The sequence below is a fragment of the Hippopotamus amphibius genome, chromosome 6 (genome assembly GCF_030028045.1).
Source record: "Hippopotamus amphibius kiboko isolate mHipAmp2 chromosome 6, mHipAmp2.hap2, whole genome shotgun sequence".
NCBI classification, from domain to species: domain Eukaryota; kingdom Metazoa; phylum Chordata; class Mammalia; order Artiodactyla; family Hippopotamidae; genus Hippopotamus; species Hippopotamus amphibius.
In genome coordinates this window covers 41,046,223-41,108,511 of record NC_080191.1, presented here as the reverse complement: position 1 = coordinate 41,108,511, position 62,289 = coordinate 41,046,223, and the positions used below count along the sequence as shown (strand labels likewise).

The 62,289-nt window shown below is 41.2% G+C and overlaps 1 protein-coding gene across 2 annotated transcripts; it reads right to left on the bottom strand.

Annotated features, from left to right (window-relative positions):
- Positions 1–12,078: 12,078 nt before the first annotated feature.
- On the bottom strand, positions 12,079–20,478 carry LOC130855641 (spindlin-1-like). Of its 2 annotated transcripts, XM_057739509.1 has the most exons (2): positions 20,450–20,478; positions 12,079–12,781 (listed from the first exon to the last, which is right to left on the bottom strand). In XM_057739509.1, exons 1-2 carry the CDS (start codon positions 20,476–20,478, stop codon positions 12,079–12,081), a joined length of 732 nt encoding a protein of 243 aa, XP_057595492.1. The 2 variants fall into 2 exon arrangements, with proteins under 2 accessions (XP_057595492.1, XP_057595491.1); XM_057739508.1 differs by lacking the exon at positions 20,450–20,478 and having other exon boundaries at positions 12,079–12,855.
- Between the last annotated feature and the right edge of the window lie 41,811 nt (positions 20,479–62,289).

Genomic DNA, 62,289 nt, shown 5'->3' with positions numbered 1-62,289 from the left:
AAGTACTTTCTGAATGTATGTCCTATGCATATCTTTGGAACAGAGTCTATTACTTAACTTTCTTTGTTTCGAAATTCCAAAGACCTTGTACGGGTATTCCCAAATAGGAGGTGCTAAAGGCAGGAAATTACTAATCAATGACAATGGCACCCTGAGGACTGTGCAGAGGTGAGCTGGGCTCTCATTCTCCTCTTTAACTTTACACTAAGGAGTTTATTGTTTAAATTTATCTTGCAAAGATTCTATTGCAAGCTGGATTCTTAGTTCAGTAGAGGGGGTACTGACCTGATTACAGCCTCCAAGACCTCTGAGCTTATCTGTCTTCTCACAGGGAGCACAGAGAACTCTTTGAAGTTTTTCAATTAAATTATGTGTCCAAGGGCTATCTGTAACCAAGAAATCTGTTACGCTTCAAGAGTTGGTCAAGTGCTTCAAAGTGGTGGAGAACGATCCAGAACTGCAGGCTTCTGGCCTGAAATCCAGCCCTGGAGTCTGTCTTGCTGGCTGGTACTTAGGTGCATAGTTTGCTTGGAGCCTGACCGCCAGGAAAGCTGAGGATGAGCTAAAGCTTTCTTCTCGAAGAATTGAACTGAACCGTAAATTTAAAAACCAAGAGCTAATGAGATCGGAACAATATAGCAACATACACGGCTAATAAAAATAGAAAAATTATCCAACTGCTTGAATATTTATAGACTTGCAAATTTAGACAGGGAATACAATTTGCCACTGATCAGACTAACGGAGATTTTAAAAAAGGACAATAGCCAATGACTAAGGAATCAAGCTGTCTCATGCACTACTGCCAAGGGGTAATTGGAACAAAACTTTTAGAGTGTAGTTTTTCAATCTGTATACATGTGTGCATAAATTTGAATCAGTGATAACACTTTTAGGAGTTTATTTCAGAAAATATCTTAAAAATGCACAATGATTTAGCTACCGGCTGCTTCCTACAGCCTTATTTGAAAGGGTGCAAACCTGCACATAAACTGTAAGTCCTACAGAGGAAATGTGTTTGAAAAGTTGCAATAAAATGCAACTCAACCACTAAAGTGGATGTTGTGATCCCTACCCTTCCAACCACGCTCTGTACGGTCCAGGGGATCTCGTGCGACGGTCTCGGGAAGGCTGAGGGTATGAGGCTCCAAGCCTCTCACACCCGTCTCCAACCAGGAAAGCAAACTGGAGTGAATACTAGATGTGAGGGCCACTGCCAGAACAGAGCATGAGTTTTAATGCAGAGAAAGATGTTTGCGGTATAATGTGAAAAAAGAAAAAGGCAGCAAAGCAATGTGAACACTGTGAAAGAGAAAACCACATTAATACCCACCCTAATTGCAGTTTCCATCTTCCCCAGAAACGTCTTTTTAATCAACCAGTCTGGAATGTTCTGGCCTGCACAAATGAGGTGATCTGTCATGCAGGTCCTCTTCATCGACCCACAGCCTCCACCCCCAGGGAAGAAGAGGCAACTGGCAGGGTAAAACCCTTGCTATTCCCTTCTCCCCACAACATAAGTCCTGGCCTACAAATAATCCTTTCTTTTCTTTTGCTAATAGCTCCTTTGCTCTGCCTTTCTTCCGTATAAATGGTCCATTTTGTACAACCCGTCAGAGAGCCCTTCTAGTTGCTCCATGGGATACTGCCCCATTCATGAATAGTTGAATAAATCCAATTCCATTTTCAAATTTACTTGGTTGCAATTTGTTTTTAACACTATACGTTTACATCTTTGGTGGCCTGATGGTTTGGGGTTTTCCTCCCCAGTTTTCCCTTCCTGAAGCATTTCTGTCTCTAAAGAGAGGCAGGGCACATACAAAGTATAATAGAAAGGAGTTCTTATAATGGAACTCAAAGTGGGAAAAGAAAGGAAATGAGAGAGAGAGAGAGAGGGAGAAAAAGAGGGACAGAGAGAGAGAGAAAGAAAGGGGTTTTCAAGCACACTAATCAACAGAAAGTAAGAGTTATGCTAAGAAGTGATCACATTGGACAGAGTAAAAGATTTGTTTTTATTGTCTTTTTTTTGTCTGTTTTGTGGCTGTTGCACTTACCTTCAGTCAAAATTCGTCAGAACTGTGTGTCTCTCATTCCCTGGGGACCCGTAGCATTAACTGGCAAATCTGCCACAGAATCTCGGTAGTGCTCCCAGGAAGGTCTGAAGTGGCAGAGGGCGCAGATACCCAATGAATATTTTAAAACACTTTCCTCATTTTAACGTACACGTTGATCTGCTATTGCCCAGCTTGGCCTGCACACACCCCTCCCCCTTCCCACCCCCTGGCCAGAAACCGGGAACCTACTTTTTGTCTTTATAGCTTTGCCTTTTCTGAATATTTCATGTAAATAGAATCATATAACATGTTTTCTTGTGCCTGGCTTTTTTTTTTTTTATTGAGCATAATGTTTTTACTGTTCATCCATGTCACAGCACACATATTTTATTATTTATTTATTTATTTACTTATTTATTTTGCTGCTAAATCTTATTCTACTGTATGGGTATACAGGTAAATTGACTCTGAAGTATTCACTACAAGTATTGTTTCAATAAAGGATGCACACAAGAAGAAAATCAACCTGCTGAAATTTTAGTGGCACCAAAAGTATATTTCCAAGATAAACTTTCTATCGGAAATAAAACATTCATTTTATAATACTCTGTCTAATCCATCAGAAACTTGCACTTTCCTTTTTAAAAATAAATAGTCATTAAGCTGTGCTGGGTTTCGGTGATACGAGCATGGATAAGAGCTGATCGTTGCCCTAAACAAACTTGTATTTTTCTGTGGAGACAGATATAGAACTTAAGGGAAAGCAATGGAAAGGGTCAGGGTTTGGTGGAATGTCAAAGCAGCCAGACTTAAAATTCTAAATTGGAGCACTTACATATTTTAAGTTCCTGTTTCTCATTCATGATGGAAAGTAAAGGACCCCATTGGGTAGAAAAACAAGTCATTTTCAGGGTCTACAGTTACATTCTAGACTGATAGCATGACTTTGATGACCTTGGAAGAAATCGTACAAACACTTGCTTATCCGAATATACACAGTGGAAGGCATGAGTGACAGGCACTTCCCTTTGGTTTCAGAAAGCATAGGGTGCCGTCAACCCCTTGGAATGAATTGTGATTATCCTAAACCAATTATTCCTCTTGGCCAGTATTCCTCTTTGTCCAGGGATGACTGTAATCCAGTTTTGGCCAACAAGATGCAAAGGGGAATCTGCTGGGTGAAGCTTCTGGGAAAACGTTTGCTTTCCCTTGTTCTTGCCTAGAATGTGGGTGTGATTGATGTCTGTAGGTGCAAGAGACAAAAGGCACGAGGATGAAAACAAATAAGGTGAGGACCATGGATCTGGAATGATGGAAGGAAATCTGGTCCCCAGTGGTGCCACTAAGCAGCAGCATGAGTCCAGGCTGCCCACTTCCAGACTTCTCATTACACAAGAAAAATAAAACTTATTGGTTTACATTTTTTTCTGCATGACTTTTTCTGTTACTTGCTGCCAAAAGCATTCCTAGCTGGTATAGTAAGCTTGTCAGAGTCTTAGATGTTTGGAAATTGAGATGAAGGGTAAATATACTTACTGACAGAATTTAAATTTTAAAAATATACTCACTTATTCATCTGCTAAATATTTATGAAATATTTACCAGGTACCAGATCCAGTGCTAGGTGGGGGGCTGAAAATGCTGTTAAAAAGATAAAGCTCTCTAGGCAGTAATGTAAAAGCTATGTCACGTGGAGGTTCGGCACAATCAAGCGCACAAGAGAAGACTGAAGTGTCCTTGCTCACTTGAGCATCTCATGAAGAGGCTCAGCCATGAGTCCAGCCAAGACCCAAGCTGAGTAGAAAAGCATGCTGTGCTCTCCTAGGCGAAGCAGGGCGACGTTGTCTTCTGTTCAATGCTCTGATCTGTAGGGACCTTCTAGAGCAATGTGCTTATAGTCCTGCTCCCTAGTTTTCAGAAGGATACTGGCTAAATAGACAATCCAGAATGATTGTGCTGACCCAGCCTTAGGGAAAAGAATGGGTGTTGGGAGCTGTGAGAGTGAGATCCAATGCCTGCCTCTGGGTGGGCACAGAGCTCTGAATGGTCCACTGGGCACAGCAGAGCTCCTACTGTTGGACACGACACAGAAACTGGAAAGCTAGTTTTGTGGATGTTGCTCAAACTGTCAGCTGCGTTGTGAGGGAGATGATGTCTGTTTCCTTCCTTCCCAAACCTCAATAATGAAAGCATGTTAAACAATTAACCGATCAGTTCATTCATTCATTATTTATAAATTATCTGCAACATGGAACCATGTCTAGCCGATTCTTTTCTCAATCCGTATTAATCTAGACATCTCTGGGGCATTAACACTGTTATTGCGTCCCGCAGGCTTTGGGTCAGGATCACTTTCTTCCCTCTATAGTAGTTTCTTTTTGGCTGGGGTGAGGGGTGTCTTTTTTTTTTCTCTCTCTCTCTCTTTTCTATATAGTGGGCTCTCCTTGTTTAATATTCAGAATTATTTTAAGTTTTTATATATTCCTTGATTCAGAAAAGTAGCGCAGGGTCAAATTCCTCTTCTGCTTTTGTGTACACATTTGTGATCTTGCAAACCATTCTTTTTTACTTCTGTGTCTTTTATACATTGCGGGCATATTTTCACATCTTAGAGTCATTTCATCCTGTATCTGATTGCCAGGTGAGTCATCTTAAAACCGAGTTCTGATCATTTTATTTTCCTTCCCAGAAATCTTAAATGCTTTTCGATGGCTTACAGGAACAAGCTCAAACTCCTTATTCTTGCATTTACGAAATCATCTAATCATGTCTCAACTTCCCTTTCCTGCCTTATCTCATACTATTCTCCTGAAAAGTCTTACTCAGGTTAAGTTGATCTTCCTGGTGTTTATCAGCACACTGCATTTCATTTTTTTTAAGTAAAAACTTTTAACATGTTTTCTGCCTCCATTTCTTGTATTTGCTCTGTTTTTTCCATCATCCCTGAATGTTATCCAAATCCTACTAATTTTTCCAGATGCAACTCAAGAAACCATTTCTTCATAAAACCCTTCCTGGCCCCCTGCCCAAAGCTCTGGTTCTCAAAGCAGTGAAGTCCATTCCACTCTGGGACATACTTTATTTGTTGATTAGCCTGATTATTTAGTTTTCATAGTTGCTATTTATGTTTGTATATTTTCACAAATAGTTCTCCACAATGAGAGATCAGGAATGCATCTTACATGGTATATATCCCTCAATATTGAAAATGCCCTGTGTGTAACAGTACTCATAAGATACACGATTTTCTCCATGTGGCCAAATTCTAGCGCTGGAGGGAGATTTGGAGATCTGACAGATTGGTTGATTGATTAATGGAGTCTGAACTAAAGAACACTTTAAACCTTTGAACGTAGCTATCTACTCAAAATAACCGATTTTGACTAAGTGGCTTTTATTAGTATGTATTATTAAGGCAGGTTTATAAAGAAAGATGTATAGCATGGATGAACAGTTTGATACAAAAGTATATCTAAGACATGGCTAACATTAACCTGTGGAGAAGTCTTTCCACAGTCTTATGAGCTTGTCAAGCTTAAAGTTTCAGCTTTTGATTAAACCTAATGCTCCTGATCTGTATGCCGTGAAACCCCAAACTGACGATTCCTCATGATTTATAGCTAGCACATGCAGCACCATGGTGTCCCAGTAGGTGGCACTGCTCCTCTGCAGAAATTTTGTGTGATCCGCTCAGCCTCCCTCTCATTCGCGTTGCTACTGCAAAGGCCTGACCCCCAAAAAAGCAATTTGAATGCTTTACATTAGTGGAAATAGGAATTGCCTGCATTTCTCATATAGTCCCTGATAAACAAGGGTTTCAAAAAGTTAGATTTTTAAAAATGGCTTTCATTTCAACATTTCTGACCTTGAAAGACCAGGTTCCTCATTATCGTCCCTGAACCCTTCAGATCTTTCAGATCTTATAATCAGCTGAGAACACTGAGAGGACCTGAGCAGGCATCTAGGGTCTTACAGCCCAGATCCCTGGACAAGGTCCTTTAGAGTCAAAGTCAAAGACAAGCGTCAAACCCAGATCTTCTATCAGTCGCCTTCGCCATCCCATGCTGTCTCAGCTGTCAGCATGTGTCAGGTAAGCCTCACCACTGAGTGTCATGCGACAAAAGCCAAACTCCATCTCGTTCTGAGGAGCTGCCAGGGTGGGTCCCCAAATAGGAGTGTGTGTGTGTGTGTGTGTGTAGGAAGAAAAGGGATTCCATACAATGATCTGCCTCATTCTTCTTTGCAGCATCTGACCGGGGGTAAGCCCTCAGCAAGTATGTTTTGCATGAATGAAGGATGGAAGGAAATGAAGAAAGAAAGGAAAGAAAGCAGAAGAGGGAAGGATGGGAGGACAGGAAGAAGAGAAGGCAAAGAAGGAAGGGAAAGAAAACAGGAAGGGAGGAGGAGAGGATGGGAGGGAGGGAGTCCAGAGGCTAGTAACATCGCAAACCACCTGCAAAGTCCTGTAGATGCTGAGATGATTCACCCTGGCTTAGGGCATTCTGAAGAAATAGGTTGGAGAACACTTTCGGGCCAACTGAATTATTTTATTAGCTCTTATTTATTCTATTTTGCTGCGGGCAATAAATTAAAAGGTGAATTCCATGGCGTGTACATCTCCGTGAGGATAAATCTCCACTTGCCACTTGTGTCACGTCTGGCAGCCATGGGCAGGCATCAGGCAGCTCCCTGAGACCCCTCTGCCAGCCTCATGGGAACTGCTTGTTCATGAGGGCAGATGGGGCGTGGGGCGTGGACGTTTTCGAGAACAAGTCCATACTCAGAGTCAGAAAAATTCCAGGAAATCCAAACACATGGTTTTATTAGATTCATGACTAGAATGAGAATTATCGCTCCAAGTGGAAGCAGAGCATAGAAGCTATGGTCCAAGACAGGAAGTACAGCCTCTCCTATTTCTGACTCAAATACAAAGTGCTGGCTCTTCTTTCTTGTGATGTACCTATTTCTAGAGGAAAAGCCTAAATGCCCCAAGTTTTATTTCTGTGATTTTCCTTTAGACCCAGTCCCGCTATAGGAATTTTCTATTTTATGACACGGACCCCACTTGACCTAGTTAGCCATCAAAACTCACCTATCCTATGTCCTATTCTTAACTTTGCTAGTTGACTAAATAAATTAATTTGAAGTGATAATTCTTACCTTAGAGGACACATTTGATTTTTTTTTAATTTATTGACATATAATTGATTTACAATGTTGTGTTAGTTTCAATTACGTAGCAAAGAATACATATATTCTTTTTGAGATTCTTTTCCATTATAGGTTATTATAAGATAGTTGAATATAGTTCCCTGTGCTATACAATAGGTCCTTTTTGGTTGTCTACGCCATATGGAGTAGTGTGCATATTTTAATACCAAGCTCCTAGTTTATCCCTCCTTCCCATTTCCCCTTTGGTAACCATAACTTTGTTTTCTATGTCTGTGAGTCTATTTCTGTTTTGTATATAAGTTCATTTGTATCATTTTTTAAGATGCCACATATAAGCGATATCATCTGTCTTTCTCTGTCTGGCTTAGTTCACTTAATATGATAATCTCTAGGTCCATCCATGTTGCTGCAAATGGCATTATTTCATTCTTTTTTTAATGACTGAGCAATATTCCATTGTGTATATATACTACATCTTCTTTATCCAGTCATCTGTCGATGGACATTTAGGTTGTTTCCATGTCTTGGCTATTGTAAACAGTGTTGCTATGAACACTGGGGTGGGTGTATCTTTTTGAAGGATAGCTTTCTCCAGATATATACCCAGGAGTGGGATTGCTGGATCATATGGTAGCTCTATTTTTAGGTTTTTAAGGAATCCCCTTACTGTTCTCTGTAGTGGCTGTACCAATTTACATTTACACCAACAGCGTAGGAGGGTTCCCTTTTCTTTACACTCTCTCTGCATTTATTGTTTATAGAGTTGTCAATGCTGGGCATTCTGACCGGTGTGAGGTGATACCTCACTGTAGTTTTGATTTGCAGGACATATTTGTTTTTTAATACAGGCCTCCTAGAAACAAAATGCTTTATCTCAGGAGTTAAATCTATTCCAGCAGTGGAGATTACTGGCATTATATCATGTCATAAGGGAGGTGGGTTTGAATCACTCCTGTATTCCATTTGGAAGCCTGCCAGTCGTACCACCTGGGCAGCCGTATGTTCTGGCAAATGCGTGAAGCGGTTGTATAAAAGAAATCACTCATTTGGCAGACATGATTTGCCAGGCCCTATGTTGTCAGGGACTGAGGCACAAAGAGCATGAGAAGGTGTATCTGTGCCTTAGAGAAGAGACAGGCAAGGGGGGGTGGTGAGTGCTGGAGGAGAGCTGGCAGGAGGTGGCAGGGGAGGGAATGGTGTTCAGGGTTGGGAAAAAGATACACTGCAGCAAGTGGTAGCTGCCCAAGGCTGATGGACAGAGAGAGGAAAGAATCAAGAGTGACTTCCAACTTTATTTGAGAAACCCGGTAGGTAGAATGAAGTGTACTAGGCAGTGCAGTCATAGGGGGAACCACAGTTACACAGAAGTGTCTCTGTGTATGTATGAGAAAATTGAGTGTGTTGGGGGATGTGGATGGTATATTTTCAGTTTAGGGGATGAAGGACTTTGAGTCTAAAGACAGGCAAGCCTCAGGTGACCTCACTGTTACCAAGGAATAGAGTGCACGTTACACTTTTTTTAGTTTTGGCACATGTAGGGTTTATTTTAAATGTCTTAAGGATAGAGTTACACCATAATTATAAAAATTACTTACAGAATTAACGGATTTATATTGTTTATACTTCTAAATGCAGAGAACAGGGAACCATCTACACATTGTCTAAAATTAAATTAAAAACGAACTCAACCTTGAAAGATGAGATCATTTACCTAATTTTAAAATGCAAACACGAAGACCTCTTGAACCATACACATTCGTTTGAACTGCGCTGATGATGGAAAACACAAAAAGTGTAGCATTTCCAGAAAACCACAGACATATTGGCCATAATTATTTTCTGTTGTAATAATTGTTGTTGCCTTTGGAGAACTTTCATTTTTTTTAAAAGACAAGCAGGTTAAGAATGTTTTCAGGCACTACAATTTGTGACAATCAAAACAATCTTCTAATGGGTCCACAGCATCCAGAGATTCAAGCTCTAGGCTCTTCAGGGTTTGCCATCTAAAAGAGTAATAGAAATGAAATCTGGTTTAGAAGCAACTGTGATTGTTTTCAGAATTTGCAGTCCCTTAAAATATTGCATGACATATACAAGTGGAAAACCACTTTCTGTTGGCCCTGTATTTGCTTCACCAGTGCATTTTTATCCTACAACCACTACAGTAGCACAGTAGGCAAATATACAGAAAACTGAGAACAAAGAAAAACAAACACAAAAAACCTAAGTATCTTTAACATGCAACTTTAGTTACGATGAATATTCTACCTAGAATAGCATGTGAAAAAGGATGCTCTGCTTTAAGGTTTTCCTTTGGAGCTTTTTGGGCACCCAGGTATCACACACAGGCACGCGTACATACCACACAATAATACCATAGCAGGTCAGTGAGGAAGGCCAATACATTGTATACAGAGATTCATGTCTTATGTTAAGTCCCACGATGCTCATGTTGGAAATTCACCTTGGATTCCTAGAGCAAGGAATCAGCATTCAGATACCAGGAAAAGGCAAACCACGCACGGAGATCTGCAACATGAGCCTAAACGAAGCCTGAAATACTCGGCTGGGGAGCAGAGTTAGTCACGGCATCAGGAAGTGTGGTTTAATCCACCGAAAGAATAAAAGATGGGAAAAAATGGAAAAACAACAACACCCCCTTCCCCTTCCTTTACCCTAAAGGCAATAAATGGGAAAATGATTAAAATAATGAAGATACCAATCACATTTGTCTAGAGAGCGGCAGATCACGTGGTATTAAAGGTGCTAAAGGGACTTGCAGAAAAACCACAGCGTAGGTCACTAAGTGATGCTAGAAATGATCCAACTGACCCAACCTTCTGGATACTTCCAGAGAACTTTATTTTTCATCCCAGAGTTACAGTATGGTGCTTGCATAGTGCATGCGGGACACCAACCTTCTGGGCCACATGTGTCTGCTTGGGCTCGGGGAGCCAGGCTCAGCCTTGAGATTAACATGCAGGGACTCTTAACAAGAGCCACCAGGAAAACAGGTGACAGGAGTGCAGCATGACCTTGCTCAAGCAGGGGAAGAGTGTTTCAGACCTGGGTACCCATAGCCTAGAGAAGCTTGCCCCTGGCCTCCCCTTGGGAAGCATTGGGCACACTGCAGAAGACGGGGTGCTGTATTTACGGGGTGTGCGGGGTCCTCAGCCAACAGCTCAAGGCACAGCCTTCCTGAAGGCGGAAATGGGTATCATGGGAACCGCTTACAGCGAGGCCTTGAAACTGCAGAATCTCTAACATCAAGAACTGCCACGATAGAGGTTGCGGGGACCTCTGGTGTTTGATTGATAGCATAAGCATCTAATCTTCCACTCAAATCTCAGGTCAGGTTTCCAGTCTCCACAGAGACTGGTTGCACATACTGCCTTTCTCCTAGCTTTCAAAATGCCAGGGCTCATCCAAAACAAAGTGACAGATGGCCATTTTGCTGCTAAACTGACCACTTTTGCAGTTCTATTTTGGTTAAAATAACCTTGCAGGAAGAAGCCACGAAAGGAGTCTGTGGCTGGGGCTGCTATCAGTTACATCCACAAGCCAATGCAGGTGACTGACCCTGACGTGGCAGGGTCCACTTAGAGGAATAAATCCACCTCCACGGCACACTGGCAGCAAGAAGATGCACCACCACAAAATGTGTCAGGGGATTTCAGCTGTTATTTGTCCAGACATTCTTTATGGGGACAAGCCAGGGAGAAAAAGCCTTCTGACCATAATCATACTATCAGTAAAATAGGAATAAAAATAAAAGTGTCCCAGAGGACTTGTTAGAAAGCAACAGAGCCATTCTTAAACTTACATTTCTAATATTTATGTTCTCCCAGGAACTTACCACATACACACAAACCACTGATGTACTGTTGCCTTTTAAATCGTGTACTAAAATCCAAATTACTGGTTTGTCCAAATAATGGACCAAAAGTACTGCCCAAAACACACCTGCATTACACTGTGTGGACCAACTACCTGGGTTTTGACCAAAAAAAGAAAGTGTTTATGATAAAAAAATGTAAAAAAAATTTTACAAAGCTTAGAATCAAAGTCCACCTTTTACCCAGATTTCTCACTGTTTGGTAAAATCCTACGGTGGGTCATTAACGGTTCACAAGTGATTCCTGCTTGCACTTCCTGACTGAAAAGGTGCTTTGCACTTCTGACTTTCAAAACAAGCCAAATGTCCTGATGTGCTTTCTGTGCCCAAATTTAATTTTAAACAAACAAACAGCAGTAATATACCAAATATGAGTGACTTGGATCAAGCATTCCTGTCAAACTGGAGAAAATTATTTAACCCCCATCGCAATCCACAAAGAAGGGACTGCCCATGAAGTGTGTATGTATGTGTGTGTGTGTGTGTGTGTGTATACAGATCTGTGTGTGCATATATATAATACATGTATACACATAGATTCAGACAGGCGTGTATATATATATATCCAAAAAGGCAAAAACAAAAATACTAAACTATGCTTGCATTGCGGCAGCTGAGTAAGAGAATGTTGAGTGAAAGGGAAAACAGATAAAATCTATTACAGTTTTAAATGACTAGGATACTAGCTTAGCTTCTTTTTTAACCAAACTTGCCTGTAACTCCCCTCCAGACAGACTTTTTTTAAGAGGAAGGAGTTCCTTACACAAAATACTTTGTGTTCACGTAAATCTATACTACTTAGAACACAACCAGTTCTGCTGGCAAATTGTGGGTTCGCGGGGACATTAAAATGGAAAGCAATCAAATCTCTCATTAAAATGGAAAGCAATCAAATCTTTACATCTACAAATTGCATGTTTAATAGTTCCACAAATTTGGCAAAGTTTGTGATGACATCTAGGATGTTTTCACCAAATCGTAGACGTAAATATGGAAATCGTCGTCAAATTTGATGAAACAGATAGACGGTTTGGCCTCTACTTGATGGATGACCATGCCAGTCCTCTTAGAGCCATCTTCTTTGGCATATTCCACTTGTTTGCCCACCAGCCTGTCCACAACCGCTCCTCGTTCCCTTTCTGCTGGAGGTGAACCAATAGAATCAGGCATAATGTGAAGGTCACCTTCTTTATAATCATCTAAGAGCTGGTAGGTATACAGGACAGGATCTTTCTCATAGGTGATGTAAAACCACGTGCTCATTATAGGGACCCGTGCTAGAACCATTCCTCTCCACTCATCTTTAGAGCCATCCTCGGTCTCAAACACGTGCTTCACGGCTTTGCCAATCATTGAGTCAGCTAGGTGTGCATCACTGATTTGAGAGGTTGCAACTCTATCAGGGAGGACTTCAAGTGCAGAAATTCTTTCATCTTTATTAAGTTCGAGTCCATAAACACAGTCAAATCCATCGTATTTTATAAGATACAAAGAAGGATTTACAGGCACCTGGTCCAGAACGGTTCCTTTCCACTGGGTGACAGGGCTATTCCCCTCTTTCCACCCATGCCGAATCCTGCAGCCTATGATGCTCCGCGGAGGCGGGGAAACAGGTGCGCTGCTGCGATGCTTTTTGTGGGACGTCCTTTTCTTCATCACGCTTGCAGGTACACCAGCGTGGCCTGCATCAGCTCTGGACCGCTGGCCACCTGTCTTCCCGAATAGAGTCTTCATTCATCTGTATATAAGTGACCAGCAGAACTGCCGGACCAGGATGAAACTTCAAGATTCTCCGATTTGAAACGTTTCACGGAATTTCAATGTTTTTATTCATCCATCAACCAGGCTTTTACAAGTTCAGCAAAAATTTGAAATCTTAAGGACTTTGCGGTGCCGCGGAGGCCAACGTCCGCGGCGCTGCGGACCCCGCGCGTCCACGGGCGCGTCCACGGGCGCGCTCCAGCGCAGGCCACCCGGCAGGAGGTCGCCGCCCCGCCTCCCGCCCCGCCCCCGGGCCCCGCCCCGGCCCCGCCCCCGGCCCCACGGGGCACGCGCACTGAGCCCCTGGCCCTCTCTCCCGACTGCGCGGCCTCTTCAGACTGGACACGGAAGTCTTTATCATCGTCGTAAAATTTCATGTATTAAAAGGGCATGCTTGGTTTTCTCGTCGTCCTTTAAGAGGTCAAATTTGCACAGTTCTTGCATTTCAAGCTCTTATGATTAAGGAAAACCGTACAGACGAGGAACATGGGACAAATGAGCTCCAGCGGGGCCCAAACACTGGGGAACAGGAAATGGGAGCGGCCTGTGGGGGGAGCCTTCCTTTTCCCTTGGGATCAGCCATCCCTGGGCCCGGGCTCGCCAGCACGCTGTCGTGCTGCTCGCATAATTCACTCACATTTCTCAGTGGCTAGAAAATGATGTCACTTGCTTTGTCCTCAACCAACATTTACAAACAAAACTTTTTAGCAGACCCTGAAGGTCATTTGGGGGATGAGGGAACTGTGCTTGAAGATGTTTGCAGTACCGTCAACACTTCCTTCTCGCCGGTTTGACCCTCTCTGTGCCATGTATGTAGAAGCCATAAACGTATATGCCTGAAAAAGAAAAGAAAAGAAAGAAAGGGCAGGAAAATTGAGTACTGGGTGTGCCCCAAATGAGAGTCATAACTGAAGAAAGAATAATGCACTACTTGGAAGGAATAACCATGAGTACTTATAGTTGAATCACATTTAAGAACATCCCATGCCTTCGAGGCTACTCCATACAAAGAGTTCGGTGATTTCACAAGTTTGGGAAACCAGGCCTCAGTACTTTCTTTTCCTTACGGAGCCTCACTGACATCTGGACTGTTCTGAGAACTTCTGCAGTAAAGAGCTCCTGGAAGACTTCAGGCTAAACACACGAACAAACAAAGGTGTAATGGAGAGTATTTCGGTTACCTGCTCTGTGAGTGCACTTTATAATCTCTCTCTTCTGGCTCGTCTGCAAAACCTTTAGTAAAACTTTGAGGTGAAGAGGGTGAGTTCTTCTTCTGGGTGAATGTGGAGAGTTGCTGGGGGTATGGCAAAAGGAAAGGCTGGGTTTGGGGAACAGCTGACACATGGGTTCCGTGGAGGTTGCAGAGTGGAAAATAGGGTAAATAGGGGTGCTGTGGGAGTTCGGAGGAGGGACATGCAAGTCTGGTATGAGGAGGTCAGAGAAGGCTGCCTAGACGTGATGTCTGAATTGAAACCTGAAGCGTGATTGGGAGTGATCCAGGTGTTCCAGTTAGCATTGCTGTATAGCAAATTACCTTAAAAGTTAAAGTCTTAAAATAACCATTTCACTTCACTCACAGTTGGGAGGGTCAGGAAACAGGGAGGGTCTTGGTTGGGCATTTCTCACTTGGAGTCTCACTGTGTTCGTAGCCAGATGACAACTGGGCTGCGGTCATCTGAGGGCTAGTGCGTTAGTTTTCTAGGGCTGTTGTAACACGGTATCACAAAATGGGTGTTTTAAAACAACAGAGATGTATTTCTCACAGATTTGGAGGCTAGAGGTCCAAAATCAAGGTATCAGCAGGACCATGCTCTCTCTGAACACTCTAAAGGGTGCATCAGTCCTTGCCTCTTCCTAGCTTCTGGTGGTTTCCGGCATTTCTTGCTTTAGACGGATCTGGTCAGTCTCTGCCTTCATTGTTACGTGGCCTTCTCCCTGTCGGTCTCTTCACAGGGCTGTCTTCTCCTTGTGCGTGTCACTGTGTCCAAATTTCCCTCTTCTAGTAAAGACACTGTCATAGTCCGAGCGCGGGTTGGAAAAGAATTTCAAGACACAAGTCAAAATGCAAGGAAGATAGCGTTTATTAGAGAGAAGGGTTGCTGCAAGAACAGCGGGCCGACTTCCTGGTAGTCAGGGAAAGTCGACCTTGAGCATGGGTTGCTTGACTGTTTTTATAGCCAGGGAATCTGCTGTAACCTGCTGACTGGGTCCAGAGTATGTATACTTTTAGTGTGCTGAGTGGGAGAAAAATGGGGCAAATATCTTTCCTCATACGGGATGGGCAAGGGACATGGCATGCTGCTTGGGAAAGTTTTGGGACATTGCAATTGTTGCTTTGTGCAGAGTGATAGGCGTCCTGTAAGTCTTTGTTCTGGCAGTGTTGGCCCTTTTTGTTTATCTTGTTCCTTGCCCTTGGAGCACACCACAGACATCAGTTAGGGACCACTCTAGTCCAGTATGACTTCATTTTAACTTGGCTACCTCTGCAAAGACCGTCCTTCCAAATAAGGGCACATTCACACGTTCCTTTGGAGGGGGACACAATTCCGCTTGTAATAGCTGGTTGGGGTTGGCTGTCTAAGACATCTCACTCACGTGGCTGGCTGTTGCGGCTAGGAGCTTAGCCGGACTGTTGAGCAGAGCACTGAAGTGTGCTGGTCTGAAAGAAGTCTTACGCAGTGGTTGACAGCCCCTCTCTCACCCCCTCCTTCAGCAGACATCCTGAGAACGGGGAGGAAGCCTCGTAGCCTTTTCTGGCCTTGCCTCAGAAATCATATACCATCACATCTGCCATACTGGATGGGTTGAATCAGTCACAAGCTGTGGACCACATCTCCCAATGGAAGCAGCGTGAAAGAATTTTTGGGTGTGTTTGACAGTTGCCACACCAAGCAGAAGGGAACGCTGATAGAGCTGGTGCTGGTGAGACACAAAACTGAAGGTCTGTGAAAAGGCCAGGTCAAGGACACTTTGCAATTCATGTGTGATTGTTTCCAAAAGGTTTACTCAAAGGCTAATTAGTATGAAACTTTAAAGAGAATACACAGAAAATGAGATAGGGGTGCAATTTTCTGTAAAGATACAATTAAACTCAGAAAAAAAATAACTCCGCCCTCTCTCTTCTCTCTTTATTCTTTCTTTCCCTCCCATCCACCTTTCTTTGTCTTTTACTTCCCCAACCATGTAGTAGAAGCATGAACATTTACATTTCGTAATATAAAATTAAGTTTAGGTACGACATATGTGTGCAGCCATGATTCCTTACTTAGAATACAAATAGTATCTTAATTCATGAATTAATAAATTGATATTCTCTAATACGTATTATAGCATCAAACAAACAGGCCTGTTTTAGAGTTTGACCAATCTAATTACAGACTAGTTTTGTTGCTTCAGTTTAAATAACAAAGCTATATAGAAAAGTCAGAGAAGGATATACATCAAATATTAAAAGTAATAAGCTGGAGGTGATGGTGTTCTAGTGTTTTTTATTTACTTTTTTTAATAGAAGGGTATTAAAAAATTTATTTTTTAATAAATTTATTTATTTATTGGCTGCGTCAGGTCTTCGTTGCTGTGCACAGGCTTTCTCTAGTTGCGGAGAGTGGGGGCTACTCTTCGTTGTGGTGCGCAGGCTTCCCATTGCAGTGGCTTCTCTTGTAGAGCACGGGGCTCTAAGTGTGCAGGCGTCAGTAGTTGCGGCGCACAGGCTTAGTTGCTCTGCGGCATGTGGGATCTTCCCGGTCCAGGGCTCAAACCCGTGTCCTCTGCATTGGTAGGCGGATTCTTAACCACTGAGCCACGAGGGAAGCCTTTATTTACTTCTGTATACTTTTCTATAGTTTCCAAAATCACATCAACAGACACGTATCACCGTTAGAAAATACTAAGCTATTAAAATGTAATGACTAATTTTGCTTAAATTTTTTGTTTAAAAACTAGAGAATATATTCTTTTTCAACAACTTAAAAGTTAAAACTTTCTTTAATGCCTTGGTATAAATGGAGGTAAATTATTTAACTTCAAATAGCATGTGGAAGGCGGTCTGGAAAGTTACTTTATATCATCCTCAGGGAAAGTCTCTTGGAAGAAATGACATTTTTGCTGAGTCCTAAAGAAAAAGAAGCCAGTTAATGAAGAGCTGAGCCAAAGCATTCCAAGCAGAGGAAATAGCAAGTTCAAAGGCCCTGGGGTTGCAGATGTGCCCAGCTTGTGTGAGGAACAGTTCCTGTGGCCAAAAGCATAGTCAGTGATGGGAGAGCATCTGAGATAAGGATGGAACGTAGAAGGTGCTAAATGACCTAGATCCTCTAAGGTGGGAGTCAACAGACTTCTTCTGTGAAGGGCCACCTGAAAATACAAAGTATGGACTGAAAGGAAGGAACTGAGGAATGATGCATTTTGAGTGGGTGAATAAGGGAAGACTTTAGAGAAAAATGTCCTTCCTTGAGGAAACTATGGTGTGGATGGTGCTGCGGAAAAGAAATAAATATTCACTGTTATGAGCTGAATTGTGTCCCCAAATTCAAATGTTGAGGTCCGAACCTTCTCAGAATGTGACTGTACTTGGAGATAGGGTCTTTAAAGAGGTAGTTAAGTTATAATTAGTTCATTAGGATGGACCTTAATCCAATAAGACTGGTGTCTTTATAAGAGGGGGATTAGGTACACAGACAGGTACAAAGGGAAGACCTCGTGAAGACACAGGGAGAATAGCCTTTTACAAGCCAAGGAAAGAGGCCTCAGAAGAGATCGACTCTGCCAACAAACTTGATTTTAGACTTCTAGCCTTCAGAACTGTGAGAAAAAAAATTCCTGTTTAACTCATCCAGTGTGTCATATTTTGTTATGGTGGCACTAACAAACAAATACACCAACCAAAGGCATGAGTGGAAGTGTTGCTTCTTCTGTAGAGATTATTTGGGCTGGCACTGGTTGCTGTTATAGTTTTACTGAGTGTCATTAGGGCTAGGACATTGTAATAACTTTTCTGACTGTAAAGTGCTTTTTCTTTCTCCTCAGGTCTGCAGGGAGAACATGAAAGCTGCAGTGTCTGTTCAGCAAGTGCTGCGGGTTGGTGAACTCAGGAGAGGATCCAGAACTGGTTCATGCTGAGCGACTCTGTCTTCTGGCTTGGTTGTCTGTTTGTCAGGCTCTGCAGAGTTGCTGGAGTGACACTGCTGTTCTGTGTCAGAAGCAGGGTATGTCTTAGCTTTATTTCACCATTAAAGTTGATGCCAGAGTACCTTTACACCATTCTTTTATTCTGCACTTTTAAGTCTCTTCTAAGTAAAATAAGAAAAATGCTTTACAATTTGAGTTCTGTTGGAAATTATAGCTGCAGCAGGCTAACCTCCTCCAAATCCCTTCTTTCTCTCTCAAAGCCCTTCTTCTCATAGGATTAAAAAAAAAATCTTTTAATTTTTTCAAAACACGTGACTGCAGAGCTAAATGATTCAATTCTCTGCTTGTTCTTGGGGCTGCATAGAGGTAGTGGAAGGAATGCAGAATGAAGGAAAGGAGAGCCGAGGAGCCTGGGTGGGTTATCCGCCTTTGCCTCTGTGCCCTAGCTCCGTCCTCTGTCCTCTCTTGTTCCCTGGGAGCTGACCTCAACAGACTGCATCCCCTAAGCTCTTACGCTCTGCTTTCTGGTTGGCCTGGCCAATGGGAAGCACCAGCAGGGAGGGAGGGAAGCGGAGAAAGAGGTCTGGGTATTTATCCACCCCGCCTCTACACGCCTTGTTATAGTTCTGGAAGTTTCTCTGCTTATGGCTAGAGCTCCTGTTGATTGGCTCCAGGAGGAGCATTTTCTCCCATTTTCCCTTCAGATCTAGGAGTAGTAATGGCTTACATCTCTTCAGTTGCTAGTCCCTCGGTGCTTCACCATTCCTTGTTATTTTCTTCAACTCTGCCCATCCTTCTGCAAGTAGTTTTTTCATTACATTGTACTCAGTTAAGCCATTGAGTATGCCAGTGTTAAGACCCTGACTGATAAAGACTCATGGATCAGAGGACATTTGCTTTCTTATATTAGATATTTAAAGCAGTATCGTTTATTCTGGCAAACGTTGGTATCCTTTTTCCTTCTGCATACGTTACTGAGAGGGACTCAATAACTGATCTCAAAGTGAACACTTGTTCCTTTTTAATCATTCATGTATATGCATTCTTGTGGTTTTCACCAGGTGCCCACAAGCCAGACTAGGAAGGGATGGGGATGAAGTTCCCTGTGTGAAGTAGTAATAGGTGTATGTATATCCAGTAGTGTTCTGGTAAATGTTTAGAAACGAGCTCTCTTGGTGGGGGGAGCCCTGATTTGTGGCGTTTGCCATTTCCTGTCATGTAAATGTTTTTGTCAGGGCCAATTTCAAACCACCAGTGTGACATCGTTGAACATAAATTGGGAGGAGATGCCACCTAACTATCAGCTCTTGCAAGCTGGTAGAAGCCGGCTCCAGCATCCCACTGTTTATATCCAGCTATAGGCAGATTGGGATGAACACGTTTATATTACACAGGGAATTTAATAGGTTAAAACATTACAGGAAAGTAGTTTGTCTGGAAAGTCATTGTGAGTCAAAATGGGGGTATTTATTAGTTAGCAGGTGAACAGAAATAGGAAGCACAGGTGTGTTTGTGTTCTCAGTGGAAGGTACAAATGCCATTCAAGCATTCCAGGTTTCAAAAGCAAATTGAAGGCAGCCTTGTGATTCCAGGATCCTGGTACATTTTCAAGGTCTCTAAACTATTGAATGTGCTTGCTTGTAACTGCAAATCAAGCTTCAGTTATAGCTGGAGGGTTTACTTTTCTCCTTTGTCAAATCAGTTTTATGTTTCATTAGCAATGTGAGGTGGGAGGGTGAAAAATTACCTGAAGGTGATAGAACAACCAACACGGTTTCATTTGACGTTCTCTGAATATATAATGGAAATGTGACCAAAGTTATATAACCAAATCTTGGAATCCAAAGCCCAGGAGGCAGCCCTTAAAGCCCCAAAGAACAACTTTAAAGAGAGCAATACATAGAAGTAGTAAATAGCAGGTATTAAAGCAACAGTACCTATAAACCCCTAACATGGGCCATGATGAAAATATAAATAGGTTCCAGAAGGGTTCAGAAAAATTCTGGAATGAAAGAATTACCAACAGTTATTGTGAAAAACTAATTACATTTCAAGTTAAGACCAAACCTCTTGAAGTGAAATAAGTGCCAGCCATGATCCCTGCATGTTACATCAAAAAGCCAGTGAAGGACTGGACAGAACGTTGGGAATTTACTCCGATATTTTTAAACTTGTGTGCAAATTGAAGTTCTGCAATTACATACTATTTTAGTTCCTTTATTAGACGTCAGTGGTGACCTGAGGGTGGGGCGCCAGGAACAGCCAGCCCTCTGTGTAGCAGTACGGAAGTGCATTGTCTATAGAGAATTTAAAAACAGTAATTAAGGTGACTACAGGTTAGTTAGTCTGCTTTTTATCACCACCCTGTGCTAGGAATTCTAAACGATGTCAGTGATGAATCTCCAGAAAAATCTGTTGTTGGTTTAAGTTTCAATTTTTATACTTATTACTAAGTTTTAATAATATATACATATTAGCTCCAAATTTGTATGTATCATTGCTTGTCCTTTAATAGACATTGTATACTATGAAGAAGTCAATGTGGAGAATTCCCAGCTATCTTGCTGGCTCTAACACATGTGGATTTAGCTACAAATGCTTTTTTATTTTATTTTATTTTATTTATTTATTTATTTTAGAAATCACATCTAATTTTTTTTATTATGGTACAGTATATATAAGATACAATTTACCATTTTAACCAAATGTTTGTTTTTAGAGTAAGTTCATAGTGGCTTGGAGTTGTTCTAGCTGGCTTCTGACAAAGTTCGTGTCCCCAGTTCCTAGGGTGCTGCATATTCCTGCATTTAAGCCGTAGGTTTAATATAAACAAAGATCGTACAGAGATTATAAGAGGAAGAAACAGACCTTGAGTTATTTCAGTTCTTCTTTCTTTCTCATTTTTTTTATTTGTGTTTAAATTAGAAGCAGTGAAACAATGCCAGCTACAGGGTGTAATATTTTTGTTTGATTAGTACAAATTTAATTCCTGCAGGATAGAGTTTTCTGAATCTGCCTAATATCTTTAAAATAGAATTTTATTCTTTTAAAAATTGTTAATTATTTTAAAACTAAAAGAAAAAAATGAAGAAAATAAAACATTATGTTGATATAATTTAGAAGTCAACTAAATTTTAACTTTTGTGGACATTTTGGCTTATTTAAAATCACTTATTAATTTTATTGACATAACATATAAAATTCAATAAGAGAAAATGTTAACTGTCTGCATTTACTTTCTATTTTATTATTCTTTATTTCATTTCATATTTGTACTAAAGGTAATTTTATCTCCAAAAAGGACAACAATGAAAAATGCTATGTTCCGTGTGTTAAATACACTAGGTATGTACACTAGGTGAATATGCTACTTGTATAAGTGATATAATCGTCCCCTATCACGTCTGCTTTGTTATTGTAATGTTTTACACGTTCTTTTAAAGAAAATCATCCATAGTAAGCGTTAAGATCCTACTCTAAAGGAAGCCAGGTATAATAGATTCCAGTGACACAGACATAGAGACGATCTCTGTTCCCAGGAGTCTGTGGAAGAGGAGCCCCGAGCACATGGCTCCTCACACAGTGGTCACCACGGACTCAGAGGCTGAATGTCCCTGGAAAGTTGTAAACCCAATACTATGTCGTCAGAGGCTACGCGAAAAAAGAAGCAGATGAAAACGTCCTTGTAGCCCAACTGCTGTATGCATGTGTATACACACACACACAATCATACTTTGGTAAGACAACATCTTTTCCTCCTTTGACAGTACTGTCACCCAATGTCACCACTGCCCATCTGTAATTCGCAAATGAGTGATAAGAGGAATCAAAACGTCTCATCACCAAAAACTGCTGATTAAGCTGCAATCCATTGTTTCCTGCAAAATATCATACCTAGAGATGGAATTCATCTTTGGAATTTCTTACCAGAAACTAATAAAATAAAACCATTGCACTGTCATATTTCAAATTTGCCTACTACATCTGCTGTCTTATATTTTTTACTGAAAATCACCTTTCATGTTCTAGGTGAGGGCAGGCAGCTGTGCAACTGTGTTCAGTTACTGGAAAATTGCTAGTTGTGCTAAAAAGCATTTTTCACAACAAAAAGTTGCAAATTCAGAAAGATTTACAAACAAAACTTTTGTTTAAAAAAAATTTTTTTTTTGGCTGCACCTCAGTTTATGGGATTTTAGTTCCCAGACAAGGGATCAAACCCAAGGCCCCAGCAGTGAAAGTGCTGAGTCCTAACCATTGGACAACTAGGGAATTCCTTACACTTTTTTTATTTGTTCTTTCTTTTGAAGGACATTTGTTTCTAAGACAGTATGTTGAATTCCTGGTGCTAGTTGAGGCAGGTTCTCCTGAGTCCCTAACTTAACATGCTTTAATTTAATCACACATGGAATCTGTGCTATTTCTTTATAAAAATTAAGCCTATCAGAGGTTGGCAATATCTTTTGCATCATGGCGCTTATGAAAAAAAATGAACTCCGGACTAAACTAAGTGATTTTTTTAAAAGTATAATGTAAAAGGAAGTATCCAGAGTCAAACCACTTGGTCACAAGTACATTCGTTTTGTTGATCTGATAGAATATGCATTCCTGGTTCCAAGTTAGTTTCTTTATATCTTTTATAGCTACTGATCCTAATGGGGTAGGAAATTGCTTAGGTATTGGGACAACCAGATATACTGGTTCAGGTAAGACTGATCACTGATCTGACTGTTTTGAATAGGTTGGTGTCTGTGGTGGGATAATATACCTGAGGATCAAACTGGATATTTGTTTTTTCTTCTTGCGACCATACGCCAGCTGGGCTGGGAGATTTGGAGAATTTGTCAGGACTGTACTTGAGAACAAAGACAGCAAGTTCTTCATTTCCTAAACTTAAATCCTACAGGTCCAAGTTCAAGATATAGAAAGATATCTGAAGTAGACTGTTGTGTTGACTTTCCAGAGTTATTTCTTTTCCCCCCGTCTCCTCAGACAGGAGAAGTGCATCCTGCACTGGGGTGGGAGTGAGATGAGAGTTAGGAATGAAAAGGTGGGGTGGAAATTGGCATACTCTGGATTACTCTTTTCTCTTCGGGGTTCTGAAAATCAAGCAGATCTGTTCTTTCCTTCCTGGCTAAATCCTGGGCACCGCAGACCTTGCGGGGGACACCCCCCGCCCCCACAAAGCAGCTGCCGTCTGTAGAGCTGGTGGCAGGGGGACTCCAAGTTGGAGAAGCTACTAAGGTTCCAGGAGACCCAGAGTGGGTGGGAAGACATTTGGAAGTTTCTGGGGCACTTGGGTAGCTACATAGACGTGAACGAAGGCATAGCTCTAACCCAAGTTCTTGATGCTTGTGTTTTAAAGTTGACATAAGTGATAGAATTGTGACCAAACTTCTGTCTTCTGCTTCATTCTCCAGAGCTTATCAGTACATGTGAACTTTTATGCCTCTCTGAGAGAGTTAACTAGCACAAATGCACAAACGATGGAGAAATAGCCAGAAAAATAGAACATGTTTATTTTTGATTCATTGAACACATAGTGTCAGGAAATTGCTGTCTATTTATCATAGATATATCATTGTTATCTGAAGACCTTGTGGAAAGTTCATGGTGTTTTTTGGCTGTTACCATACAATATTGCCAATGTATAAAAAAATGACAAGCTTAAAACTCTCCTTTTCAAGTAGTGTGAAGGTAAAACTTAAAATATTCTATGTAACTTATAGCTTTAATAATTGCAAATGGGAAACTTTTTGCCTTTTGTGATTTTTCCTCACTCTTTTTCACACATATAAGAGAATCTAAATCAGCACTGTCCAATGGAGTTTTCTGCATTGATGGAAGTGTTCTATAGCTACACTGTCCAGTTTAGTAACCACTAGCCATATGTCACTATTAAGCACTTGAAATGTCGCTAGTGTGGCTAGAGACTGAATTTTTAATTTAATTAAATTTTAATTTAAACAGCCACACATGGCTCATAGCCACCACAGTTGGACAGTGCAGGTCTAAACTTTATTTTCCCTCCTAAGTCTGTGTAGAAAATAATTCATGAAATATCTGTAACAGGAATAAAATCTGCATAACTTTTATGTAACATGTACTGTCTCCATCACTCAGTCAAGACTGGCTTTCTCCTGGCTTTGTTGGTTACCATTTTATATACAAATGCTCTGACTCCCCAATAATCTATGCGTTCCTTGAGGGAAGTTATTGTGAATTATATTTTCTGCACTCTTTAAGCATCTACCACAGTGTGCGTGCATGTAGCCAACAGTAGGCATCAATAAATATTGATTGAATCATAATCTATAAAAGTAATAACATTGATTTTACAAGGGTGAGTCAAAAATTATCCGCACTCTGGTTATATTAAAACTTCTGTTGGCCGCACTGTCTTATCGATGCTTTCTGTTCAAGGCTACTGTCTCCCTAGTCACTGCTGTGCAGGTGTGAATGTGTTACATCAGTTAATTTGTAACTGTGGTGCAAGCAAAAATGGATGCCCCACTTGTGATTTGCACGAAAGAAGAGCAGCATCCAGCGATTCGGTTTTTGTGGTCTGAGGGTGTGCACATCTGCACACTTCTGCCCACACTCTGCAAAAACTTTGTTTTGAAGTGTTAAAGCATCCTCCCTGTAGTCCTGATCTTGCTCCATTGAACTTTCACCTGTTTGGTCCCCTGAAAGCATCCCTATGAGGATGAAGATTCACTTCTGATGAAGAAGTGAAGACAGCAGTGCATTCGTGGCTCGCAGCTCAGCCTAAAACATTTTTAATGAGGGAATACAAAAGCTTGTTGACAGATGGACAAAGTGTATTGAAAAGCAAAGATATTATGTTGAAAAATGATGTATTTGTCTTTTCTAAAAGTTGATTAAAATAGATTCTACAGCCAGAGTGTGGATAATTTTTGATTCACCCGTGTATAAATACATGCACACACGTGTATTTAATCCTCATTATTTGCAGATTCTGTACTTACGAATTCACCCACTCACTAAAATTTATTTATAACTTCCAAATCAGCACTCCCAGTGCTTTCACTGTCATTTATGGAGGTGCACTGAATGGTGACAAATTCGAGTTGCCCATCATGCACATTGAGAACGAACAAGCCTGAACTCTGCCTTCTAGTTTCAGCTCTCACGCTATATACAAGTGTCCTTTGCTTGATCTATTTACTGCTGTGTTTTTCATGTTTTTGTGCTTTTTGTTGGCGATTTCACTGTTTAAAACAGTCCCCAAGCTTAGTGCTCAGTGTTTTAAAGTACAAGAAGGCTGATGTGCCTTACAGAGAGGGTGCATATCAGATAAACTTTGTGCCATTGTGAGTTGTCATGCTATTGGCTGTGAGTTCAGTATTCATGAGTCAACATAAAAATGCCTATTTAAAGGCATCTTTAAATAGATACACACATAAAGCAAGGTATATATTGATTGATTAGTGAAAATGTGACCTGAGGCTTACAGGAAGCCAACCCTGTATACTCTGTATTTCTCCTTAGGAGCAATGCTTCAGTATTTGCTAATTCAATGTTCACGATGACTTTATAGAATCTAACTACCGTGAATAATGAGACTTGATGGCATATGCTTACACATGTGTGTGTATATATACATATGTATGTGTATATAAAATCTGTGTATGTGTGTATGCAAAATCTGGGGTGTGTATGGAGTAAGTTCATCACTTTACAAGTCCACCATGCACATTATTCTGAGGCAGGGAAAGAACTGATTTTAGCAGGTGATTTGTAATGACACTGATGTGAGAGGAGATTCTAATGGAAGATACGTCAGCCTTTTCTATTGGCCTCATGATCACTGCTATAAATTTCATTTCTATCTTCCTTCTTTCCCCTTCCTGGGGCTCTAGCTCTGTACAGTATTTCTTTTCCCTTAGGCTCTCTGATAGTGAACAAGTTAAAAGTACGCCTGGTAGTGCTTACTAAACAGAGAAGCATGGCCAGCCTTCCATAGTTCAGGTTGATCCCAGTGAGATTTATAACAAAGCTAAACACATCACTCTTCAATGGTATCACCTTTCCTAACATAGTGCTGCCGTTTTTACACTCCTTGGGGAGAAGTGGGACGTGCCTCCTCTTCTTTCGGTAATTGTGGTTGTGCTGGTCAAGAGCAGACGCGCCGAGGACCCGGTAGTTCAGTTCTGTGCTAGCCCAGCAGCCAGGACGGGGAAACCAGATCCCTCGGAATGAGCCAGGTGGTCGTTTCTATCCGTCCCAGAGCACCTCATCTTTGAAAGGAACAAAGTCAAGAGCCGTGACTGGCGTTGGCAGTTGTGAATCTTTCATTTATACATTAAAATTCTGAGGATCGAAATGAAGAAATGGAATCTCTAATCATATAATCTATCTGACTGTAGCAGAGAACAAAAGAGCTATTTCCCCATTATACCAAGTAACCTGTGTTAAGTTAGAAAGAAATTTGGAAGCTTGCTGCTGCTTGAAGAGGTATGGTCAGTTTTCACAAAAATTAACTCCCAGTGTAAAACTGTCTTTCATTTTTATAAACATGAAATTTATTAGCCCTGAAGACTTTCTAGAAAGCCAACCCATTCTCTTCATTGCAAGCATTAAAAACAAAAAACTAGCATTCTCTGCCCCCACAGCCTGCATTTATCAACACTCAGCGAGCATGAATGGTAATGCGTGCTTGAACAACTTTGAAGTGAGCCAGTTTTAGTACCCTTGTTTCAGATTTGAGATGCACTCACTCCGTGTACCCTCAGTATCCTCAGTATTCATTTGACTGCACGTTGACCCAGTGCCAGCATTGTAAGCAGCTGCTGTTTCATTTGTATCTACTGACCATATTTTATTTACGGAGGGATTTTTTTTCTTTGTAAAACTACATATATCTTTTTCGCTTGCGACTTATTTTTATTTTTGGAAGGGCATCTGCTACTTTGTTTAAATCTGGAAATATTTCAAAAGTTAGTTGTCAAATTTGTCAGCAACCCTCATTCTCCCTTTTGTTTTTCTTTCTTCTTCAACATTTTTGAAGCTGGGTAAGCACAGAACCAGAATTTACAGATGGAGGGTGATTCTGGACCATTCAGCTAAATTTGCCAGTGCACATGTGGGTTTACTGTGAAGTGAATGAAGCATAAACTTTAGGGTCCATCACTTAGATGGACTCTTCCCAAGGCCGTGAGATATTTATATGTTCACCTGAATTTATGTTTCTGAAAATTTTCTAATTTTATATTCTTTTTCTTAAAAAGCATCCTTCCCTACCTCCTCCCCAATACACACAATGGTCTGAACTTAAAGTCCCACGAAACCTGAGTTTGTCTCTGTCCCAGTGGCTATGTGGATGACCTGTGTGTCATTTTTCCTCCCGTAACGCTGGCAGCATCTCCTGACCTACGAAGCTGAGGCTGGTCATGCATTCTGTTTCTGTTGCTCCTTTCTCAGCAGCTGGGTGAGGTTGACAGATCTTTTCATGCTTAGATAGGGCCCTATAATAGTTAGTAACAGTTCTTTAGTTTTCTCTCTGTATCACTCAGTGTTCTTCAGAGAAGCAGACCAATAGGAAATTGACTGATTGGTTGGTTATAAGGAATTGGCTCACATCATTATGGAGGCTAGTGAGTCCAACATCTGCAGAGCTGATGTCCCTGTTTAAAGGCCATCAGGCAGAATAATTTTCTCTTACTTGGAGAATGGTACGACTTTCATAGCATTCAGGCCTTCACCTGATTGGATGAGGCCCACCCACACTCTGAAGAGCAATCAGCTTTACTCAGTATACTGATTTAAATGTTAATCTCACCCCAAAACATCCTCCTGGAAATCCCCAGAATAATGTTTGGCCAAATATCTGGGCACCCTGTGGCTTAGTCAAGTTGACACATAAAATTAACCACGTTCTGTCAGCTGAGTGAGCTATTATTTCCATGAGTGGCATGTTTATATCTGGGTTCTTAATAGTTCATTGTTTTTTAAAACTACATATGCAATTCCATTTTAGCACACATTTTTGAAAAGCTGTTGTATGTCCTATGGACAAAAGGTAGGGAATAGAGAAAAGGAAAAAAATAGGGTCTTGTCTTTGAAGAATTTGTCCTTTAGGTGTAACGCTGTGATTAACCTACTTATTGAAACAACTCCAGGAGAATTCAAAGGCCAGGCAATGACTGAGCTCAATGCAGAGATTGCAAGGAGTCTTAAAGGGAGGCAGAGGTCTTTCCAGAAGGAAATACTCAGGAAAGACTTCAGGTGAAATTTGAAGCTATATTAAAAAACAAAACAACAAAACAATTAACTTGATGGGGACCAGGAGGTGGGACTTCCTGTCACACAGGAACATATGTAAGGATGTCCAAAGCATTGTGGTGGCCTGAAGAGATGGGGCCATGTTGAGGCCATAGAAGCTACTAAAAAACAGGTCGGTGAGTCATGGATTGCCAGGGTAGGAATTCAGTGTAGTTCTTGTGACGTTTTGAATTGAGAGGCGGCTTCTCACAGCAGAGAACTGATATTTGATGAGGACTTCTAACTGAATACATGGACTAAGAGCTTTGTACAATAAACCAAATTTTCACTGCAATATTTTTTGCTTATTTAAGAACTTAGGAGAATTGTTTTTCCTTTATACGTTAACCTGTGTCTGTCATTGGAAACTACTAATTTTTTCCTGAGGCTAATTGAGAATTTACTACCTTTACAAGGTAGTTCATAAACTTACAATGCTTATGAACCTTACCTACATCATTACACTTCACGTTGTCTATAAAAACTGCGAGTTCACAAGTTTTATTTTCTTCCCTAGGTCACTGGTTTAAACTCTGCTTCAAAAATAGCTCCAGAGGGAGAGGAAGGGAGGTGTCTTGTTTCACAAGTTCAGTTTCTGCCTAAAAATTGTTGGAAGAAAGCGATTCCCTGATTTTTTTAGATAAAGAACATTACTGTTGTAGGTTAAAATTAATAGTTACAGAGACAATCCAAACTAGGTTAATAAAGCTCAGAATGTGTGTGTGCATGTGTTTTGGGGGCGGGGTGGGGGAGAGGGAAGGAAAGAGATTTGTGGAAATATTTGCATACAGAATCTTTTCTATTGTATCTATAATACACAAAACGAAACACAGTTGTGTAAGTAGTCTAGATACTCAGAAAGTCACAAACCAGCTGCCAACTTTGTAGGCTTAGAGTTTTACTTTCTCTCATTTCTATCAGCAATATGTTCTAGAACATCTAAAAAATAAATTGGACCAGCATTACTATTTAGTCTAAAACTTAGTTTTAATTATTATTTAGTTGATTATTCAGTCTAGAAAGCCCTGTATCTTCTAAAGAGTAAGCATAACTTATTTCACTCTTTCAGATAAGTCAGTTGCTTCCTCAGGAGCTTGCCAAACAAGACTGTGATGTGTTACCATTGGCGAGGGAAAGCTCCCACTTTCCATACAAACCTCACTCTGCTTTGGTTCGTATAATTTAGACTGTTACTTTGATTGCTAGAAATCCATTTCAGATCCTTTAGCACAGTGGTCCCCAGCCTTGTGGCACCAGGGACCAGTTTCATGGAAGACAATATTTCCATGGACACAGTGGGGGCTGGGGGGAGAGGATGGTTCAGGTGGTAATGTGAGTGATGGGGAGCAGCAGATGAAGCTTTGTTCTCTGGTCTGCCGCTCACCTCCTGTTGTGCGGCCTGGTTCCTAACAGGCCCCAGTCAGTGGCCTGGGGGTTGGGGACCCCTGCTTTAGCAGACTTCATCACCCTACCATCCCCCCTCTCACACCCAAAAAAACCAACAAAGGAAACCCCCAGGTTTTTTCTTTTTTTCATCTAAATCAGTCAGTGGTTGTCAACCAAGGGTGATTTTGCCCCCCAGGGGATATTTGGAGACAGTTCCGTTTGTTCCAACTGGAGGAGTGCTGCTGGCATCTAGCGGAGAGGCAGGGGTGCTGCTAAATAGCCTGCAATAAACAGGGGAGTTCCCTTCAACAAAAGATTGTCTGGCCCCAAATGACAGCAGTTCTCAGGTTGAGAAACCCTGAGCTATCCAGTCTCATTTTGTATTTGATGTACGTTGGGCTGTCCATCTTTCAGTGCATTCTTTGCTTTGAAAGCGGAAGGCAGCTCCTGTGACCTCAGCAGAGAAACATGCATGCAAGTATGTAGCCTAGTTTTGGATGATAAATGCTGCCCCTCTCAAAAGTACTCCAGTACTTGCAGGTAACATTTCCCAAGAGGGAAAAATACTGATTAAGGAATTTCTAAGCAATGAGAATGGCGGAGTCATGAGTACCACAATAAAAGGCAATTTGGGAGCTTCACACTTTTCCTCTGTTGACCTTTACTGTGGGACTGTTGACAGTTCTCATCTGATACTCAATAAAAAATGATCACCCTGATTCTTTGAAAAGCAGAGACCAATTTACATAAAATTCCACCACCTGCTCCAGTGTAAACGATAACACCCACCCACAAGTCATGTCCTTCATCCTTTGGGGGTTCAAGGAGAACCTTTGTGCTGTGTTTTTCCAGCAGTGGTGTCAGCAGGCTCCCTGCAGATGGCAAATAGGGTGTCAGTTACTGGGTAATCAATAAATACTGTTGCGGGACTGCCTTCAGGCCTGGGGTGACTTTTTTCCCTGACTCTCTTATTCCTTTTACTCTAACCATGATTAATGTTTTCTCCCAGTCCCTCTGGGCTGCTCCAATAGTGAGAAGCTTACAAACATAAGGAAAGAAACTGAGACGTTCAGTTTTGAACATTGGCAGTGAGAGAATGCTTAGAAAATTAAAAACCGTGCTTCTTAAACTTAGTGAGAAGGGATGTTCAAAACAGGAGAAATATGTGTTTAACTTGGAAGTTTGCTTGACCTTGTTTCGACATCACGTGGACCCTCTTATCTGCCTCATGATGAGAATTTTTTGTCAGCTCCTGCAAAATGTTTTGACTATAATGAAAGCTGATCTATCCTGTTTGGCTCAAATGGATTGGGAAACAAAACCATGTGAAAATCTTGGGGCTAGAAAAGAAGCCCAGATGGATTAGGATTTGCTTTTAATTCGTGCCGAGCTCTCTTGATATAGGTTACCAAGTACAAACTGGAAATGCAAGCTGCTTTACTTCCAAAAGGTGGTTTTTGCGTGTGTTATTTGCAGATGTGTTCCTGAATTTTTACAGTGTGTTTCTGAGTCTCAGTTCTAGAGAAGTTATAAAATAGGGCCACTCCCAGCCGCAGAAGTAGGTACAGTATGTACAGTAGACCTCTTATCCCTGTTTAGACTGGCCAGAGTGTAATGTAACCTCACCTCATTGATAGCCTTGGTACCTTAAAGGAATGAATGTCCAGAGATCATCACTGGATCCTTTGATAAAAAGGGCTGATCTAGAAGAAAGAAATCCCAGCCAGCCTGAGGAATCATGTAATCGGAGAAACCACACAGGCACTGGGACTCTTAGCCGCTGGCACCAAAGGCAGAGTCCACTCGGGTAACCAAGCAGCCTTTCCCAGGTCGTCCGATAGGGAAGGTCAGTGAGTGACCCATAACACTGGAGTCCAGCACTGGGCTCATTATATAATTAGCTCTCTGTTATTCTGGGCCTAATTCCCTAGCTGATGTTTTGTGCTCTTTCCTACTGCTTGACTGGTAGCCAGCTTGGAGCGTAATGCCTTCAGAAGGATGTTGGTTTTTCTAAAGAGGTGTTAGAACATTTTAATGAGCCACAATTAAAAAGCAAGTGTGATAAGTACACCTGTGTTCTTTACTCCCAGTGTTAAAAAATACTTTCCATTTTAATCATATCTTCGCTTGACTGAAGACCAGTGGCTTTCCAGAATTTTTATTCAATTCTCAAACCCCTTACTGATGAGCAGGAGCTCAGTGGGCCAGAAGTTACCACTTACATTTCCCTCCTTGAACTTCGGTCTGACTATGCAAAAGTGCTTAGTGCTGAGAGCCACTCTGATGGTGTCGGTGCTTTCATGCTCATATTAATGGATTAGCAAGGGAAACTTTGGCAGATCTTTAGAGCTGGAGGGGTCTTCGGTCATCCCTGTTTTGCATTTGAAGGAGTCCAGGGCAAAGAAACAGGAGTAGTTGTCTAAGGTCAGGAGGATATTGAATGAAGTAGTCAAGATTTGCAGTTTAAAATATGTTAGGAGGATAGATCTCATGTTAAGTGTTCTTATCACACAAAAAACGCAACCCGAACAAAACCACACACAGAAGGACACAAGGGCATATTTGGAGGTGATGGAGACAGTTACAACCTTGAAAGGTATCATGGGTGTATGCATATGTCCAAACTCATCAAGATATGTACATTGAACTGGAGCAAATTTTGTACACCAATTATACCTTGATAAAGCTTTTGTTTGTTTCTCCAAACAGTGCTTTCTTTTTTAAAAATCTTTTTCCCCCAGCTTTACTGAGATATCTTTGACATATGACATTGTGTAAGTTTAAGGCATACAACAATAAAAGTTTAAAAGCAAAAAAGGAAATAAAAAGACAAGCATTGACTAAGAGAATATATTTGCAATTAATGTATCTGTCAGAAGACTTGTATCTAGAATATGTAAATAACTCGTGCAATTCAACAATAAAAGATATATAGCCCATTAAGATATGCAAAATCACAGATACTTTCAAAGAAAGAGACATAAAAATGTAACAATAAAGATGAACAACTTGACAAAGAAGAGATTTGCTAGAGTTGTTTTGGGCCAAGTTCACAGCTCTTTACCACACTGTTCTGGATGAAATTATCTAGTCCCATGGTTGGATAATGCAGTCATCATAATAAAGCAGTTATGAACAGTAGTTATAATCAGGTGTCCAAGAGACTCAGGTACAAAATGTAAATTCAGTTTAGCATGGTTTCCATGAACATATATCCTCAAACTAGACCCCTAATTGATTGTGGTGCTGGATTGGTGGGCTGCTCCTCATGGCTCTTCGAGGCTCACTGGCTACCTTCTGCTGTGAACTCATGGCTGGACATGTAAATCTACTTCCTCCCCTCCATGCTGTAGTTTTCCCGCCAGCAATGTATGCCATAGAATCTAAGGGATTTGAGAAACGAATAAAATGTACCTTTGTTTTCTTCTCAAACTGGGGATGAGTATAATGCATCCTCTATTCTGCATTATTTGTGTCCGGGTTTTCTCCCACATAGTCAGCTAAGTAGCACCCCTCAGGCCAAAGGACAACCTCAGTATATTCTAAAGCAGGAGCCATTGCTGGTATGATTTAAGCCCAGGGAGTTTCTTAGCCTGGGCTTCTGTGAGCTTAAGGAAGAGTTTGTCATCTTATGAAATTTTGTCATCAGTCTCCTCCTGTAGATCAGGTCTGTAGGAGTGCATCTCCTGCCAGGGCAGATAATTGGTTGGTAATGAGACTTAGTCATGGGCGGGGCGGGGGAACTCTGCTGATCTTTGTAGACAAACCAGGGAAGAAGGAAGATGTAACAATAGGCCCACTGCTCTGCATCTGTGTTGTGTGATGTGGGGCAAAAAACAAACTTCAGAGCAAAAACCATTTCAAAAGCCCAAATCAAGCTGAGCCCCCCCTGGCAGCTCACAGAGAGGCTATTACGGGGAACGAATGTGGCTGACACTTTATTATTTTGTGGGGGGAGGATGGTGGGATCCTGTTATTTAGCTTCTGAAGTGTAAAGGCTTCTTTTATAGTGTGTCATCTTCACAAGAGGCCATGTATTTTAAGATTCCATTTATATGAAATATCCCGAAAAGGCAAACCACAGAGACCGAAGGTGGATTCGTGGGTGTGAGGGGGGGACTGCTCTTGGGTAGGGTATCTTTGGGGTGATAAGAAACATCCTGGATTAGATAGTGGTGATGATGGCACAGCACAGCACATACACGACAAACGCTGAATCGTATACTTTGAAATAGTGAATTTTATGTTATGTCAGTTATATCTCAGTTAAAAAATATATAGTGTGTCATCTTAAGATGAGGATTGGTGGAAAGTGACATAGGGTGTGGCAGGTCCATCCATGCTCTGGGTGATAATAGCATCTCATGCTTTTTGTGCACTGACCACTGTTTTAAGGGCCCGACACATGCTCACTCATGTAATCCTCACAAAAGCCCCCTGAGATGGTGCTGTCATTTCCCACACTTTACAGATGGGGGAATTGAGGCCCAGGTAGGACAGGGGACTTGTTCAAGGTCGCACAGCCGAGACATGACAGAGCCAGTCTCCCTACCAGGCAGTCTGGCTCCAGAGTCTGGACCCCAGTGCTGTGCTCCTGCCTGGATTCTAGTGAGGTCACTGCAGGGTACTGAAAAAACAAACAATCTGAGAGGCCATGTGCAGGTGCTGTGCGTGGCCCAGTCTGAATGTTGGCACAAGATGGGCTTCCAGCAAAGGTTATTTGCACAAACAGATTAGTCCGCCTGGCTGTCGTGCCAACCCTGCAGCTGACGTTAGCCCACTCTAGCTCCTATTTGTTCAGAGCTAAAGGACACAGGCGTCACTTTCTGTAGATTGGTCTGTGCGGACACACCTCGTTTCCTCCCAGATACTTCCCAACAGGCAGGATGGAGGAAGCTTGGAGCTTGCTTCTGATGCAATACTGGAAGCTGTCTCAATGCACGTGACCTTGAGGGTTAATGTGTGCACACAGTACCATCCAGTTTAGCTCTTTGGTAAGAAATAACCTTGAAAGCAATTTTGCGTACTGTTTTATGCTTTTTTTTTTTTTTTTTTTTTGGCCATGCTGGGCAGCATGCGGGATCTTAGTTCCCTGACCAGGGATCGAACCCGTGCCCCCTGCAGTGGAAGCTCGGACTTTTAAACCAGTGGACCACCAGGGAAATTCCTACTGTTTTATGCTTTTAGAATCAGACATACTGATTTCTGAATGAAGAAAAAATGAGTCACTTTGGATATCTTAAAATGATGCTCATTTTAAGTTAATAATATGTTAGAAATAAGGATCTAGTTACTTTCCATTTTGTTGAATACTTAAAAAATATAATTTTAGTATTCTAATTTATCTTTAGAAGTAGTCTTTTTTTTTTTTCTAATAAGTGAAACAAAGGTAGGTATTTGGCACCTGAAGCTCTAAGCCATGTGGACTTGGATAAGAACCCCTGTCTGGGTTGGAAGCCTTGCCTGGCCGCGTAGCAGCCACGTGCCCAGGTATATTTAACATCTCTGTGCTTCTGTTTCCTGAGTGTAAAATGGGGCAGTCATAACGCTTACCCCACAGTGGTGGTGTGAGGTTTCAATGGCCTAACCAGTGCAAAGGGCTTAGAGAGGAGCTAGCATGAGGCATGTGCTATGCCTGCTAATTATATTAAATCTGGATGCTTCAATCTGATACGTTAATAATTAACATGGCAACAGTAAGTCATATATTTTGTACCAATCCTCCAAGTCTTCAGAGCCTGCTTCCTTCACTGTCTCATTAGATGCTAATATGGTCCCCATTTGATTCATGGGGAAATGCAGAATCCCATAAGAAATTAATGTCTTAACTGAGTCCAGAACTCAATTCTCCTTAGTCTTAAAGCAGTTTTATTCATTTCTGAAAATCGTCTCTATGTATCATTGATTTTTTTTTAGTGAGAAATTTTAAAAAATGAAGATGTGTTTAAAGATTCAAAGATATTTAAAGATCAAATAATAAAGATGCATTATTTGAGGGAAAGAAGGTGCGACCAGAACCCAGCTTCTAGTTAGTTCCACAGCTTTCAGCCCCTGTTCTATTGTGTTTGCTTATGGATTATAAATTGTTTGAGGTAATAGAGGTATTAAGGATGATCAGTATTAACCTTTCATTTTATGGATTAAGAAACATTTCCAAAGAGCTAGTATGACTTTATTAACTCTGCTGAAGAAGTAAATCTAAAACCTAAGAATCCAATATATTAATCTGTTTCCAAGTCTGGTCACCTTTCTATTTAAACAAATTCTGCTTCATAGGTAAAGACTCACTTTGAGTGCTCCTGGGACCACATGAGAACCAGACAATAGCCTATTTCTCTCTCTGCTCCTTAAGTATCCCACTGGAAGGGCCTCTCCAGGTGAAGGAGCCATGGTAAGCAGGGGGTCTGCCTGTGATGCTTTATAAAACCTGGGGTTCATATACGCACAGCCAGTGCACAAACAGCCCTCCTCTCCAGGATTACAGCAAAGCCCTTTCTCTGCTGTAGTCAGGTCTTTTGCTGCAGTCAGGTCTTTTGCTGCATCTTTTCTGCCATCTACTAGCAGATTGGGCAAGCCCAAGTTTTATACTCATCCAGAACGCTAGAGAGAGTTGTGCAGGCCTCCTGTTGAAAAGAAGCATCCCCGCGTGGACACTGAGAGGTCCCAGGAACTGGGGCAGGGTAGATTCTGTTTCTCTGGGCCACACCCTTCAGTGAGCTGTGCTCTGGATGGGGAGAGCGCCAGCAGTAAGGCATCTGCTTTTCTCAGGAGGAATGGGTCAGTCTCTGCTGAATTCTCCACATTTGCGTGACCAGCCCCTCTGTCATCAGCAGTGCACAGTTATTTAGCATTCAGGGCTCAGCACAGTCAGCAGGAGTTTCACACTCTTGAATGTGAGTGTGAATGGTCCCCTTGCTTGTCTGTGTCTCCCACAAAGTGTAAGCCCTGTATCAATAGAGATTTTCTTGTTCACTTTTGCATCTAGAACTTCCAGCACAGTGCTCAGCACACAATACATGTTCAATAAATGCTTTTAAAATAAATCACTGCCTAGACAAACTTCAAAGCAAGGGAGGTATGTTTCCATGGACATGAAGCAAAAGATGAACCTTATTGAACTTTCCAGACTTAGATGACAGGGTTTGGCATGACCTGGCCCTTGTCTTATCTTGCATCGTGCTCCTCTTTGGCCTCTGGGCGACAGTGAACCTGCTGTCCTTTCATTTCCCGTGCTAATCAGGCCTATTCCCGCCACTCAGGGCACACAGTGTTATTTGCAGTACACAAGGCCGCTCCACCAAAGGGTGTGCCAATCTTGCCAGCAAGAATGGCATATGAGCCATAGACCTGAGTCACACATGGAATTTTAAATTTTCTTGTAGCTACATGAAAAAAAAATAAAAAGAAGCAAGTGAAATTAATATATTTTATTTAACCCAATAGGTCCAAATAGTTCCATTTCCACATGTAATCAAATAACAGTAATTGAGGTACTCTCTGTAAATATTTTCACAGTGACTTCGAGACCCAGTGTGAATTTTATATCTGGAGCACATCTTGACTTAGACTAGTCACATTTTCAGTGCTCAGTAGCCAAATATGACTAGTTACTATAATATTGAGTGTTGTGCCACTGACATTCCAGACAATGTAGAACTGTATAAACAAGCTTTCTGGAAGTGGACCAATAAAAAGTCTTGTTCTAACAAAGTCACTGTATCATAACAATTTTCCAGCAGAAGCAAAGGTCTTGAGGAATGGTGCCTATTTTCTAATGTGCACAAAGATGCTTCTCGGCCAGTGGTGGCCTTGCTGTCTTGAGGCTTTTGCACATGCTGTTCCCTTTGCCTGGAAGTCCATTGCCATTTGACTGATTGATATCTGTTCATGTTTCTATTAAGGAGTCAATTCTTCCATGGGACCTTTGTTCCATTTTCCTACAAAGCCCTGCCTCTCTGCCTCATAGCACTTATTCCTATTTGTCATTCATGTGTGAGATTAATTGTTTATGTCTCCAACATAAAACGGTAGTGCTAGAAGGGAAGGATCTTGTCTGTTTTTGTTCACCATGGAATTCCCAACTCTGAGCATAGTGCTGAGTGCATAGAAGGGGCCCTGGAAAGATGCACTGAGGGGCTGCCCAGCTGACTGCATATGTCAGTGTCAACAGCCTCAGCAGTTTGTAATGCTTACATTCGTTTGGTCCCAGATACATCTTAGTCTCAGCCAGCAGGTTCAGGCAGAGACTAGAATGTCGTTCAAGGTCTCTCCAGGGAAACAAGCTGATTGTCTCCTCTCTCACTGCTCAAATGTGTTTTCTGTTCCAAGTATGTGAATTCATCTGACCTGTTCCCAGGTGCAGCTGCCTTCTGTCTAGAGCTGAGTGACTGAGTTTTATCTTGGACTCGTTCAGGAGATTTAATCTTCAGTGGCCACTTTAAAATGAACACATTTAAAAAGTAGGTTAGTTACTAATGTGAAGATCCAGAAGCTCAGGAGATAAAACACTCTGCATTTTGAAGCATACAGGATTGTGCAAGTTCTTGATGGAAATCCAGGAGCTGGAGGCTGGGAAATTTACTTAAATACTTTGTATGCTGTCTTCTCCCTTTATCATCCTAGTATTCCCACCGAAAAATAAAATCCACACGGGGAGAGTTAGGCATAAGAGATAGAAAAGGAATTATGAGCACAAGGCAAAATGATTGGTAACCAATTAGCATCAATGATGTTACACATGGTATTAAGTGTAATGGTTAAGATTTGCAACTCTGATGTCATCAGACTGCTTGGATTCAAATCCTGAGCTTGCTATTTACTAGGTATGTGACCTTGGGCAAGTTATTTAACTTCTCTGATCCTCAGTTTCCTCATCTATAAAATGTAGGATTAAAAACAAGAACCTAAGGAACCTACCTCATAAGTGTGTTGTGACACTTAAGAGAGCTATTTACCATATAGTACTTGCATAACATTATCTCAGAAGTTATGTTTATTTTTTTTCTGAAGGAGTTCTGCACCTCTAAGACATGAAAAATCTGATTAAGAATGGACACATTAGGTAATTATTGTGCAGACCCAACCTTCATCTGAGAAGAAACAAGCAAGGTCCAATACCAACTAATATTTTGATTGTTCCTTGAATAGTCTTTGATTAGGCCTTACTGAAAAAAATGTTTCAACAAAGCAGGATCTTCCATGAATAAAGTAAAAGCAAAACTCACGTCTTTATAATGTTGGGCTGGATCTCACGGGGACTCTTTCCAGTCTATGAAATTTTAGAAATCTGTATCTCATGGTGAATGGAAAAAATAGTTAAGAGGTATTAAAGGCAATAGAAGTACAGGCATACCTCATGTTACTGTGCTTTGCTTTATTGTGCTTCGCAAATACTTCATTTTTTTATGAATTGAGGGTTTGTGGCAACCTGTGTCCAGCAAATCTATCAGCACCATTTCCACAACAGCATTTGCTCACTTCATGTCTCTGTCACATTTTGGTAATTCTCACAGTATTTCAGATGTTTTCCTTATTACCATATTTGGTATGGTGACCTGTGCTCAGTGGTCTTTGATGTTACTACTGTAGTTCGCTGAAGGGTCCAATGATGATGAGCATTTTTTAGCAATAAAGTATTTTTGAATTGAGGTCTGTACATTGTTTTTTAGTCATAGTGCTGTTACACGCTTAGTAGACAGTGTAAAATTTTATATGCACTGGGAAACTAAAATTCTCTTCTCTTCAGGCTTTTTACTTGTTTTTTTCAGATGAATAAGTCTATTTCTGTAGCTTCAAATAACAATAAATAATATGCTATTGCTTTTCACATCTGTAAGTCCAGCCAGCAGCAGATTCATCTACTAATAGCCTATCGTGAAGCTCCACTTGGCTCTTCCATATCCTGGGAGACTTGACATCTAAAATGAAACTCCTATTTCTCCTTGAATTGGTTCTGTTTCCTTTCTTGACTAATGGCTCCCCAGCTTCATTCACTTCAGCCAGAAACCCAAGGGTCATCTTCAACCCTACATCTTTCTTTTTGCCCCAATCAACTGTCCATGACCAAGTCTAGTTGGTTCTACTTTAACATCTCCATGGTCTGTCCTCTCTTCACCATCCCCCCAACTGTTGTCTCAGTCCAGCCCTCACCCATCATCTTGTGCTACTTTTAATTTTGTCCCTCAAACAGCTACCTAAGAGATCTTAAAATGCAACTCTGATAATTAAGCACTTTATTACTTAAAATTCTTCCGTGGTTTTCTGTTAGCTACTACAGATTAAAGTCCAAACTCCAAGGCATGTTGTAGACAACTCCCACCAGTTGGGCCCTGCCTAGCTGTTCTGACTCATCTTGCACTGTGTTGTAGCACCAACAAGCATCATCATCATCATCGTGTTCCAGATGTTGTGCCAACTATTTCCCTTCTTTTCGCTTAATTTGACTTAATTTTCACAGCTCTCCTACCAAGTAGGTACTATTACTACTTCACGTGATAGCAGGTGGAGCGTTCCCAAGGCCACACAGGTAGAGAACTGAAATTTCTATTCAGGTCTGCCTCCTAGAGCCTGGGTTTGCCTTAGATTCTGTCCATTTCACTTAATTACAGCATTCCTTCACCTCCCTGGCATTTGCACAAACTGTCTTCCTTGGTTGGCTGTGCTTTCCTCCACCTTGTCCTCATGCTTGCTTCTCAGGGCACTTCTCAGGAAGCACTTCCACGAGGAAGCCTGCCCCAGTCGGATACACCAGGCCCTTCTTCAGCTTCCATCCTGCCCCACTTTTCTAATGTGGTTCTTGCAGTTCTTGATGGCACTTAGGTTTTACACATCTGATGCTGGCTCTGGGCTGTATAGTTTTTAGGAGCAGGAAGTATATTTTATGATTTGTGACCTACAGTACCTGGTCCAGTACCTGAAACATGGCAGGCACTCAACCAATGTTTGTTAGATCAATGCATGAGTACACAAATGAAGAAATCAAGTGTGGGAACAGGGTCAGGACTAAACAGACCCATCAGCTTCACGAAAACGAGTTGATAAAAGTCTTTTCCTGTTATCTGGTAAACTTCCTCCTTGGATTTCCCAGCACGTGTATTCATTCATTCCCTCATACATTCAGTCTTTAAACATGCCTTGACTGCTACTAAGTCCCAGCTAAATTCTGTGGATGCAAAGATGAATAAAAATAATTCTTATCCTTGAAGAGCTCACAATATAGGAGAATAATGAATACTTGTCAGTAGATGATTATAATACAATGAGATATACACTATAAAAGGGTTTTGTGTAATATAGTAAGGCAGCATGAAGAAAGGAGTTCCTACTCCATGTAAGGACACCAGGGAGGATTTACAAGAAAACATAGGAGCTGAGTCTTGAAGGAAGCATAGAGGCCAAGCAGAAAAGGTAGGATGGAGAATGACTTCAGGGTTGTAGAAATGTTTAGAATAAAGGGCATTTGAAGCAGCAGACGCATAGGTGCAAAGGTGTAGAGGCATAGGGGTTCATGGAGTGCTGGGGAGGGTTCTCCCAGAGGGAGAACTAGAGAGGCAGCCTGCGTCCAGGTCCAGACAGATTTGGGGTGCTCCAGAAAGATGTGTGGATTTGACTCCATAAACACTGGAGTGCTAGAAAAGGAGTCTGAGCAGGTGAATGAAGACATCAATATTGTTGACTTCTAGGACGGTCAACTTAGGATCCAGGTGGAGAATTAAGGGTTAAGACAGCTGCTGGGTGAATGGATAAGCAGGGGCAGATTTGATAGATGCTCAAGGGTAGAACAAACAGAACTTGATAACTGAAAAAATGCAGAGCAAATGCTGAGCAGAGATGTGGAAGGAGAGAAGTGAAGGTTGGTGCCATTGGCTGAGCTTGGAGTATATGATTCTGTCTCTTTCTGAGAAATGATGATCCAAATACAATAGGAAGCTAAAGAATTTTCTTTTAAAGTACTCATTGAATTAAGTCATTCCCTTAAAAAAACTTTAATTTTTTTGCATATGTTGCCTTTTAGGTATTTAAATACTTCTGTGTCAGAGATATGTTTCAGTAATCCTTTTGATGGAGTCATTCTCTGCAAGCTTCTGTCTCTTTGACCCAGGTTCCTCAGAGTCTTATGGCTGAGGCTTCCCCTTGGAACAAGAAAGACCTGAGCTGGTTGAGCTCTGGTCCCCTCTCTGCTGCACCCACCGCATCAGCAACACCCTTATTTGTTCTAATCCTAGGCTGCCGCTGGGGAAAGAGCTCTGGAACCTTACTATCTCTGAAGTCGCTGGTCTAAATATCAGTAACTTATGCAATATGTTTTCTTCAGCGTAAATGCTTGGCAGCAGTTCTGCGTTATAAGGTGTTTTCTTGTTCTGTTTTGTTCTTGTTTATTGTTTGTTTCTATCTTGCAAAATGTAGATCATGTCAGGGGACCCTATTCATAAATCTAGTATATTGTGCCTGATTGTTTTTAATTGCAGATAAGATTGTTGTAATGGCCACATATTTCTGTTTCCCAATAAACGTACATCGCACCCACAGTGGTTCATGTTTCTCTTAACAATGGAATTAGAATAAAACATCTGCTGCAGAGCTGCACGGGGGCCCGGCTTGCTCTTTTGCCACCAGTCTCAAGGAAGTGAAAAGTGAATGCTAGCCACAAATCAGCTGAGAATTAATACAAGCTGTTGTTTTTGACTTTTCCAAATATTTTCCAACTCCCATTGTGTGTTTTTGTGTTTTGTACTCAAAAATCCCTTCCAAAACTTCCCCCAATGGCATTCCTTCCTGGGCTCCTAATTCATGTTGAACAGCAAACAAAACTTCTCATAGGTCATTCATCTCATGAAGAGATGCTTATTAAATACAAGGAGATAAATAGAATACATATTTTTACCACTTTTGGATCACAGATTCATTAAAAAAAAATAAGACCCGAACTTGTAGCCTACTTCTGATTTGCATCTTTAGGATAGTATCAGATACTCAAAATGTGTCTAAAATGAAAATCACAGTCCTGTGGCATTAGTAGGTACAGAAGTTGAGGAAAGGATGGATAGAACAAGACAGGATAGAACGTTGGGCAACCTTAAATAGAAGGTACACACATATACACATTGCTGTTTTTCTGATAGCTGTATTTATTGTCCATGGATAAACCATGAAAGAAGGCTTCTGCTTATATCTCTTTTGTTGAATACCATGAATCTTCAGTATGCCTTTCCCCCACGTAATGATCATTAAATTCTCTAGATAATAGCAAGACAGTTTTCCTTTTTCCTCCCTACATTTATGGGCACTGCATTACAATTGATTACAATAAATCATGTGTGTTAAGTACTAATCTCATTTTCCTTTCTTTCATTCCTGTGACCAATGGAATGGCATAGATATGGATGCCTTTGTGCCCCGGGGAAATAGAAAACAGAGGTTGTCCATCTTTGCCAAGGAGATTAATGTCTTAGTCAACATCACTCTGGGACACAAGGGAAAAGCTGCCTCTCTTCTGCCCCACAACTCCGTCCTGGTTACCAGCTCACCAGTGGTTGTGATCGTGTGCCTTTTATTATTACAGCAAAAAAAGAAAAAAAAAAAAAAAAAGAGTTAAGCTTTCCTAACTTATTCAAAATACCCTTAAAGAAAGACAGTGAGGTATCAGAAAATAATAGATTCTCATTATAATTCGTCCACACACCTTTTAAATGTCCTTGGAAAATGTTATTGTATTTGACTCAGTTTCCCTTTTGCTTGGGGGAGAGTAGGTGTTATGGACATCTAAGGTCTCGCTTTGATACCTCAGCCAACACAATAGTAAGATCTTTTCTATAATGTCCCTTTCACATTTCATATTCTCTCACTGAATTTCAAAACACTGAATAAAACCCACTAACACCGTAATTTAATGATTAGCTCTCTAGTTTGCAACAAGCCAGTTCCATCCTGCAGCAAAAAAAAAGTGGGGAGAAGTGTTCTCAATGTTAGTTTATTTCTTATTAGTTAAAATCTATGTTCCATTTTTACTTTGCTGAATTTTAAACTTGAAATCTGTTTTGTGACAAAGAATATGAAAAGATTTGGAAGGAAAAATAAAAACGTCTCTACATATACTACTCCAAATATTTTAAACCCCTTTGGTATGCACAGATAAAATCTGTTGTAGTTTGTGTGTGGGATCTTGATTCTGTAGTCGTGAATTATTTAAGCAAAGTTTATGCAACATAAAGAACAATTGTCTAAAAATATGAATAATTGTTTTCTTCCTTTGGTGTTGTAAATTCAGTGGTGCTGTGGATATCTTGAAGGAATTCTTTATCCTCTTTAAGCCTAGCTTTCTGCCTTGCTTTTTGGTGAGAATTTTGGCTGAGATTGGCAAAGTCAATTAGTGAGTTTCCCCGTGTTCAACCTGTTGTTCACGGAAACAGTGTCATGTGTGACAAAACAATGACCCACATGCCACAAACAGCCTCTATGATGCTTGGCCTGACTCTTGTTACAATAAATGTTTGAAGTTATAGCATGTGATTAATAACTCTTCCAAGAAGGGAAGCACTATAGGATAGTAGCCCCCAAAAGCTGTTGAAGCTTTCTTTTTGGTTTGGCTTTTTAAAATTTTAGAGTCCAGCTTAGCTCTCTGCTAATACCACCTTTTTTTGCTTTTTACTTCTAAAATAATTCACTATGTCTAGAGAGATAACTAACAGGCCTTTTAAATTTCTTTACTGTCCACAGAAAAGATTGATGGGGTGGAATGAATGTAGAGTAACCTCTATCTCTGTTTCTCTCTGTTTTTGCTACTCTGTGGACTTGAGGAGGGATCCAACTTATTAGTGATAAATATTAAATTTCTAAGCTTGTGTTTAAAAGAGTAACTTAAAAAAACATACAGTGGGGAAGATTTTATTTGATGAATTTAATAGGGAAAAAAAAGACTTCCAGACTTGTGGTGGGTTACAAGTTGGGTGTGAGTGAGCTGTCGGAGTGCTATTGGCTTGTAGGAGTGGTCTCCACGTGCACCTAGAAAAGTGTCCTATGGTCCTGGGTGGCAATCCTTGTGGCATCTTCAGGCTTTCTCACAACTGTCTTTGTTTCCAGGCCCTACGTTTCAAATGGGATTTGCCCCAAACTTAGAAAGCCCAGTGAAGGATGAGCGGGATGATTGGATCTTGAAATAGTGGCACTTGAGTGCTGAGCGAGGAGGTGGGAAGGGTGCAGTTTTGGATGGTGCATAATTACTCTTCCAGATGTTTGCAGGCTACCAGGAGGGGGAGGGAGTACACATCTCTACCATGGTTTCAGACAGCAGAGTTCTGGTCAGCAAGCAGGATTACCGAAAAGTATATTTCATCGTAAGGAAAGGGAGCCGTCCAAAGGTCCAGGTTCTCTGAAATGGGAGGGGAGTGCTACAGGGTGTGGCAAGTCCCTGCCGCAGCGGGTGAGCAGAGAGAGGGTGGCTGCTCCCATTGGGGAGATGCGGTATGGATTGGACTGGACGGTCTCTGTGGAGTCTTCCAGCATTAAGATCCTCTGATTCTGGTAGTGAGCACAGATAAATTCTCTATATCTCTGATTATGCCAAGATTCACTTATAACAGGTTTTCTACCAAAACTAAGTTGGGATGCACATGAGGGAGACACTTGGAATAATGCTGGGGCTCTGGAACCAGGCTGACTAGGTTTACTATTTATGAGACAACATACTTAACTCCTCAATTTTCACATGTGTAGAATGTAGTGGAACGCATCTCATAGGGTTGTTGTAAGGATTAAAGAAGGTGATATATGTAAAGACATTAGACCTGGGCCTGACACAAGTAAGCCCTCTAGATTGGTTAGCTGTTATCATCACCTGGGTTGTACGGTCATCCCTCAGTATCCACAGGGGATTGGTTCCAGGACGCCCCAGGGATACCAGTATCCGTGGATGCTCTGATGCCTGGTATTAGATGGTGCAGTACAGCTGGTTTGCCATATCTTCAGGTTCAGCATCCATGGATACAGAGGGCCAGTGGTAGAATTCAAGTAACTGTATATTCATATTGTGGAGTCCTGATGAATGAGAATCTGCTGGGAAGGCTGGTCCAAGTTAATCCTCAGCTGTTTGTGACTGAATACAGAACACCTGAGTAGAGAATTCTTTGTACCATTAATTGCTGGTGATTTTTCTGACTAAACAGTTACCAAAATGCATGATGCTTTTACTCAAATAATTGCTTTCACAATGAGCCCATAAGCAGTTTAGTTAACATTTCTAGGCCTCAACTAAAATGTCAGGTTTTCCAGTTTACTCATGCTGGTTAAACTCTCACTGTTATTCTAGTTACACAGCCAGGGCCAGTTCAGGAAATCAATGTGAAATGACTCTCTCTGAATTTTAATGTAAATAAATAAATAGTGCCCGATTTTAGAGCTAAATGAATTAGAGTATATAATTTTAGTGCAGGCGTGTATGGCAAGCATGAAATAGCACAGGGGTAAAAGGGACATTTTGGATCAAGGGGAAAACAATAGCATGGGTACTAGGTCATTAACTCTGTGCCATTTGCCCACTCCTTCAGTAATGTTTAACAAGGCTTTATTGATCACAATAGCCTTGATTTGTACATGGGAACAGAAGATTACATTTGTGGGCACCAGACCAATCCTTGTATACAGCATCTACAAGCCAAAGACTTCATTAATAATTGATTCTAGGGGGATTTTACAAGTCCATATGGGCCCGTTTTTTGCCAGCATGCTTCATCACAAGATACTGTTTGATTTATGAATAATTGTAGGGTTTTAGTTCCAGAAGTAACCACAGATTAGAAGTTGGAGGACCTCATCAGTGACAAAGACAGAATCTTCTGACTCTTTTGCAAAGCCTTTTATACTAAACATATGTGGAATAGATCATTAACAGAATCTGAACCTCGGATACAGATGTGAAAATCTGACAGGTCAGTAACAGAAAACATTTCTCCAAGCAGCTCACTAAAGGTGACTTTCCAATACTCTTGGCTGCATCTTCTGTGAAGTTTCCCCATGAGGCTGAATCTCTAGGTCAGAGACCATGAAGACTGGGTTCATAAATTCTTAAGTGAGACACACACAGTCCCTGGTAAGTAGGGAAAGGTCTCAGGTAGTCCAATTCACAGTCCAGATCTCTATCCAACATTGCATAACATGCTCACCTAGAAACTATAGTTTTACCACTCACTAATACCCGGGATGTCGGGTAGGATTAGCAGATCATGATTCACCCAGGTGTCTGGTTTGCTCTGTCTGACAGCCTGCCTGCTCACATACAGAGAAGGCCACAGGTGTGGTCTTCACTGGAGCCCTGGGGCTCTCTCTCAGCTCTGCCCTCTAGAACCCATCTAGCCTCTCTGCTTTCTATTCTCTAGCCTTGGATATTTAAGGGTCATGTTTCTTCCTTGTCTATTTCAGTTGCCGTTTCACGTGGACCGTCTGCTTAGTGTTCATTTTGGCCCCGGTCATCCTCAGCTCCCCAGTTTGTGGGCCACTACCAAATCACTGCTAGCCCTACCTGGCCTGGGTCTGGCAACCCAGATCCTCGTTTGTCTAGGAAGACACTCAGTCTCTGAATTGCCAGTTGTGTGAATTTATCACAACTTACTGCCTGTGTTTTGGCTGTGGCTGGAATGTTGTCTCTGGGCTGCTATGGGATTCCTTGTCTGGGGTCCGCCTTCAACCCTGGCTGATTCCTCACGTGGCTGAGTACTCTAAGCTCAAGGGAACACAAGGGGGCATGGTCCCCACTGTCTTGTTCTCACAGCAGCTACTGCCAGCCAGGGATGAGGATGGAACTCACGCTGTCAGGGGCTTACCAGGGCCTTCAGTTACAGGGCAGCCAGCTTCTCCCTAGGACCACAGAATGCCATGGCTTGGCTTGGCAAGAGAAGGCCAACAGCGTCCACTTGTCCACCGTGGGGGCATGGATGCCGTCATGGTGTCAAGCCTTGAATTAAAAGTAGAGTCAAGCTGGGGCCACAGGGGAAGCCCTGGGAAGACCACCTGAAAATTTGGAAAGAGTAGCCCAACACCATGAACTTCTCAGCCTTTCCAAAGCTCACAGTTTGTGAATAAAAGGCCTACTTGACCCCCTTTATCCATCCTCTACAGACATGGTGATTCCCTGCTCCTTCTCCTCTTACAGGGGGCTTTTCTTGCCGGCTCTAAGGGTCCGCAGCCTTCTAACACCCACAGTAGGGGTCCATTGCCATGCTGGGTGGCCAGCCTTGGCCAGGTAGGGAGTCCTTTTTTCATTGCTAAGCCCTTGGAAGTCCCCCCACTCCATTGGCTCCTGCCCTGATCATACCCTAGGTCTTAGCTTCAGAAAGCGCTGTGTCTCATTGCACTGAAGTGTGAGTCTTGGGTGGTGTCATCAACCAAGGTCTGGTCAGTCAGACTGCCTTCTACCTCCTGGTTGGCATGGACCCCATTCCCCTGCTTGAGGAAACCAGTGGTCTGTGTGAAGACTGTGTCACAGCGTTTTGTCATGAGCTGCCCGTGCTTCTCTCTGATCCCTCCGACGACTGAGCTATCTTATCATACCCTCACCTTCTGTCATCAGTGGTGCTTCTGTCTCCAGCGTGCTTCCACCCTTTCTGAAGCCATTGTGCCAGGGATTCCAGTTAAGCCTGTCCCTCACAGGAAAGCATTTCTTGTTGTAGAGGAAGAAAAATTGATTCGTTGTCCGGAGTGCTATTGCGAAATCACACTGGTGCTATGGGCTGTGTTCCTAAGTGAAATGTACTCTTCTAAGTCTGAAATTGATTGCCTCCACAGATACATGGATGCCAGCTCCTGGAGGGGGTTCATCAGGCTCTCCATCTCTTAGAGCTAGCATGCGACTCTGCGAGGTGGCTTGTCCTTGTCTGTCCTAAGCTTAATGTGTGGCATGTGAGCTCCCAGTCTGAAGGGTGATGGTCTACTTGGGGATCCCTGACTACTGTTTCACAAATTTGGTTCACGCAGTGTCAATCAGCCATTGCAGCCATTGCCAGACTTTTTTTGTGAAGAGCCAGATGGTAAATATTTTAGGCTTTATGGGCCATACTTTCTCTCTTGCGACCATTCAGCTCTGATGCTGGAGAGCAAAAGCAGCCACAGAGAGTACGTCAATGGATGGGCATGGCTGTGCTCCCATCAAATTTATTTACAAACTCAGGTGGGGAGCCAGAGTTAGTTTACAGATAGATACCTGAGATATTACAATACCCCTTCCAGGCTGCCCCTGAGACTTGAGTAGCGTCTTGGGGTCATATTTTGTAAAGTTAAGCAGGCCATATAATATCAGAAAGACAAAATGTCAGCTGTTCTAGAAGGGCAGTCCTGCCTAGGTCAATCAAAGACATCCAATAATTTCTGAAGTTTATCCCTTCGTTTCTATTTTTTAAGGATTCTGGTTTCCTCTACTCCTTTCTCATATTCTCTGTTTAAAGATCATTTCTTCTGGGAGGCCCTTACTGATTCAGATCCAAGAGCAGACTAGCCCTCTTTGCTCTGTGTCACCTGTAAGTCCCGCAAGAGTGGGGACCAAGATCATTCTGTAGCCCAGTGTTGAGTTCATGGTTGGTGACCATTTATGTCTTGATTTTTTTATAGTTGTTCAGTTGAACTCATTCCCTAAATGTGCTTCTCACAAAAGGTGGCCCCAGTGAATGTGAACTATTCCACTTAGCAATGGACCCACCTTGTCTCAGCCGCTCTTGAGGTCTGGAGGTTCTGCCTTGTAGTGTGCTGGCATCTGGGGCTGGGGCTTCCACAGACATAGAATCTCAGTCTCCTCAGTCCTGCTTTCTCTTTCGAATGCATAGATTTTTCATTTCTTATTTGTTAGGCAGTGATAACCACAGAGCAGACATCCTCCTTCGGAAGGCGAGGTATGGAGATGAAATTCTCCAGCGGAGGCATAGGAGGTCATATGGCTCTGTTTATAACTGACAGAGGTAAGCCAACAGGGCCCCAGGCTGACAGCTACATAATCCAGCTTCCAAAAGCTCCAGTTCTCGGAGCCAGCTCCTAGCAGAGCAGAGTGCCAAGGAAGCTGGCTGTATGAGAGTGGGAAGCTGAGGAGGCAGCCCGGCCCTGGGTCATTCCCACGTCCCTGTGGTCCACCTGGCTACCACTTTTCTGAGAGGGGAATTTAGAAATGATACACCTGAATCTACGAGCTGACTGTGGAGCTGGGCCAAGGAGAATCTGCATAAGTCCCATTACTCTTTGTGGTCTGGCAGCTTCAGAAGCGTGACCATTTGTTCTCCATCCCATTGGTTGTTCACTTGATGAATGGAATATCAGCCTTGACATAAAATACTATGGTTACAGAATCAGCCAAAGCACTATATCATATAATTTTGGCCTTTAACTCTATGTGAAATGTCTGGCATTCATTTGGCGAGCAATGCCAGCTCAGACACATATCTTGTATTATCTGTGGCAAAGGCATAGATAAAGGAGTGGAGCTTTGTAAGACCTGGTGCTTGAATGAATGTAGTTAAAAACAGAAATAATATCAGGAGTGGTGGGGTTGTCTTTTGAAGTAAGGTCTTGGTAGGTAGATTTTCTACTTGTATAAGCAAAGCAGAAATGGAAAACACTGGCTCAAGTTCAGAAACAGAAAATTCTTGAAAAGAAACATTGGCCTCTAGCTTACCAAGTTAGAATTGGTTGCCAAGATCGTCTTTTAATGACACCTGCTGATGTATTATCTTTTCCTCTAATGCCAATGGGACTGATGTCTTCACAAAGCCCGCGAACTTTTCTAGAAATGTTTACGCAACTGTGTTTTCCGATGCTTAAGGTGACCTTTCTTGCTCCTTTATTCTTCAGCCCATAGTGGTTTACATGTGCCTTATTCTCTTTTATCACATCTTTTAGCCTGAAAAGTTTCTGCCTATTTCTTCTATGAATACTTTTAAATAGAATGCCTGTCATGTTATTTTCCCATTTATAAAGCAGACCTATGTTGAATGAGAATGAGATGATTAAAAAGCATATTGTGAATATTCAAATGTACTTTCAGAAAATTTATACAGGAACAAAATTGGAAGAAAACCCAGAAATTTTCTAATTTAAAATTATTTTATCCTTGTGATAAATATTTCATGCTCTTAGCTGTCTTTATTACAAAGAAGTGGATTGGGAGCCAACAGGTCTGGGTTCTTGCCCCAACACTAGCAAATAATTCATGGGCAGGGCCTCCGTTCCACCAGCTATTCAGTGAGGGTACTTTTTATATTTTAATGAAGAAAATGGCTTCAAAATGGCTGGAATGAATAAAGTACTTTATTTCCTAGAGACCTCAAAACACAGTCTTTTGCTGTAGCAGATACTCTGATGGTATCTTACTGCATATAAAGTCTAAATTATTCAGGATAGCATCTAAGCATCTTCATACTCTAATCCTAAACTGCCTTTCTGCATCGCTTCCCATTTGCCTTCTTGGATGCTTTTTTTCCTGACTACAGTAGACTGTTTGCTGATCCTTTGTCATACCATGTAGTTTCTTGAATCTGGGCCCTTGTTCTTGCTGTTCCCCCTGCCTAGCATGCCATTCCCACCTACCTCTCTTTCTTCACAAACCAAATGCCCACCAACCTTCAAAACTCAAGTCCAATGTTTTCTATTTTATGCAGCTTTTTAAAAATTAATTTTTATTAGAGTATAGTTGCTTTACAATGTTATGTTAGTTTCTTGCTGTACAGTGGAGAATTAGTCATACGTATACATATATCTACTCTTTTTAAGATTTTCTTCCCATTTAGGTCACCACAGAACACTGAGTAGCGTTCCCGGTGCTGTAGAGTGGGTTCTCATTAGTTATCTATTTTATACATAGTAGTCGTATGTAGGTCAGTCCCAATCTCCCAATTCACCCCATCTCTTCCTTCCCCCATTGGTAACCATAAGTTTGTTCTCTACATCTGTGACTTTATTTATGCTTTGCAAATAAGTTCATCTCTACCATTTTTCTAGATTCTACATATGTGATATTATACAATATTTGTTTTTCTCTTTCTGACTTATTTCATTCTGTATGACAGTCTCTAGGTCCATGCACATCTCTGTGCAGCTTTTTCTAACCTCACCAGAATGTTTTTCCCTTCCCTTTGAGGTTACTTGTAACAGAGCATTCATCATGTAAGAAAATTATTTGTTGATATATTTTGTTTTCTAACTCCAAAATTACGGTGCTGAGGACACAGGAACATAGTAAGAGATTGGTAAATGAATCAATAGATGTGCTTGTCTGAAATTACTGCACACATTTGTTCACAGAACTGTCCTGGGCAGTTAAAATTAATTCAGAGGCAACAGAAGTGTCCTGATTTGTTGGTAGGAGGGGAAATGCAAGGGTTCTATCAGCATGGCTGAATGAAAAGCATAATCTGGATTTTCATAAGAAAGGACAACATTTCTTTGAGTAAACACATCAATTGGCAAAAGGCCTGAAATCATGGTTAAGAGTGTTATTTTTCTGAAAACTCAAATCAAGAAACACTCAAAGGAGAACAGCCATGATGGGTATGGTCCTTGAGGTGGTTGATTCCTGATGGCCGTGTTGAAAGTTTAACTCGAGAAGAGCCTGAAAAATGCCAGTGTGCTAAGGGGTTATGGGAGAGTGTCCCACTGGGAAATGCTTGGGCTTTGGAAAACTTAGAGAAGGGAAGACGATCCAGAAATATTGTCCTGGGCAATCAGGGCCAACAGAGATGGGAGAGATTTTTTTCATCCCCTTGTGTATGAGCTGAAGCACAGCTCACCTGGAAGAACACTGATAAATTGCCACTAGATGGCGCTGTTTCCTCATTAGGCAAATAGGACTTGTCACCTGGGTGGCCCCGCGCCACAGACGCAAGGCCTCGGCTTGGGATCCGCTTCCAGCGCTGCCTCCCAGGAGAAGGAGGCCTGGAAGGAACAGACCTCTCTGAGTCTGTCCAGGATCTCTCATTTGTAAAACAAAAAAATCCTGGACTGGGCTCTCCAATTACTTTTTAGAGTTTTTTATTTTTTAGATTCAAACCTCAGAGATGCCTTTATGTAAACATATTCTTCGTACAAACATATCAGTTTTTATTTAACTAAATCTCATTTAGATATTTAAACTGCGTAAAAGATATGGGGCAGGAATCCAATAAACAATGGCACACCTGTGTAGATTGGTATCCTTCCTGGGCTTAAACAACATTTCTGGTGTTAAATCTTATTTCTGTACTCAAAGAATTGTGGAGCTGGAAAGAATCTTAGAGGGTGTACATTTCTATCCTTTACTTTTCATATCTAATATCTAAACATAAACTTCTCTGGGGAGAAGCGGGTTGGGGGTGTGGAATCGCAATTTTTCCCATTATCACTCCTTTTTAGGGGTCGTAGCCCTGGAACTACGTACTTATGCTCCAGGTTGGCCCTCACTGCATCCTCTTATGCAGGCAATTTGATATCACACATGGGTTTTGAAGCACTGTTAAAACTTATTGGATCAGTGAATAAAGTGAATAACATACAACACCTAGCTATTGTGTTTGAGCTGCTTTTCTTGCCTACTCTTGGAACAGGGTTCTGTAAAGCAGTGCTTTGCTCTGTGTTTGCTTCAGAGGTGTTCAGTTAGGTGGGAATTAAACTCCAAGGCAAGAAGATGGTGATGGATCAAATGCTGTAACTGTGTCCATCCCTTCCCTCCAATCCAGAGGAAGTATCTAGCTCCATGGCTCTGCCTCGTGTTTACCATAAGTGGAGACCAGATCATTTTAATGCACAGAAGGGCTCACTACTTTTCCTGCAGAGTCCTCAAGGTCATTGGTCTGCTGTTTCCTACTGTAATTGTAACAACAATTTCTCTCTTGTAAACAAAATAGCATACCCTTAACCTACATACCACTGTTAAAACATTATCCCAGTAGGACAAGAGAGTTGCTGACTGTGAAAGAGCATTGGCAAAGTAGGGCAAAAAGAAATAAGGTCTGAAAACTCAGATGTTTTAGTCTATGTCTTATATATGTTGGTGATATATATTTTTATCTGAAAAAGATGATGGACTTCAATTTTATTCTTCCATTTTCTTTATATATCTTAATGAAGAAGTTTTTAGTAAATATTTAAGAGAAAAAGACATGAATGGCAATGACCCCTGAATGTACCAATGACTCCCTAATGACCTCCTAGTGACCCAGCAAGTCCTCTCACTAGATCAGTTCAGGCCTCGTGCTCATAGTTAACAAGGCTTCATTAGGGCTGCAAAAAAATTTGCCTTTGCTTCCAAACACGGGTTGAGCTCTGATGGGGCCCCAGCAGGGAACAGATTTCTCTTTTTTATCTTTTTGCTTCCCTGGTGTGTAATCTTGTCTTTTGAAATAGTTGCAATCAGAACAAATTACCTAAAGAGTGGGGAATGAAAAGATTTCACAGTCATTGTCGGTATTTTTTACTTTTCTTTAACAATTGGTACCTTCCCTTAGTAATTGAAAATGATCCAAGAAATCTGTATGCACTTGGCAATGTTTTTCTAAGTGTGTGAACTAGAGAGGGCTCTTAAGGTGACAGAGATTGCTTCAGCCAGTGCTCAGCAGCTCTGGAAAACCAGCCACCTGCCTTGTTGCCTGGTTCTCTGCCTCCACAGGGACCACAGGGAATTTTGGGGACAGTTGCTGCTATGGCTGGGGGAGAGTCTGAGCCTGGAAGAGGAGAGGGTTTAGTGGCTGGTCTACAGCTTTCATTCCAGATGCAGAGTTTAGCGTGGTTAGCGTGTCCCTCACAATCCTGAGAAGAAGATAAAGAATGGTGCTCTTTAGAATCTGCTTTCGATTTTTTGTTGGTGCTCCAGTCCCAGTAGGACCAGGGTCATTGTCAGGAAGGCAGCCTCACTGCATCTCAGTAACGCAGGAGACACTCTGCACTGGCTGGTTCATTCATTACACCTTGCCTTTCTCATAGGTGTTAGAAACTGTGTCTGCTTCCTGAAGTTCAGGAAAATGATGAACATGTCTGAGTTCACTAGGACTAAACAGACTTTTGAACCTTTGAGAGGAGAGATTTCAGGGCAGGGTGGATGTTTATGACATTCCTGGGGGATGCTTGGACGGGACACCTGCCACTGCAGGTGTCATTTCTTGAGCTTTATACTTGATGAGTTAGAAATATCCGAAACAGGAACAGCCAGCTATTTGAAAGGTCACCTTCTAGGCAAAGTGGCGCTGCCCAGACTTAACTCAGAAGGTTTATGAGAAGAAAGGTCCATGGAAAGAGGCCTTGTCACTGAGGGAAAGTCAGGTGGAGAACAACTAACATCTAGTGCCTTGAACATATTACCATTAGTTGAATTAATAAATGAGCAGAGATTAGAAGGACCCTTATGAGGAGCTAGTACTTTCTGAGCTTCCTGTTTTCCAAGGCTAGGATGTTGGTAGAATCGGCCATATCTGCAAAGTCCAGGGAGACTTCAGGAGGTGACGTAGGCTCAGCTGTGTGTATGCTAGGGCTTTAAATGAGAAGAAAATCTGGGCAGCAACTCAAGAGAGTGGATACCAGATCCGTACTTTCTAATAGGTTAGGACATGTGTAACTTAAGCAAAGCAGGTATAATAGTCTCAAATCAAGATATGTCTAAGTGGGAATCAGTGCAGGTCTTCTCTGCAGATGTATTTAATCTAAAGGAGGCATAGGCTGGGAGAGTGTAGGGTTTGAGATACAAGCCCCAGTCTTTCAGCAGCAAGCTGAAATTTTGTTTCTGTCAGCAAAATCACTCCAAGTTCAGAGCAGAACCAATTTTATCAAAGTTACTAGAGCAAGTTCAAGATAAGGCCCGAAGACCTCTCTTCTCTCTTGGAACAAGGCAGAAAGTCTGTTTACTCCCTGCATTACTTTGATGCTGGGTGACTCAAATATTCATTTCTGTCTTCCTTTAGTCAAGCCAAATTTTTCATGTGCTTGGCCAAAAGCTATTGAAAAACCAGGATGATAGCCAGGTTCAGAGTAATTTCTAAAATATAAGACAAAGTATAACAATTATTAGACTGCTCTTTGAGCATAAAAACAAGTAACAGTACCAGTGTAAGTTCAAAACTGGCATCATAAAATAGAAGTATAATTGTACATTTTAATAACTGCAACGGAACTACATTTTGTGTGGATTTGTACAGCAGACTATGCAAAAAGAGACAGAGTCATGAGCATGCCTGTGTCAGATTCCGAGTAACATATCAATTTCTAAAATTTGACCTTGAATATGCTTATGTCAGAGTCACCTCAAGATGCTTCTGGTATGAGCCTTGTGCTAGAAAGTGGGATTATTTTGGAGATGTTCCAGCTAGGGAAGTCTCTTGAGTGGGTCACTGAAAAATCCTCTACCATTTGCCATGATGATGGCCGTTCAGTTCATCCTGCTTCACAAAAAGCAGGTCATCTCTCGTTTGGTCAGAGAAGTGCCAGGATGGAGAGGAAGAAGGATGGCGAGGAGATTGGGACCACTCTGCTGAACAACTTGAATTTGACGGGTATTATACCCTCCTGAAATTTCTTCAGAGGAAAGAATAACAGCAGAATATTGGCAGTTATTGAAACTTGATGGTAGATACAGGGGGTTCATTTTACTGTCTTTACTTTTGTTTAAAATAGTCTATTATAGAAGTTAAAATACTTCTTCAAAGTAGTTTCTAGGAAATTTTTTTTTTTAATAAAAAGAAAGCAATGTAAGAGATTCTTGATTCTTACTGGTTTCCTTAATTGAAAACCAACTTTATTTAATTTATTATTATTAGTTTGATAATAATATCAAACCCAGGCCCTGGGCAGTGAGAGTGTGGAGCCCTAACCACTGGACTGCCAGGGAGTTCCAGAAAACCAACTTTTAAATGAGAATTATACATATTTAGTAATATCTGCCTAATATTTTGCCTATTTTGCAGATTTATATATTTTTATCTAGTGTGTAAGAGAGGAAAAGTGAACAAGTGGGTGTTTTCCCTAAAGAGACTATATATTTTTTCTTATCACACTAATGCTGATAGTCTGAAAAATTCCATTAAGATATGGCAAGGAGATGACTAAAGTCCACTTTCCACTTCATGGGATAGGCTTAGGAAATGACTCTTAATTGAATCCACACACACACAAGTAAACACACTTGCTTTTCATTATCTTGGTGATCTCTTATGTAGGAAAACGCAATGAGCTTTGATTCTAACCCAGTGGTACACTCTGAAATATCCAGTGCAGTAAGATTTCCTGATAACTCATGTTCAAGAGGGTATAGCCCTTGGTTTAGCCACATACACATCATCTTCATTTTAATAATTAGGTAGAGCTTGAAGTTACAAACTACAACCTGATGTGTCTGGTTATATATTTTAAAGTTCTGTGTGAAAACTCATTAAGTCTGGTTTTGTGTGTTCTCTTTCAGTGCAGGAAATATTAGTATTTGGGGGAATCAAATTGGTTATATTGTACAGAATATTAAGTAAAACTTTAGAACCATCAGTTTACTAATTTAAGACATTCATTCAGAGAAGAAATATTTATGGAGTGCTTTTATGAGTCAAGTGCTGTGGTTGGTGCTGTGAATACAGTAAAGAGCAAAGCCATGTGGTGGTCTTTGTCTTTGTGGGCCTTCCAGACTCAAATGGGAGCAAGCATTAATCTAAATATCCAGGCATGTGATTGTGTAATTATGGATGCTACAAGTGCTATGAGAAAAAGATTGGGTGCTTTAAGAACCTGTCATAAGTCATCCTCGTGTAACTTGGGGTCAGGGAAGGCATCCCAGAGGAGGTGATATATGAACTCATATCTGAAGGGTAGGAAGAATACCAGATGGAGGGAAAGAGAAGAGCCTGATTTCAGGGAGAAACACAGCACTGTGGAAGTACTGGGAGGCCAAGGTAGCTGGGGTGTTAAGGGCGGAGGGGAACTGGAAAGCAATGAAGGTAGAGAGGTAAGTACAAGCTGAGTCCTGCAGGGCCATGGACGCCATGGAAAGAATTTGGTCTTTATCTAAAGAGCAATTGGAAAGCCTACTGAGGGTTTTAAGTGGGGGATAACATGATCCGACTTACACTTTTAAGAAAATCACTTTGACTGGAGTCTGGAAAATGGATTAGATTAGGCAAGAGTGCCTGCCGCCCCTGGAGAGGCAGTGATTAGACTATTAGGAGCCAGCCTCTCAGCTGTAAATTGGGAACACGGAGGTGAGTGGAATATTATCCTGTCTCTTCAAGATCACATGCTGTGGGGAGTCAGACTTGTGAACAGATAATGATGATACAGTGTGATGAGCTTCATATGAAAGGTGAGTAAAACACATTATGGGAACACAGTACATAAAGCGATTAACATTGACTTGGTGGATCCAGGGAAGCTGCATGAGGAGTCAGCTTCACCTGGGAGTCAGGCATCCAGATCCTTCTATCCTGAGGCTCTGCCTCCAGAGCCTCAGAGTCTTCTGCATCCAGCAGGAACCAGAAGGAGAAGGATAAGTGGAGAAGGCACACCAGGTTCTTAAAAATCCTGTCCTGAGAGTGACAGACATCAATTCTGCTCACATGACATTGGCAAGAGTTAGTCATGTGGACACAGCTGGGTGAAAGGGAGGCCAGGAAATGTAGTCCCTGTCTGGGTCACTACCAGTGACAGCTCAACTCTGGAAATGTTTGCTGGACAGAAGGCCGTCTCTGCCACACATACTGTACGTTTATTTGTTTAGTGTCAGTGTTTCTTCGTTAGAATATAAGCTCCATGGAAAAGTGATCTTTTCCTATTTCTATCCCTCTTGTAACTCCAGGACCAAGAACGGTTTTTGGCTTCTGGTAGATTTCCAATGAATATTTGTATTTCTTTATTTGGGGAGACCAGGGATGAAGGAGGGGAGGGGTTATTGTCAGTGTGGGAGTAGGGGCTGAAAAGATAGAGTCAGATCATGAAGGACCGTGGTTGTGTATACTTGTAGCCAGAATGAGCACAGGCCTTCCTAAAGCACAAATATGCCCAGATCTCAGGCAAATTGGACTAGAACCAAAGCATTTGGCCCCATTTTTTTTTTTCCATGAAACCATTTGGACAATAGTTGCACAACAGGAATTTCTCTATTCCCATCCTGTGGCTTTGTAGATAAGCAGCAGTGAATCAGCCAAAACCCAAAAATGTAATTCTGTTTTAGTTAACTGCACTTGTATACACATGGCCTACGTTCCTCCATGGGAAAGTTTTACTTTGTTCAGTGGACTGTGTGTTAAATCTGTGGTATAATTCCAGATTATTTCTTTGGCTTTTTCCTCTGCATGTTCTCCTAATTTAGGCTTGATCTGTTATTACACAGGTAAGTGTAAAGCATGAAGTACCATCAATGCACTTTGGGTTGAAGTGACTTTAGGGGGGTGACTTCAGACTTTAAGACAAGCTCCTGGGCTCCTAGTTTGCCTCTCCCAGGGTCAGTATTTCAGACGAAACATTGAATGGCATGGGCTGTGTTTTCGATTTAGTAATTCATGTTGGGTTCCTTTGAAATACGGCGTGACCATTATATGTCAAACTAAGAGAAGATACACATATGTATTTGGTCATGTGACCAAATATTCAGATAGTTGGAAATATTACATAATTGACTAAACACTGGTTATGTTGACATAATCTCTGTACTCTTGCAGGTATTTTTAATTGGTCACATATCTTATCTTTGCATCATAAAAGTCATCCATAAGATGTGCCCTTTAAAACAGGTTGTGCAATATGAATGATCAAAATATGTATACATTGCTGGTTTTACAAAATCTTTTATTCAAAACCAGAAAATGTGCTTATTATTTGAAAAAAAATCAGTCCAAAGGACTTGTCAACCAAGACAATGGGTGTGTGGTTGCAAGGATGCCATACTGAGCTATCTGAGATAGAGAAAACTTGGTGAATACCTGACAAAGTCCTCTAGCTCCTACTCTGGAGTATTTTTGTTTGAAAGACTAAGACATGTTAGGTTCAATTTATTTCATTAAATAATTTGTATCTTGGGGCAAAATTCTTTCTGAAACATCTACATGGACTTTGGACCATCATATGATGTTTGCCATATAATTGACGAGTAACTACTTCTACGTCCCAGAGGAAGGGATAGAAACAACATGAAGCCCCCTTATCCCAGACTCTTGGAAGGGTGAGGACATGACATTTGGGGGTAAGTGGAATGAAACTTTGGTTCATGATTTTCTATGTTATACGACTGCCTTGATCACAATTAGAGACATACAAATTGGTGTTTTTCTGCTAAATAGAGAAAGCCTAAGGGTAGGATGTGTGAGGATATTTTTTTCCATTTTATTATTTATTTTGCTAGTATTTTTCTTCTTCAAAACATCAAAAAAAAAAAAAAAGAACTTTAGACTAAGCTACTTCTCTGAGTTAATTTGTTATGGAGATACTTGTATCTCCTAAGAGCTATGACTGTCACAGCTGCCTTTCAGAAACCTATTGATAATGTCTTTATTGATTTTTTTTCCCTCTAATGGAAATACTAACAAGTAATCCTATCATCAGGTGGGAGGTGTTTCCTATCTCTTAGTTTGCTAGGGCAGCCATAACAAAGTACCACAAACTGGGTGGTGTTTGCCCAACAGAAATTTATTGTCTCACAGTTCTGGAGGCCAGAAGTCTGAGATCAGGCAGAGTTGGTTCCTTCTGAAAGTGGTGAGGGAGACTCTGTTCCATGCCACGTCTCTTGTTTCTGGTGGTTTGCTGGCAATTTTTGGCATTTCCTTGGTTTATGGGATCGCTCCAGTCTCTGCTTTCATCTTCATGTGATATTTTCTGTATGTGCATGCGTGTCCAAATTTCTCCTTCTTATAAGAAACTAGTCATATTTGATTAGGGGTCCACGCTACTCCAGTGTGACTTCATCTTAGCTAATGACATCTGCAACAACCTATTTCCAAGTAAGATCACATTCTGAAGTGCTGGTGTGAGGACATCAGCCTACGAGTTTCATAAGGAGACAATTTATCCCTAACACTCTCTAAACAGTGATCCTGGAGAAAGGGGAGAAGGAAGGGACATCTAGTAAGTGAAGTTTATATTCTAAATGCTGCCTATCCAAACCCAGTTTTGTTTTCCTAGGTGGTCTATTTTTACCTAAAAAGGTGGAAGAAGCTCCTTCGAGTTTCCCTACCTCAGCGAACTTGGTTTCTGCTTGCATCTAAAAAGGATAAAATATATTTACCCCACATCCTGCCCAGCAAGTATATATGGGGATGAGAGGAAACAAAGGCTATTGCCATCCTTTGAAAAAACTGATGGATTGTGTTTCCAAGTGGTAGTGTTTTTTTTCTTTTTCTTTTTTGTCACTACTGTCATGAGAGTCAATAATTCCCTAATTGGCTGATTATAAAAATTGCCTTGATACTTTGGTATTTATAGAGACTACTGACTCAGTAGTTCTGCAGTAGGGCCTAGGAAATATTTTTTTTTAAATGCTTTCCAGGTGATTAGCCAGATTTGGAACTACTAGTCTTGGAAAATTTATCCTTTAAGAGTGACCACTGTCAATAATGTATGTTTAACTTTATTATTCACATGAAAGGCAAAATATTGATTGATGGTTTCAGTAGTGGCACCATCTATTGATTTTAGGAAGGTGTTATGTGTTTAGTAGGTGTTCCTGGATTTGAATTCTTTTTCTATGTATAACTTTTAATGCTTATATATCTATTTAGTAAATGTAAATTGGAGCAAGTAACCTTTCTGAGCTTCAATTTCATAACCTGTAAAATGAGGATAATAACGCCTTCCTTGTAGGGTTGTTGGGAGAATTAAATTGGATGACTTATGAAGAGCCACTGGAATTAAATAAGTCTTCATTAAAAGGTCATTTCTTTCTTAGTCTTCTAATATTTTATTTTGAATCACTATCTTTAAATTTTTCTAAATGGGAAACAGTTAAAATTGATTAACTAGAACTATACACAATGTTTCCCTTTGCTCTGCCTCTTTTTTATCTTTTTGATTAATATTTCTTAGATTCAAAGGTTTGAATGTAGAATTAAGATTGCTGGATGTTTTCAGAGTACACCAGGTCCTGATAGTGCTATATTAATTTTGTGGAAGAGTGAAAATGTTGGCAGTAAATCCTGAATTCTAGGTAAATGGGTGAACTAAGAAAAATCCAGTGCGATGAATGACCCATTAACTTGTGAAGCTTGGGTACAGGCTGCAGGGCAGGACAGAGCTGAAGGCACTGGACCATGATATGGTTAAGTATTAAACTGCGAGTAGCGTGTAGAAGAGATCTCCATTACATTCCTGTGGAATGTTTTAAGTAAGCATCTGGCTTTTAAAGAGTCACTGTTATTAACGAATGGCCTATATTTTCTCCTTCGACTCTTCATGGTGTTGGTCTTCCAACAATGCCACTAGTGTCCTGAGTGTTCTCAAAGTTGGAAAGAAAATAGTGGAAAACAGGAGGAAGGTGCAAAATTTATTTGCGATTGGCTGGGTCTCAGCCTTTTAATTGCTGAATCTAGTCTCTTTCTAAATCAGTTCAGGCACACTTTGAGGTGCCCAATCTGAAATTCTAAGAAAAATCTATTTGATTTCAGTTTCTTTCTGTGCATATTAATGGCAGATGTTAGCACCTGTTTTTAGTAAAAGGATTTC

Excerpts from the sequence above, each read along its gene's own strand:
- LOC130855641 (XM_057739508.1), bottom strand. The coding sequence starts at position 12,855 with ATGAAGACTCTATTCGGGAAGACAGGTGGCCAGCGGTCCAGAGCTGAT.